Below are 71,190 nucleotides of genomic sequence, written 5' to 3'. Positions count from 1 at the left end.
GTAGCCAAGCATATGCATGCTCATATGCTTTTCTGTTTATGAGAGTCAGTCTGAATGATTCTGTGAATTGTCAGGCAGAGATCGAGACTCATGCACAACCAGGGATTTTGTCTCTATATGTTCATTATGGACAAAGTAGACCAAAGGATGCAAGAACTCTAGCTCAGAGTGATGTTGTAATTACAACATATGGAGTGTTAGCCTCAGAGTTCTCGGCAGAGGTAATTTAAACACTCTTGTTACGTATCAAAAAATTTAAACACTCGTTCTTTATCATGGAAAAGAGTATAATTTCTGCCTTTCTTTGGATGAGATCAACTAATGCATTTTTCTTGTTGTATCTGTTATCTATGTAGAATGCTGAAGACAATGGTGGACTTTACTCAGTTAGATGGTTTAGAGTGATTCTTGATGAGGCACATACCATAAAATCCTCTAAAAGCCAAATTTCTATGGCTGCTGCAGCTCTAGTTGCTGATTGTCGCTGGTGTCTTACTGGCACCCCCATCCAGGTCAAGTCTTTATGGAACTTGTTGTAAACTGGTCAAGTTTCTATGGAAATTATTGTAAACCAAAAAGGGTTCTTGTGAATGAATGTTACTACGTGTTGGGTGTCCTGTTTCTCTCTCTCTGGTACTTCTGTACAATCTTTTTCGCAACCAAATGAACAACTTTACTAAATCTGAAGAAAAAAGGTTCCTTCGAACTCGTCCACTGTTTCTTCTAGATGTCTTCTTTAGTAAGTATTTGCTCCTCCCTCAAGCCTATTTCATAGCCGAGCTCCCGTCCAACCCCTATTGTTAAGCTTCCAACAGGATGGTTGACTTGACAGTTTACATCTAGTAGATCTTTTTCCATAATGGGAAGGTACTTGGGACCTTTAGGCCAAAACTTCCTTTTAATACTTATATAATATCCATGTTTTAAATGATATTGGATCTTTAAGGTCTATTGCATATAATGTGCTTTGCAAATTTTGCACATCTGATGTCATGCTTGAAGCATGAAGTTATCTTCATGTGGTACCTTTTGACTTTTCTCTTGCAAGCACCATTCAATTAATCTGCTGAAATAAGGATGCCATGGACATATATTAACTTGATTAAGCTCTGCAAGAACCAAGTAAAACTTTTCTCTAATATATGTAATACAAAATCTAAAGGCAGATAAATGTTGATATCAGAAGCTGGATACGAGAACTTCAGCTTCTGATATACCTGTGCATATGCTGTTAAGCTTAAGCACTGCAACAACTTTATGTGGTTTTATGTACTATTTTGCAGTGTTGCATCTGCACATGCGCTTGTTTTGAATTTAGGCTTGCTTATGTGACATGGTTAGTTTCTCTAAGATATAGAGCTTGTTGTTGAGTCCGCTGTTTGTTTTGGTAGGACATCAAGTCCCATGTCTATGAAGCTGTATTGTGCTGGCCAGATGCTTACCTTGCAGATAGTGACTTTTGTTACTTCTGTGGTGTTGTTGTTTTACTTTGTTGTTATGCTTCCTGACATTTAATTTTTCCATCACAGAACAACCTAGAGGACATTTACAGTCTTCTTAGATTTTTGAAGGTGGAACCATGGGGAACTTGGGCATGGTATGTTTTGCCTCCATTTTTAATGTAGAATAAACATATTATGTTATTTGGAGTTCCTACAATTGGTTATGGCTATTTTTAATTTTTTATAATTTCTGTTGTTGTTTTTGTTCTCTGTTCCAACTTCCAAACCTGCAGGTGGATGAATTTTTTGTTTCAAACATTTAGGTACTAGAGTGCTGAGGTTTCTTATATCTAGGATTTTTTCTCAATTTTTGTTTAAAAATTATTGTGCATGTGAAGGTAATATTTTTCTTTGCTCAGCTATTATCAGTTTTTGTACAAGTATCAAATGTATTGAAAAGCCTTCTAGAATTGATAGAAGATGCTTTTTTGTAGTTTGCGAAATAAAGGATGCTTTTTAAAATTAAAAAAATTTAATTATTACTGGAGATGCATAAGAAACTAATCTTTCTGATGAGAAATTTGGCAATACTTTAAACCGGGCCTCTTTTGAGTTTTGTTTAATGGTTGCACCTTTGCCAGTATTAGAATCCATTTGTTTTGATGTAAAATATTTTCCATTTTCAGTCAAAAATATTTTCAAGGAAAATTGCTTATTTTCAGCAATATGTTTGCAACCCAGAAAAGCACCCCAAAATCCATTTTTAGGACATTGGCCTGATGAAAAATTATAGTTAATGTGTGAATTTAGTCATATAGAGCACTATGTCCCTGAGTCTCACATGACAGCTTCAGTGAAGTGATAAGGTAGGGAACCTCTGCAGTGGATGCCATTCATTCCTGGCATTCTTGTGTGTGTATGTGGGTTGGTTTGGGTGTCATATATGTTTAAGTAAACACTCTTTCTAATTTCCTATTATTTCCTTGAAGTTGATGTAGATGTCCCTTGTTTGATTGGTCTATCTTATATATTCTAGGTGGAACAAACTTGTTCAAAAACCATTTGAGGAGGGTGATGAGAGAGGGTTAAAGTTGGTTCAGTCCATTCTAAAGCCAATCATGTTAAGGAGAACAAAATCTAGCACTGATCGAGAAGGAAGGTGAGTAATGTCATCTTATCTCCACTTTTTTTTTAAAATAATTTTTATATGTTTTTCTCTAAAAATTATTGTTTGTTGCAGGCCAATTATTGTTCTTCCACCAGCTGATATTCAGGTTATCTATTGTGAACTCACGGAAGCTGAAAAAGACTTTTATGACGCCCTGTTTAGAAGATCTAAGGTTCTTGTTTCCGTCATTGCTTTATATACTGTGTTATTGTTTTAAGATTATCTTCTATGGTACATTTTGAACAATATGTCAATGACCTAGGGAGGGGGGATAAAACTAAGATTAATATGTTGATATGAAATCCCTTCAGGTGAAGTTCGATCAATTTGTTGAGCAAGGACGGGTTCTTCATAACTATGCTTCCATATTGGAGTTACTTTTACGTCTTCGCCAATGTTGTGATCATCCATTTCTTGTGATGAGGTATGCATACCTTCAGTCCCCACCCCCCCCCCCCCCCACCAGCTTTATTGTTATTATATTCATGCCTTGCTACTATGGAGGTCTGGTAAGGTATAGAGGCGTTCTTTAGGCCAATCATCAATGCACTTTATTTTGAATGATTGCTAGTCAGCAAGGAGTTTTTATCCCCGAATGTCTAGTTGCATGAAGAGATTGACCATAATAACTGTTCATATGATAGTTAAATGTTACTGTTGATTATAACTGTACAAATGTCCTTATATCTTGTATAAAGAAAAAATCCTACAATTATGATTGCTTAAGGGTGGCTTTGATTTGGACAGTCGAGGAGATACACAAGAATTTTCTGATCTGAATAAGCTAGCTAAACGCTTCCTTAAAGGCAGCCACAATGCCCAGGAAGGGGAAGCTAAAGATGTGCCTTCACGAGCTTATGTTCAAGAGGTTGTGGAAGAGCTGCGTAAAGGGGAGAAAGGAGAGTGTCCGATATGTCTTGAAGCATTCGAAGATGCAGTATTGACACCTTGTGCTCACCGCTTATGTCGGGAATGTCTATTGGCAAGTTGGCGAAATCCAACTTCTGGTTTATGTCCTGTTTGTAGGTATCTTCAAGTTGTCAGTTGTCATAATGTTTTAAATATGGATTTTATTTTTGCATGTTCTTTTACAGGATTTGTATATTCTTTTTATTTAAGTCATTTTGATGTGAATTTTCCAATTATGCAATTTCTGAATATTATTTCCTTCTACAGGAAGATCATTAGTAAGCAAGATCTTATAACAGCCCCAACTGAGAGTCGCTTCCAGATCGATATTGAGAAAAATTGGGTGGAGTCATCCAAAGTTGTTGCTCTATTGCATGAACTTGAAAATCTTTGCTTTTCAGGCTCTAAGAGCATTGTCTTCAGCCAGTGGACTGCCTTTCTTGACCTCCTGCAGATTCCTCTGTCTCGGTAAAAATTCATACCTCCTTAGAAAAGATGAAGGAACTCATTTGGTCATGTGATAGAAACTGGGCACCATGTATGTTCTCCTCTTAGTATATCTTTTATAGAAGAGCTGAATGAGTATACACTCTTCGGAATAGCAGAAGATTCCTCTTGGTAAAAATTCATAGCTGCTTAGAGAAGGTGAACTCATTTGGTTGTGATAGCTTAGAGCACCATGCCGTTCTTTCAGTATATCTTTTATAGGGGATCTGAGTGAGTCTACACTCTTCACATTAGCAGACTAACATGGATTACTTGCAGGCTTTGCAGAGATTGGTTTTGAAACTAAAGAAGTTATCTAGCTATCCCCTTTTAAAACTTAGAAAGTTAGATATAATAAATTGTCATATGTGTGTGTTTTATTTGCAGTAAATCAGTATATATCCATGCAAGCTGATGTCAGGATGGTTTTTTGTGCTATAATCTTACTATTGTTTTTTTCCCCTTTCTTTTGATCTAAAATAACTTTGTATCTGTTTCTTGGTGCTTTGTTCTATTTTGTCCTGATTGAGTGTCTTGGCATTGTTATTTTTTTTTTCCCTTGGGTATTCTTTCTCATGATTTCATATGCCTCAATTCATATAAGCATTTTACTTTTTCATCAGATTCAGTTCTTTGTATTTTGTCACATCAATCAGTATTTCAGTAGTTTCCTTTTTGTCCAGGAATAACATTTCCTTTGTTCGTCTGGATGGGACTCTAAATCTGCAGCAGCGGGAAAAAGTGTTAAAGCAGTTTTCAGAAGATAGCAACATTCTGGTATTAGACTAATTTATGCAGTAATTTACTAATTTTCCTTCTTTTTTACTGTGGGTAAAGAAAAGTAGTCTAACAAATGGTTTGGGTTTAATAATTGGAGCTTGGTTATTGCATTAGGTATTGCTGATGTCACTGAAGGCTGGTGGAGTTGGAATAAATCTAACAGCAGCTTCCAATGCCTTTGTCTTGGTATGCAACGGAGATTGAACTTTCCACTTTTCATTGTGATATGCTGTCTTCCTTGTATGAAATAGCACAAGTAATTGGCATTGGTATATCTCATTCTATGAGCACTAACTTGTAGTTTTTGGTTGTCAGCAAGTTACTGGGGTTTTTGCACCTTCATAATGTCTGACTTAGGTGGCAATTTAGCCGGATCATTATTATTTAGGAGGATTAGCTTTTTTATGCTGCAAATTTGGTGGTGCTTGTGAAATTGTGCAATTATGCATCTGCTTTGTTCTTTTTTTTTTTTTTTTAAATTACTAGACGAGATAGATAATGCCTTTACAAATAACTTGCATATATGTTTTAAATAAGCTATTCTGCAGTAATGTTTTCTTCCCGCTTTTGTTCTTCAGTTTCCATGTCCAATACTCTTTTGGGCAAGTGATTTTAGCTTTGGTGAATTTGGTATTTATAATCTGATCGACATTTTTGTAGGATCCATGGTGGAATCCAGCGGTAGAGGAGCAAGCTGTCATGCGCATTCATCGGATTGGACAAACTAAGAGTGTGATGATCAAACGGTTTATTGTGAAGGTTCTCTCTTCTCTTGAACCCTTAGCCCATGTGGCCAGAAATTCTAATTTTATTCTTTCAGTTTTATAGTGACACTGGCAGTACAGAGTTGAACTTAGTAACTGCGCTGACTCAACATTTCTTCAGTGGTAATATAAATAGGATTTAGAATTTTCCAACGGAATTGTAACTTGTCCCTTTTCCCATGATTTTAACATGTTCATAACTAAAGGCAAGGCTTTCTACCAAAAGAAAACAATAATAATAATCAACGCGAGGCTCGGAGGACCTTTTGCTTTACATGGGTAAAGCTAGGAGATATGTTGCAAGCATTTTGTCTTGGACTCTGCAATAAGCACTATTACCATTTATGTCATATCTCTCTGGTGCAACTTCATACACTCATTTAAATGCTTTGGATGGCAGGGAACTGTAGAGGAAAGAATGGAAGCAGTGCAAGCACGTAAGCAGCGGATGATTTCTGGAGCTTTGACTGATCAAGAAGTCCGAACTGCACGAATTGAGGAATTGAAAATGCTCTTTACTTAGATCACTACTGAAATATAATAGTTGTTCCTTCACATGATGCCCTTCAAAGAGAATGCACTGCGTGAATTGAGGAATTGAAAATGCTCTTTACTTAGACCACTACAGAAATATAATAATTGTTCCTTCATATGATGTCCTTCGATGAGAATGCTCTTTTGCTCCAAGAGCGCATGAGATCAAGATGTTTATGACCTGGTAAAATGAGTGGCTTCTGACGTGGCACTTGAGCTTGAAGGAAGTTGACTCGGGGTTATTTAGTTAAGCCAACATGCTATACTTCTTGCGGAGGCAGATCGGGGGCGGCAAGAGTCTTTTGCTATGCAATTTTCTTGCATGCTCATGTATTTCCACCATGGGTTTTAAAGTGGTGGTTAATTTTTGTAATTTGATGGATACAGAATGAATTCAATTTGATTTGATTTACTAGACGTACATTTTAAGTTAGGTCAGGTCTTCAAAGGCAACGAATTGAAATGAGAAATGTTATGTCTACAATACTTTTACAATAAATTTTAGGTAATAGGTTGTTACTATTATTGGTGGGTAAAAAAATAATCAGTGGCGGCTTCAAATTAAAATTAACAACAATTTTTCACTTAGGATTTGTTGTGAAAATTTTATGGACATAGCACTTCTCAATTAAAATTGTATAGCAGCATGACCTAATGTATATCATAAGGGAGTATTTTAATGTGTTAAGATGTAGATAGTCTCATCAAGCTTACCTTATTGTAGTTAATCGTAATGACAATTGTGTTTGTGAATGGTCAAAGTAGGGTTTTGTGTCCAATTTCATCTTAAACTTTTAGGGGCCAAGTATCTTTAGTAGCATCCTTTACATGATTTGGAGTGGACTCAACCTTCTTTGTCATTCGGTAATATTTCTAGTTATCAATGAATTCCTATAATTTTAGGTGGGATGGGGATTGTAATTTTTTATACTTATCGGGGTATAATGACAAACCGAGAGGTCCGACTAAAAGGAATTGGGGGAGAAATATTTTAATTGGCAACAGGAAGAACACTACTCTCCCTTAGAACTCAATACCCCCTAAGGAGAGTAAGGATCCGAAAGAGTACTACAGGCTTTGCGTTCATTTACTGGAAAAAGGGGAAATATAAGAGAAACAAGGCTTAGTGCTGGTGGTGAGTTGTAAAATGATTTTGGTCGAGCCTTGCAGTAGATTGTTCAAACTTTGTTCATCAACGTCAATCAACGTGATGGACAATTATAAATTATCTTCTGAGCCAATTCATTTACTTTAGCTTAATTTATTTAAAGCTCAGTTTAAATGAATAATTCTTAAGTACTCCTGGAGTACGGAATAATGCTTTCTACTCTCACATTCATGGTGGGCTCCACCATGAATGTAAAATGAGGGAATACTATTTCTCCGTACTCCGAGAGTACCAAAGAAGTTTCCAGTTTAAATTATGCCTTAAGCTCGGCAGTGTGTTGTATATTTGAACACTCCTTCTTGAGTGAGGAGTTATTATTAAGTGGTTTGGGAACACAATAAATGTGTACTCATTCCTTTCACATAATAGTGACTCTCCTACCATAATAGTGAGCACAATAAAAGTTATTTTTGTTTTGAAAAGGGATCACTAGCCACAAATATGAACTAGGTGTCGACTTTAACTCTTGGATTTTTGGGAGATTGGTTTTCAATTCAAAGCGCTATATATATATATATATTAGCATATCTTAACTAAAAAATGTCATATTTCATAAATCATAAATCATAGATCATGATTCTTGCTTGATTCTTGAAGGTATTCGAGGATTAGAAACTTTAATAAACTTCTAATTTTAAAGTAATTGAAGGGAGAATAGAAGAAAACCATGCTAGTCATGAAGGATGTCTTGCCTTGTGGCTTAAAGGGAGATATGTATGTATGTATGTATGTTTTGGGGGTTGGTGTAGTGCCTAATACTCCAAAAAATACCCTTGAACTTATGATCACCCATAGGATTGGATGATTACTATTAATTTTGAAAAGTGGTTTTAGGGTTTTTAGGTGTTAAGTGTGTATGTGTGCACTAACTAAGTGTATGCATCTCATGGTTCTTGCGAAACCTTCTGTTCTTCCTAGTCATTCAAGGACTCATTGCTTGGGGCATTGTGGTTATGTTGTCATCTTGAAATAATTATTGCTTCGCCATTAAGGTTAAGGTCCTAAGTTTTTGGGCAGTACAAATTAAGATGTCTACATGTGGTCGTAGTTGCTTATTAATAGTAATCACTTTGGATTTCCAAGATCTTTTGACAAGTGTGAGATTTAAGCACAATTTGGTAGTTTTTAGGATTAGCTCATTATTAGAAACATTGGCTAATCAAGTGTTTTGGATTGTGAGTTTTAGGTTATGGGTGTAGTGACTGACAAGTAGATGGGAATTGTGTTACCAAACAAAAATTTAAGTTTTGTTCTCAAACACACTTGGTTTAGTTGGCACATTTTGACATCCCTACTAAATTTACCCTTTGGACTATACCCTTGATAGGCCCAACGAACCTCCTTGCCTAGATGAACCCATTAAGCACTTTCGTCCACCCCTTCACCTCGTAGACGAAGGAAGGCAAGCCATTAATAGATGATTTAATACCTCGGACAGTTACAAACTAGCTGTTAGACTGTTGGAAGTTCATCAAAACCCACATCAATGAGCTCAGAGGCGTTACAAAAGAAGTACTAAAGCCACAATAAAGGTCATAACGGCTAGAAGCAATGGAGTCATATATAAACACCTCTCAGAACCAGACAAGGTACATTCTTAGATACACATACGTCGTAGCTCTGATATTCTAAGCTCTCATATACTTTATTAAAGCTTCTGTACGTTGACTTTATCATCGGAGACTTTGTGCAGGCACCATATTAGTGACCACCTAAGGAGGGTTTTTCACAACAATTGCAGGCACAGGGACGAGGTTGCTGACTCATCTGGACAAACCTACTCGACCAACAATTTCCACATCATCAGTTTGGCGCCGTTTGCGGGAATGCCATTTTCGTACTTAGGTTCGAGAGTGTAGTTCCATTCAACTCACAAGTCCAAATGGAGTCCAACGCTCCCCAAGATTCTGCAACACTAGCTTTGCAAATCCAGACACTCACAGCCAGTGTGGAGGAACTTACCAGACAGAACCAAGAGATGAGGTTGCGATTGCAGCAAGAGGAGCACTGGTCTGGGACCAACCGGGATGACGATGAAGATAGCCAAAGAAGGAATGACCGCCGAAGACCAGCCACTCCAAAAGGATCAAGCTCAAACCTTTTTAGGGAAATGAGAAAGGAGATGGACGAGCTGAGGAGCGCAATTAAGGAAAAAATAAACCGAAGCCTGGATAGGATGGTTAGGAGGACGGATTCACCCTTCATGATGGCAGTCTTAGAATGCCCAATGCCGTCAAATTTTCTTCTACCTCAGCTCAAGCCATTCGACAGGCTGAAGACCCTCTAGATCACCTCAACACTTTCAAGACAACTCTAGGTCTTCAACAACCCCCTGAAGAAATACTGTGTCGTTCTTTTCCCACCACCCTCAAAGGAGCTACGAGGGAGTGGTTCACGAAGTTACTAATGTCGTCCATCAACAACTTCGAGCAGTTGGGCAATTCCTTTTTACGCCACTTCATCGGGGGACAACACCCAAGAAGGCTAGTAGACCACCTGCTTACCATTAGACAAGGAGAAAAGGAAACCCTGAGGTCATACGTGAAGCGTTTCACTCGAGAAACTTTAAAGGTGGATGAAGCGGATGACAAAGTACAGCTAACAACCTTTAAGGCTAGTTTAAAGTCTAGGGAGTTTGTGGTCTCACTCGCGAAGAGTTCCCTTAAAAAGATGGCAAAGATGCCCTAGTATTTGCGCAGAAGTACATGAACGCCGAAGATGCCCTAGTAGCAATAGAAGATGTAGAGAAGTCCAATGGGAGGAAAAGAAAGGAAGACGACTGAAGAGGACGAAAAAGGGAGCAGACAGATTGTCAGAATACTGACGGGAACAAACAGAAAGATGATAAAACCCCTCGGAAGGTAAAATTCACTCTTTTAGCTATGCCTGTTGATAAAATTTCAACGCATATTAAAGATGAACATTACCTTAAATGGCCATGGCCATTGCACTCGTCACCCAATGTGCATGACAAGAAGAAATATTGTCGTTTCCACAAGCATCACGGCCACTACCAAAAGATTGCAGAGATCTGAAAGAGTAGATAGAGGAACTCATTCAAAAAAAGAAGTTGCAAAAATATGTCAAGAAAGGAGACTCGGGTAGATCTAGAGATAATAACAAGGACAAGCACGAAGCATCTTCGAGGGATAAGGACCACACGTCCCATCATCCATAGCGTGCGATCGAAAAGATAAAGACGATCATAGGAGGATTGTTCAGATCCCTCAAGAAATCACAATAGAGGTAGGTCAACAGCATCCACAGGATACCACCCCTGAAGCAAAGACAGACAGACAAGGACATCATTGGAAGAAGACGTCAGAGGAGTGAAGCAGCCGCATGATGACCCCCTAGTTATAATGCTTATAATAGAAGGGTTCAACACCAGGAGAATCCTTGTGGACAACAGTAGCTCCGCAGACATCATCTAGCTCTCTGCTTTTCAACAATTAAAGTTGGATCCAGGAAGACTGCTTCCCTTCGAGTCCCCTCTCATCAACTTCAGTGGGGATAGAGTGTATCCCAAAGGCATAGTGACACTGACGGTCACAGTGGGGTCTTACTCACAACAACTGAATCGTCAGCAAGACTTCCTAGTGGTAGACTGTCCTTCTTCATACAACTTGATCATTGGGAGGCCTACACTTATTCGTTGGAAGGCAGCCACATCCACGTATTGCCTGAAGGTAAAGTTCTTAACAGAAAATGGTGTAGGCGAGGTAAAATGAGATCAGGTGCTAGCTAGGGAATGCTACCAAGTTGTGTTAGCTGCAAAGGAAAACCATACGTGGATGATCGAGGAGAAAGAGGAAGAGAAGGTGGAAGCCCTTGAAGCTATTGAGCTGGTAGACAGAGAGCCAACGAAGACTACAAGGGTAGGGACGACCCTGAGTACAGAGATGAGGAAGAAACTAGTCCAATTCCTCAAGGAGAACCTCGAAGTCTTCGCATGGACCCACAAGGATATGCCAGGCATATCCACAGAGATCATCCAACATAAGCTAAATGTAGATCCCGATAGAAAGCCTGTCCAGCAGAGACATCGAGTCTTTGCTCAGAATGAAACCAGACAATCATGGACGAGGTCAACAAACTGATAGCAACGGAGTTCATCCGCGAGGTCTATTACTCAGACTGGCTAGCCAATATCGTCCTGGTAAAGAATGCAAATGGAAAATAGAGGATGTGCGTAGACTTCACGGACCTAAATAAGGTTTGCCTAAAGGACAGCTTTCCCTTGCCAAGGATAGATTAGCTGGTGGATTCCACAGTAGGACATAAACTCCTAACATCCATGGACGCATTCTCGGGGTACAACCATATAAAACTAGTAGAAGAAGACCAGGAGAAAACTGCCTTTATCACTAGCCAAGGGCTTTACTGCTACAAGGTAATGCCCTTCAGACTAAAAAATGCAGAAGCAACCTATCAAAGGTTAGTAAACAAAATGTTCAGCAAACAGATCGAGAGGAACATGGAAGTGTATATGGATGACATGCTCGTCAAGAGCAAGAAAGAGTCTGCTCACCTGGACGACCTCTAAGAGACGTTCACTACTCTCAGACAGTATCAAATGAAGTTAAACCCCAGCAATTGTGCCTTTGGGGTAGCGTCAGGGAAGTTCTTAGGGTTCATGGTGTCCCAAAGAGGGATAGAAGCAAACCCAGAGAAGGTGTGAGCCATACTAGAGATGACGTCACCCAAGATTGTGAAGGAAGTTCTCCAGGTCCACGTTAGCAGGATGCTTGATGAGATATCACTACAAGAGCTCGAAGCCCTTGTAGTACCAGCTGAAGAGCACAGTATTGTACTCGTTAGTTTGTTGGAAGGCCTCGACGGACTTAAAAACAATAGTCTTCACCCATTCCCTTGCAGCTTGGAGTTACTCGTCCTTCTTTAGGGTTAGTTGCTTCTCCACCCTCAGGTCATCAGACAGGACCTTCGCCTTTTCCTTGGTAGTATTGGCCTCGTCCATGGCCAAGATAAGGTCTTTCTTCAGCTTCGAGAGCTCCTCCTCCATACCCTTCAGCTTGGACTTCGCAGATGAAGCCTTAGCCTCCTGGCTTAAGTGCTCTGAGGTTATGTGAATGGTTTCCCGTAAAACCTAAAAGGAATTTCTGACTTTCAGAACCATATAAAAAGAGAGAAAGTGAAAAGCAAATTGCACAAGTGTATTACCTGGACGAGCTTATGGACGTGACGACCTACTAACTCGTTGGAGGGCACTCTAGAGAGGGTCTTGAGCTCGTCATCCGTGAAGGCATCTTGCGCCTTCGATAGAGCAAGGCTAGCATCATCCCAAATGTTGGACAACCGCGAGGAAGCCTTCTCCTTCCCCTTATCCGCCACGTGTGGCTTCTTCGTCTGAAGGGTAATTTCCTCCACTGACGTAGTAGGAGAAGCTGTCCTCGTCGCCTCAGGGACGGAGGAAGCAGGGTCAGTAGGAGTCCCCTTCTCCACAACTCGCACCACCTTCTTCTAGAGGCTAGAAAGAGGCTCGTTTTTCTTAGCCCTCATCTGGGCATACATCAAATGATTGAATTTCGTCGTCATCTCTGCAAAAAAGAATCCCTTGTAAAAAATAATAATAATAGAAGAGAGAGAACCCAAGGCAGTAACTAGCCAAAACGAACACTCACTCTTCTTCTCCTCAATCTCTATCGCACGCAGAATGTAGGCAGAAGGCTCTGGACCAAGGTAGTGACGAGCTAAGATTCGCGGGTCAACCAAGTCATCAAAATCGTAAATTGTCTTTATGTACTCTACAGCTGCCTCGACGCGATGCCTATACCTGCTCTTGAGCTTTGGATGCTTCTTAACTACACAGAAACAACAGACAGGAAAGTTATCGACGATAATATATATATAAAGGAAAAGAACAAAGAATGAAAGAGGATTTGCAGAAAGACGACACACCTAGACTCGGGGCTCTCCAATGACGGAGCAACCTAGGGATGTCACCCTAAATTTCACCAGAAGGAGTCTCTCAATCATCTCTAGAAACAAAGAAGAACTAGGATTTCCAATATCTGAAGGACGAAGGCAGGCCAGTGACGATCCTAGCCTTCTTGACCCAGGGCACTAGCTCATAGTACCCATACTCTTTGGACTTCTTTAAACGATATAGGTAAGTGAACTCGTCCACCCTGATCATGTCTTCTTCGGTGGCAGCTAGCCATATCTTCATACAGCTAATCACTATCCTCCATGAGTTTGGCATAAGTTGCCCATGAGCAATGTTGAAATGACCCAAAAGCTCCATAATGAATGGGTGGACGGGAAACCTAAGCCTGCACTGGAAAGCAACTTCGTAGAAGCACACCTTCTTAGGTGAAAAGTGGCGGGCTCGTTCTTCTTTACGAGGACAATGAATCCTAACCCTCTCTAGAAACTGAAACCTATCCCTAACCTTAGAGAGGGTCTCAGTGTCCAGGCCACACTCCTCCTCGAGGGCAGAAAAATCCCTGACCTCTCTTGGGCCAGAAGCCATAGTGTCTTCCTCCACCTCAAGAGGGCCATCGCTAGACGACAACCCTATCTCAAGCTCATTGGATCTCACCTCCAACATCGCTCTCCGCTCACCCACTAATTCCTCAAACCAATCAACAGATTGACGGAGCAAGGGGAACAAATCAGCCAACACTACACTCAAGCTACTACTCCTAAAAAAAAACCTTCAATTAAAGGGCAAAAGGTGCCAGAAACTCCTAGAGAAGACCCCAAACGCGCAAAGAGAAATGAGACAAAGGGGCAAAGTATCCTAACTTCAGAGCTTCCAACCATGGAGCCCATGAAATGAAAAAAGAAAGGCAAAGTCCTAAAAACCCAAAAAAAAAAACAAAAAAAAAAAATTCAGAAACCCTTACAAATTACCTATGCTACAAAGAGTAAAAAATGTGAGGAGAAGCTGTACCTTAAGAAAAAACAACCCTAGAAACGAAAAACGCAAAAGGAATAGCTCGGAGATGAAGAAGCACAGAGCAGCAACGGCGAAGAAAAGAGAAAGTAAAGAAGAAAGAAAAAAGAAAGAAGGTTTAAAAAACTAGGCACAAAAACCGAAAATCAGCGAGAAACCCAAGAGACACATGAGTGGGATATTAACTCCACCAATTAGAACGTGCCACGTGGCCACGACTTGCACGACGACGCCACTACCTGTTGAATGTGGAACGGAACCCCAAGAGTTATGTCTAGACAAGAAACCTTTCATCTTCTAGTGGTTGTCATGACGCGTAAGGACAATCACAGAACCTAGGGGGGCAACTGATAGGCCCAACGAACCTCCTTGCCCAGACGAACCCATTAAGCACCTTTGCCCACCCCTCCACCTCATGGATGAAGGAAGACAAGCCATTAATAGAGAATTCAATACCTCAGACAGTTATAAACTAGCTGTCAAACCGTTAGAAGCTCATCAAAACCTACATCAATGAGCCTAGAGGTGTTACAAAAGAAGCACTAAAGCCACAATAAAGGCCAAAACGACTAGAAGCAATGGAGTCATATATAAACACCCCTCGGAACCAGACAAGGTACATTCTCAAATACACATACGCTGTAGCTCTGATATTCTAAGCTCTCATACACTTTTTTAAAGCTTCTATACGATGACTTTATCATTGGAGACTTTGTGGTAGGCACCATACCAGTGACCACCTAAGGAAGGCTTTTCATGACAATTGTAGGCACAGGGACGAGGTTGCCGACTCATCTGGACGAACCTACTCAACTGAGGATTTCCACATCATCACCCCTAACTTTAGGTAACCCAAAAAACAAAAAGGGTTTACTCCTTTTCAAACAATGTTCTGTTTTGTTTTGTTTTTTTTTCCTTTGTATATCAATAAAAAGAAAATTATTCTTACCATTAAAAACGTGATGGCTAGCATTTTGAGAATGATTTCAGTTATAATTTTGAAATTGTGTTTTGAAAACATGATTTCATAATTTAATTGAAATCATGTTTTGAACATACGATTTCAACTGATGTGGCACACACACTCTATAGACATTATGTGTAATAATCAACGCTTTAATTTTAAAAACAATAAGTGTAAGAAGTGGTGTTATATACGAATAATATTGAAAATAATGTTACTCTAATTACAACATGTTAGGTCAACAATCGTGGAAATAATAGTTTACAGCCTTCCTCTTTTAAGAAACTATCTCATACCTTCAAAACCCATGAAAATTTGGATTGCAAATTTAGGATTCAATAATGAAATAGATGATAACTTTTGCTCAAATGATTTATCGTATCATATCATATAATTTTTTTTAAAGAAATATATCATATAATATATAGGGTCCAAATTGTGCAACTATCAACTCTTGTTCACAATTTTACAACGACTAGTCCTAACAAAAATTAACCGTTGGACTAGGACAGTGACCGTTACACAAATTACATCTACAATGGAGACAATATTTTTTGAACTTGGAAAAAAATTGGGCGGGAAATTCCATTAAATAGGACATAGTTCCCGCCATTTTGATCTAATTTGTCCCTTCATTGCTTTAAGCAAATGCAAACTATTCGTGGTGAGACTCGCACCCAACTTTTAAAGTCCTTAACTATTTGGCATTTTTAAAAAAAAAAATTCATGGGATCGGGTTAAATTCTGAGTCGACTCGCTTTTGTCAGAGTCAACCATACCAGCGGGTTTTATAAAATTTATTTATTTCCCACTTTTTCATATTATTATTGATTGTATTGTATTTTTCATGTTTGAGGCGGTGGGCTTAGGGAAGCAAAATCCCGTGGAAATAGTATTGCATTTGTTTATTGCAACTGGTTTGACTTTCGATATTTCAAAAGTTATGGACCCCATCATAAGGTTTTAGTTAACTTGAAACGTACCATGCGGTTTTGTACCCTTAGCTTCATAGTACAAATACCATATGCACGAAAATCATAATAAATTCATAAATTATCTTCCTTTTTTTTAATAATTTTTTTAAAATTTAAGTGTTTATAGATCTTAAGCACCTAATTATTAACCAAATGTGTGTATTTCCTAATATTACACACACTAAACAATTATAAGGGAAAATTATTTTGGGGTGACTCTAACATGTCTATTAAAACTTTTGAACATAAGAGATCATGGATTTTATTTTAAGAATCATTAGAAAAATCATTTGGAGTTATAAATCCAAACATTATCAAGTGCAAAAAAAGATACATCAAATTTTTTTCAAATTGTTAAGCATTTTTCTTACGTACATGATGTAAATATATCTCAGACTCAGTGGACTCTTTCATTAAACCATTTAATTAACGATTTAAGGTCATTCAAGTGGAAAACAACCTCAATTAGTAGTTATAAATGAAAATATTGGACTATGCAATATTTATGCCTCTTAATGTGTAATAGTTTTAATTAAGTCCCAAATATTAGCCAAAAGATGAAAATAACTATATGAAAAAATAGATCTCTCATCATAGGCTATGCTTTTTTTTTTTGGCTATATTTTTTTAATACATTTAATTTCAAATGGGACAAGGTGTTCTAGAATTTAAAGGATTTTGATTAAGTAGGAATAAAAAAGAGTGTATAACTTCATTAGTCAATAGATATTAAAGAACATGAGTTTTTTTTTAATATATATCTTTGATCAATAACTTTTAAAAATTGAGAGATTAAAAATTATGTAAATCATAATGATAATATAAAAGTAACCTGGATGAAGGAGAGAAGTCCAACAATAATAAAAAAAAATTGTAAAATTTATTGTTATCAAATAGTTCAAAAATAAATTTAGGGACATTTTTTTTCCCAAAAAAAAAAAAAAAAGTGGACCACATATAATAATAACCATACATTCGGGGGGAGGACTCGCAGTAGTGACATGAGGACGCCCTCATCGGATACTTGTTATTTATTAATTTTAAATAGCACAAAAATATCTCAAAATAATAAATAACCAAAACCCGTGACTCAGATGCTAACTCGGAGTGGGCAAGCGAGTTCTGAGTCAAGGAATAAGCACACCACGCGAGCCGCTATAATAAAACTTGGTAGAAGAGTGTGGAGAGAGGCCGTTGTTGTTGTTGTTGTTTCTCTCCTATTAGGGCTTTACTTCTCTCCCTCTCTATCTCTCAAAAGCCGCTTCCACTTCGTCAATGGTGATTATCAATCAGGTAATTTTTCGCTTCACTTTTCATCGAAACGTTTCAAATTCCCAATCTATATATATCATTCCGAAACTTTTTTTTTTGGTTTGCAAAAAGTATAATTATACTATAAAATTGCGTTCTGATCGATTTGGTTTTTGCTCTGTTTTCGTAGGATCTACATAAACCCTAAATTCAAACCAGTATTTTTCATATGAGGAATTTTTTTATTTCTATTGTTTTTGGTTGATTAGAGCGAGGTGGAGGTTACTTGAAACCCTAGAAATCCCTTTCGATTGGATTCGGAATTCGGATTTTAGGGTCCGATCCGATTCTTGCACTCTAGATCGGTAAAATGGAGCCTCCGGTGGCCAGATCGAGGGGTCGGCCGAGGAAAAGGAGGCGAAAAGATGGTGAGAACACTCCGGGACCGGATGCAAAGAAGCAGCCGTTGGAGACGAGATCTTTGGCTTTGGTTGGGCGGTATGTGCTGAAGGAATTCGATGGCAGTGGAGTTTTTCTCGGGAAAGTTGTACATTATGAGGAGGGATTGTATAGGGTCAATTATGAGGATGGTGATAGTGAGGACTTGGAGAGTGGCGAGCTTCGCATGCTTATTTTGAGGGATAATGATTTCGACGAAGATTTGGATAGAAGGAAGATAAAATTAGATGAATTGGTATTGAAGATTAGTGAAAAGAGAAGGATTGAATTGGAGAAGAAAGCACGTGCCTTGACAAATGAAGGGGATAAGGTTGAAGTGTCTACTTTGAGTGAGGTGAGTGGTGGATTGACAATTGAAAAGGATGGGGAAGAGGTTGAAGGCGATGCTGATGCTGATGCTGATTCATCGAGTGATTCGTGTGAGTATGCGATGGATAGGGATTTGGGGTTCGATACAGAGACCCCACCTATCCCGCTACTTGAGTTGCCGCCTTCTTCAGGAACCATAGGTGTGCCGGAGCAGTGTGTTTCACATCTTTTATCCGTTTATGGCTTCTTGCGGTCGTTTAGTATCCGCTTGTTTTTGAGCCCATTTACTTTGGATGATTTCGTGGGGTCGCTTAATTGTTGTGTTGCAAACACCTTGTTGGATGCTATTCATGTTGCATTGATGCGTGCATTGAGGCGTCATCTTGAAATGCTCTCATCAGATGGCTTGGAGCTTGCTTCAAAATGCTTGAGGTACTTTTTTTTTTTTTTTCATCTCTTTATGTCTTTGGTTGATAAAACCCAACATCCTGAAATATAAACTTAATTACTGTCAAGTTGTTGTATAAGCATTGTGGGAATGATATTTTGATGGAATTAACTAGTCACTAGTTTTTCTTGGGTAGTAGATGTTGGAGGTATTTTTTTTTATGCTGTTATGTTTGGTTGCAAACTGCAGAAAGAAAGGTGGAAATGGGCTACGTTTTTCAACATATTATTATGTACTTCACTGTTCATGATACATCTGACTAATTCATTTAAGTGAGTTGTTTATATTTTTCTTTTAAAGCTAGAAGTACTAATCTTATAAGATAATAATGCATTATCACATTCTTTTCCGTTGGCTATCAATTGAGCAACAACAACAGCAACAATGAAGCCTTAGATGGATTTTATTGATCTTTTGTTAAAATAGATGTTGGAATGGTGATTTTGATTCCCCATATATCTGAAGTGATTGTATAAGATGTCCTTTATTTCTCTGCTAACCTCTCCCTCTGATATTATAAGATAAGTGATATATTTCTTCATGCCATTATGCATATCTATTTTTTTTTTTTTTTATGATAAATTACAATTGAAACATGATTCTATTTCCAGTTTACCTTGTTAAAAAGTTGATTCTATTTCCTTCTAATTTTTTTTTTTGTTTCCTGTCAGGTGCATTGATTGGAGCCTCCTTGATTCATTGACGTGGCCTGTTTACTTGGTCAACTATTTAACAGTTATGGGATATGCAAAGGGACCTGAGTGGAGAGAATTTTATGATGTGGTTTTGGATAGAGAGTATTATTCCTTACCTGCAGTTAGGAAGTTAATGGTTTTGCAAATCCTGTGTGATGATGTCTTAGAGTCTGCTGAGTTAAGATCTGAGATTGACATGCGTGAAGAATCAGAAGTTGGATTAGATTATGGTACAGAAGCATCCAATCCTTCTGAAAACGGGCCTAGAAGGGTCCACCCCAGATATTCTAAAACTTCTGCTTGCAAGGACAGAGAAGCTATGGAGATTATTGCAGAAACACATGAGATGAAGGCATCAGGAAACATAAATTCTTCAGGTTATAAAGGTACCAAACAGGATATGGATGCTGCTGATGTTGATGTTGATAGCAATGGTGATGAATGCCGGCTTTGTGGCATGGATGGGACCTTGCTTTGCTGTGATGGGTGCCCATCAGCATACCATTCAAGGTGTATAGGTGTGATGAAAATGTTTATACCTGATGGGCCATGGTACTGTCCAGAGTGCACTATTGATAAGATTGGGCCTGCCATTACGAAGGGAACATCACTTAAAGGAGCAGAAATATTCGGCATTGATTTGTATGGACGGATTTTCTTGGGTTCTTGCGACCACTTACTAGTGTATGTTTTCAACCCTTTTGTTTCATCTCCCTTATTGTTCATTAATAATTACATTATACTGAATGTTCGATGAACCTATTTGTTTGTACTGGAATAATTTTTGTTGTCTAGCTTTGTGAAACACATGGTTCCTGAACTTTAGTCTTTGATCCCTCACCTTATCTCAGACTTGTTCTTCAATTCTGTGTGTGCTGCTTTAATTTTCTTCAACCCATTGATAATATTATGATATTCATGATTGTAGGCTTAAGGCTTTTGTAGATTCAGAACCATGTTTCAGATATTTCAATCGGAATGACATCCCTAAAGTGCTGCAAGTTCTTTGTTCATCTGTGCAACATACGGCTTTATACTTGGGGCTGTGCAAGGCAATTTTACAATATTGGTCTATTCCAGAAAGTGTCTTCTCTCTTCCGGTACATATGAATTTAGCAAACATAAAGGATTATGGAACCCTTTCAATGTCATTCCCTTCTGGCAAGGAAGACCAGAAAGTTCTATATATGCCTGAGGCTGAGAACTATGTGAATAATGAAAGCAAAGACTCCTTGGGCACAACTATTCACACTGACCATTGCAGTCTTCATAGCAATGGTGGTACAAGACATCAGGATTGTCAACATATGGATATAAAACTAACTGAGGGGATAAAAATGGACTGTGCCATTTCTGGTGACTCAGTTAGTCAGCAAGCTGATCAATCTGACTTGACACACCAAAGTTTTGTTGGCCGATCAAGTGCAATAGAGCTTACTATGTGCACCTCCAGAAACAACAATGGGAGCTATGCTGGGCATGGCAGTGGTATGTGTTTTCCTGTGATTTTTCCCTCTCAAAGCAAAGAAGGTAATAGATCAGTGTATGGAAAGGGTGACAGCAATTCAGTTGATGATTTTTTGTACTTGGGGTCATCCCTTAAACCTCAGGCCTACATAAATAACTATATGCATGGAGATTTTGCTGCATCTGCTGCTGCTAGACTGGCTGTTCTTTCATCAGAGGAAGCTCGGGTTTCAGAGGCTCATGCTTCAGATCCAAGGAAAGTTGCATCTTCCAACAATTTTTTGCAAGCAAAAGCATTCTCACTAACAGCCTCTCGTTTCTTCTGGCCAAGTTCTGAAAAGAAGCTTGTGGAGGTCCCAAGAGAGAGGTGTGGTTGGTGTCTGTCTTGTAAGGCTCCTGTTTCAAGCAAGAGAGGATGCATGTTAAACCATGCTTGCTTGTGTGCCACAAAAGTTGCCACGAAGATCCTTGCCAACCTTCGTCTCAAAAAGAGTGGAGAAGGGAGTCTTGCGAGCATTGCAACATACATTTTGTATTTGGAGGAGAGTTTATGTGGTCTGATAGTTGGCCCCTTTTTGAATGCTATTTACAGAAAGCAATGGCGTAAGCGAGTAGAACAGGCTTCAACTTGCAGTACAATAAAGGCTCTATTGCTTGAAGTAAGTTCTTTTGTTACCTGGTTTATTTGGTTATTTGGTGTATACAGTAATCGGCCTATGTATTAATGTTAGGTATTGTTTGGCCTAGTAATGCATTAGTTTTCTCTGTTTAATTAGATGTTTAATGTTATACTGACAGTTAAATGCTCCGCCTTTATTATTTTTTTAAAAAAACTTTTTATTGCTGGTTTTGTAATGGAAAACGTTTCTTGAGTTTGATCTCAAGTGACACCCCAAATGTTTCTATACGAATTGACATTGAATTGGGGCTCAGAAAGCTCCAATAATATGTTTGAGATAAATATGTGTATGTGTGTGTTTATTTGTTTTGAACTTCTTAAAGCTTCTGATGTTTGTAGCCAAATTCGAAAGCTGTAGTTTTTTGTTAATAACAATTGCATGAACACTATTGTGCAGATTGTTGTTCCTTTGAACTTGTAATGTGTAGTTTATAATGTGCTATATGTGAAAAGCATTTTGGAAAAAAATGACTTTGTTGTCTGCTTTAGTAGGTACCTATTATGATTGATTGTGAAATAGATCATAAATGCTTTAGTAGGTACCTATTATGATTGATTGTGAAATAGATCATAAAAAAAAGGTCCGTTGAATGGTCTTGTGACAAATTTCTTTTGGAGCTAATGAAGGAAATGTGTCAGAAGTTCTAATTTCCCTTTTTAGATTCATAGTGCATCCTAATTGTCAAATAAGTGTGGATCTGGTTTAGATGGTCAGAAGCTCTTTTCATATCATTTTTAAAAAATAAAATAAATAAGTAATAGTAGTTTGTTAAAGATGAAAAAAATACTCTGTTCAAGGAAAGACAAAATATGCAAACAAAATTTTCATATCAAATTTGTAATTTCCAGACCTTGGTTGCCAATTTTGAGTTTTACATCTAATGGATGAAAGTTTTTATCCATTGGCTTATGCCTTTTAATCAACAAAATGCAAATGCAATATTTTCATAAGATTATCTTCTTGTATAATTTGGATTTACAAACTTTTTTTATGACAAATGTTTGAATGAATGAGTGGCACTAAAAATTACTTGGCCACTTTCAGCAGCAATCAGCGGGGCTTTGAGTATTCAAATTTTCTAATATTGACTTGGTGTCACATGTTTATATATGTTTAATTTATATATTTCTTTCTTATAGGCAAACATAACTCACAAAAACGTGCAAAACTCAACCCATGACTTAACCATCCTCCCCTTGTTTATGGGGAGAAAATAAATTCTATTTAGTGCAATTTTTTATGTAGGCATTTTTGTGCGCATGCCATCTATATTTTGGTTTATTAGCTCAGTTTTGATTTGCAGCTTGAGGAACACATCCGCATCATTGCTCTTTCTGTGGACTGGGTTAAGCTGGTTGATGGTATGTTAGATGAATCTCTTATGATTCAAAGTTCTACATGCACCATTGGAACAACACAGAAACGTGGACTTAGTGGAAGGCGAAACAGGAAACAGTCTGCTGTGTCTGAGGTGACAGCCGATGGTTGCCGTGACCAGAGTTTTGAGTGGTGGCGAGGTGGGAAGCTGTCAAAAATTATATTCCAGAGAGCAATTTTGCCTCGCTCATTAGTTAGAAAAGCAGCTCGCCAAGGTAAATATGATGCCCTAGCCTTTCATTTTCTGAAAAATAATCTTACAACTTCTCCCCTTATTGTAAGCATCCTTCCCCCACCCCCTCCTCCCCCAATCAGTTTTTAACGTCAAATGGTAAACATTCCATCGTTATTGTAAGCATCTTTAGTCTTTAGATTAAAGGTAGTTGCATTACTGAAAATAAGGGGAAAATGTACTAATAGTATTCTGGCTCGTCAGGTGGTCGGAGGCGGATTTCTGGTATTGATTATTCTTCTGATATTCCTAAAAGAAGCCGACAGTCAGTATGGAGAACTGCAGTCGAAATGAGTAGGAATGCATCTCATCTTGCGCTTCAGGTTCGTTCTCATTTTTATTATAATTTTGTTGCTCTCTCTCTCTCTCAGCAAATTCTATAGGTCTTACAGCAAATTGAACTATCTTTTGAAGATTGTAGTTGTATGACTTTTTAAATATGCAATTGGAATTTGCATCAGGTCAGATACTTAGACTTTCATTTGAGATGGAGTGATCTTCTTCGTCCTGAGCAGAACCTCCAGGATGGAAAAGGTCCAGAGACAGAAGCTTCTGCCTTCAGAAATGCTGTCATTTGTGATAAAAAAATTGTGGAAAAAAGGATTAGATATGCAGTTGCTTTTGGGAACCAAAAGCATCTTCCTTCGCGCGTTATGAAGAATATCATTGAAATAGAGCAAAGTCAAGATGGAAAAGACAAGTATTGGTTTTCTGAATCTCGCATTCCTTTATATTTGATCAAAGAGTACGAAGAAAGTGTTAATAAAGTACTCTTGCAATCTATTGAGGAGCCCTTGAATGTAACCTTAAAGTCTCAAAGGCGGTTGAAAGCTTCCCGTAGAGATATTTTTTTCTATCTTACATGCAAGAGAGATAAATTGGATGTGTGCTCTTGTTCCTCATGTCAGCTGGATGTTTCTCTTGGGTAATTATTTTATAATATTGTGTTTTTTCCCCAATTGTTCAATAATATTGTATGTTTCTTATATATATTGTATTCGTTTTTTCTTTTTAATTAGTTCTTTACATTCTACAACTTGGTCCAAGTTCATTAATATTCTCTGTTGTGATTCTCAGAAAGGCAGTCAAGTGCAGTGCATGCCAAGGTATATAAACTGAGCCATCATGCCTATATCAAGTAACACACACACACACACACACACAAAGAGATACATATTTATGTATTTATTTATTACATGAAATTTCTGAACCATTGTATTATTTGCCATAATGTGGGCAGGTTATTGTCATGAAGCATGTGCCAGAAGTTCAACAATTTCCATGAATGATGAAATTGAGTTCTTGATTACTTGCAAACAGTGTTACCATGCAAAGGCTCTTGTGCAAAACAAAAGCTGTAATGAATCTCCAACCAGTCCCTTGCCATTGCAAAGGCAAGAACATCCTAACTTAATGACAGTCAATAAGGGTGGAAGGCCTAAAGCTAATAATCAACCATTAGCATCTGTGAGAACTCGAGATACTCGTTCTGAGCTGAAACAAACTACTCGAGATATTCGTTCTGAGCTGAAACAAGCTACTTCTGAATCTAGCTTGGCAAATAAAAGCCGTCGCAAGCTGTGTTCTTGGGGTATTATATGGAAGAAGAAGAACAGTGAAGACACAGGCATTGATTTCAGGCTTAAAAACATTCTTTTGAAGGGCAGTTTGGATGTACGTCACTTGGAACCTGTTTGTCACTTGTGCCAGAAGCCCTATAGATCTGATCTTATGTACATTTGCTGCGAGACATGCAATAGTAAGTTTGCTCTAGATATAGATGCCACATGTTTTTGACTAAAGATGCCTACTCTGTCTCTCTCTCTCTCTCTGTTTTTTTATTACTATTATTTTTTGATTCCTTGTGTTTGTGATAATTGGCAGAATGGTTCCATGCTGAAGCTGTAGAACTTGAGGAGTCTAGAATTTTTGACGTGGCAGGCTACAAGTGTTGCAGATGTCGTAGGATAAGGTCACCTGTGTGTCCTTACTCAGACCGTAAAGACAAGCTGCCTGAGGTCATCAAGACACGCACAAGGGATACAAAACAAGGAAATGTAAGAGCGGACTCTGATTCTGGAATAATTTCTGAATCTAGAGAATGTGAACCTGCTACTCCTGTGTATCGAATGGCAGAAGTTCCAAAACAAGAATATATAGACTGTGAACCAGCTACTCCAGTATGGAATATGGATGAAGGTTTGGACCAAGAATTTAAAGAGTTTAAACCTGTTACTCCAGCGTTTCCCATGGCAGAAGTGTCAAAACAAGAACATGATCCTCTTTTACCTCTTTCCAAAGTTGAGCTAATCACAGAGCATAATTCAGAACTGGATATTGAATGGAGTACTACTTTTGTGCCAGGGCCGCAGAAACTTCCAGTCAGAAGGCAAGTGAAGCGTGAAGAGGATGTAGATGGTTTATTTGGGAGTAATCTTTCTCATGCTGAATTATCGACACACCCTGAAACAGACACGGTCTTGAATCATGAGGAAAAAGCATTATCTCCTATGGTGGAATGGGATGTTCAGAGCGAGATGATGTTAGAATATAATGGTTTTAATTGTGAAGATATGGAATTTGAACCCCAGACCTACTTCTCTGTTACAGAGTTGCTGGCATCTGATGATGGGGCCCCGTATAATGGAGTTGATACATCTGGGGATTGGTCGGGGTACATGGGAAATGCTTCTTGTACAATTTCACAAGATGAGTTCCCTGAACAGTATGGAATGGTGGGCAATTATACTGATCAGGAAGAACCTGCAAATTCTGTAGAGCCTACTGTTAACATCATTCACTGTGGGAGGTGTTCACATGCAGAGCCAGTTCCTGATCTTTTTTGCCAGAATTGTGGGTTGCAAATACATAGTCACTGCTCACCCTGGGTTGAAACATCATTTGAGGAAGGCAATTGGAGGTGTGGTAATTGCCGTGAGTGGCGATAGCTAATCTAGTTGTCCCCTTTTGAGGCTTTGGGTTTTGTCTACAATTGAAAATTATTTTGATCTGAATGGATCAGAATGGGAAAGTTCATTCTCCAATGCTGTTGGATCTGCGGAGAAAATTTTGTAAATGCTTTGGTTGATGTTTAACAGGCCAAGCAGTGTCAACAGCTGCTGATTTTGAGGGAGATAGTTGCAGCTTCCTGACAAGTGGCTCCCATTCTGATGGATTCAGTTTCTCATTGGGAAGTTTGGAAAGATTGGCTTTACTATTTGTAGGGTTGATGGATTTAATTGATGATGCTAGGAGGTTGCAAATATTATATAAAAATGGAAAATTTATTTCTTTATCAGTTATATAGGTAAGGCCATCATTTTTCAAGCTACAGACTTTCTATGATCTTGGAAGATAAGCAGGTTTTTTGTGCTTATCTCTTTGAATTTCTTGTATTTAAAAAAAGAAAAAAAAAAGGATGAAGAAAAAGAACTACCACAAATTTTTTGCAATCAGATGGGATTTTATGACTTGAATGCTGTTATGGAAGTTGTCTCTGTTCGCATGCTTATTGCTGGAGAGTTTCTGTTGCTATCAATGCACTTATGTTGCCCAATGGCTTTTAGTAGTATGAGGTTTTCTCTCCCCTGTGCGTTAGAAGGCTTTATTTTTGTATTTCATCGTTTTACGACATAACTAGGAAACAGTTGTGCACAATCATCCAATAATTACTCTTATTGAAAATATTACTATGGATTAACAAACAGAAACAAATGATGCAAACTGTTACAACTGGTTCTACTTCGTGCAGTATATCTTACATGCGGTCAAATATCCATGGTACAGAAGCCAATCCAGTGAACTGGGAAGGGGAAAAAAATGAATAACAATGAAAAACCCTCACCCCAAAAGAGAAAAAAAATCTCACCAAGGCACATTACTTTGTGCATAAAGAATCTCAATATCGCGACCAACCCCCCTTCAGAAATCCCCACTCATAACACTAAGCCGACTACTAAATTAGCTCACCCCTTAATGCCGCCAGCCCTTGCATCTTGATTTTCTTTATCCACATCTTTAACTTGAGGGACATGGGTGGCCCCGCTGTATAAATCAGGTTTACATGTGTATAATGAACAAATCTTCAAAATTCCACTTTGTCAAAGTAAGCCAGCCAGCAAAGCCCCAGGATCATCTGTTAATGCTGCTGCTGGTGGACTGGTTGGTTGAGGTGCTGGTGGCGCTGGAGCTGGAGCAGGAGCACGGGAGGCTGTAGGAATACTAACTAATTGCTCCTTGATGAACTCCTTCAACCTGTACATCAACAGTCAGAAAAATCTGCCGGAAGGTATTAAACTTAGGTTAGCAGTATGCGACGAGAAAATTTAAAAAACGTACTCAAATGTCAATGTGGGGTCCCCTGAAGCAACTGTCAAACGCAATTGGGTTCGGTCTGCTGGATCTGTTTCAATTCTAGCCTGGAGTATCATAAAAGAAAACAGTCAAAACAGCAACCTCGTACAAATGCTAATACATCATTAATCTTATATTCTAAAAATCACAATAAGAAAGCATTATCTACACCGAGGAAAGTTTTCAATTTACATCTTTTGCCAATTATATTCCCAAAAGGTCCTCCAGCATTGTCCAAAAAATAAATAAAAATAATAAAATGATAAAATTGTAATCAGCAGTGCTACTATTCCCAACTGACTCTCTCCTCCCAATTGCCCACCTCCCATTTTTTCTCCCTTATTTTTTTTAAAGAAAGCCTTCTCTAATATCTTTTTTTGATTGGCAAGTCACACATGCACCTGTGATCATTTGCTTAAATGTGGAATCATTTACCCAAATGTAGACCAAAAGTTTTAAAATTCAGTAATGTAAAACTTTTAAGTCTTACATACTAGGTCAACACATCAAATCATAGAAGTTATGTGCTGAAAATGGATGCACATCACTTACCAAACAGAGCATGGCCCTTGTACTTTCTGAATAGAATGTTGTACTTGCTACAAGATTGTTTGGATTTGGGTCCTATACAAGAGAATTAAAAAATGATCACCTTCATACAACTAATAGGAGTCCAAGGAAAATTCAACATTTTTTAAAATTTCTTTTGAGAATACTTACAAGCCCTGGACTAACCATCAACCGTAAACTGTTGAATAAATTTGCCATGTCCAGAAGAGGCATTGGTTTTACGCCTCTAACCTGTTCACAGGAAAACACGAGCATATTACCAAATAGCAGATTTTCAATGGGGGAGAAAATTTACTCTGATGCTATAGAGAAGGTAAAAGGTATACCACTTCTTGAAGCTTCAAAGGCGGTCCTGAAAGTGATCTCCATTGAGGGAAAAACTCTTCAGCAGACACTGGTATAGGCTGAAGAAATTTACTCAATACAGCAGGAAGACGGAGCTTGCAGTTAACCTATGATAGGGACAAGTAAGATAGATGAAGCCATGGATATTACCTAGCTTTGTGTTGATTGCCAGCAAAAAAACACATAAGTTACAGATATAAGTACCATATCGTTACCAAACTTGTAGGAGAAATCAAGAACTGCTACATCCCTACTAGGGCGGAGATTAACAATTTCAAGTGGGCATTGCACCTAAACAACCAAAGACAAAAGATGAGTGGCTACTAGATACACCAACAATCAGTGATCTACTATGCTAATAGCAAATAGTCTTCACCTGTGCCCTCGGAGGAATAGTTTCTGGGACTAATGAGAGCTCCAACTTCAAATGGGATGGAGGCAATATTATAGCCTGAACTGAAAGTAGTGGATTAGTATTCTTGTTTCCCAAGAAAAGTACAAGACGCCCCTGATGTGCTCGCCATTCTGCTTTAATGCCAATCTGGGGTAACAAACAACAAAATTACCACAACGCCAAGTTGAAGCATTAACTTTTTAAACAATTAAAGGCCAACAGGAAATACTACAAAGGGAGGTTATCCTATAATAAACTGCATACAGTTAAGTACAAATAGGTCGCAGATGATGAAAGAACTTTTGCAGAAAGAGAAAAAAGAAAAGAAAAACACCTGGATATAAGGATCCTCGTATAGAACACCACTATCCTTCACGCACAGTGCTTGAAACCTTTCAGCAACACTTCCTATTGGCTGCAAAGATGAACAATGGGATTAGCAAGTTAAAAGTTAAATTAATCACAACCAAACCCAGTCACTATCTTAAAGCACATAGCAGTTGAGACTTGGACCGTGTTTTTCTGCTGTTGATAGAACCAGATGTGAAACCCAATAAATAAGGATATGCTGCAAAGTCTGTTGCAGAACCTCTCCATCTTGCAAGGATTAAAGTTTTTTGGGGAAGGATTGGAAAAAATGTAAAAAAATTTATTGGGACCACAGATTAATAGGGAAGCAAAATGAGCTGAGCTGCTTGAGCTTAGCTCATGATTGACACAATCGGGTCCTAATCAAGAAGCCTCTAGCTTTCATAATGCAAATGAGCCAATTTTGAGCAACCTTGTATTTAAGCTTGACTTCATTTTTGTCTCCTAAAAGTTCAAGCTACCCCCGCTCAACTGAGATTTGCTTATTAAAGGCTTGCTCAAGAATCGAGATCACTCAAGAACGAGTCGAGCATGAGCAATGTAATACTCACCTTGTTTACAATCAAACCAGATTGTTTTTATTAAGTTAAAATTTTTATTATAAAAATAAATAAATAAATAAATAACCCAGTTTGAGTGTAAACAAGGTGGGTATTCCTAATTACGCCACAGAGTTCACTGCATAACATCTTTTCATTTTGCCCACCTCTTCAAACAAGCAATACAATGAATCATGAAAAAATTCAATAGTACCTGAACAGAATTTGTCTGCTCTCCAACAGGTACTATGGCTGTGGCTTCCACTGCATTTGGAACACCTTCCACTCCAGAGACTATATTTTGTTGAGGCTGGACATCAGCACTAGGAGGGCCTTCAATAGCCAGTGGACCCAAGAGATCAACAAGGAGATCGGCTGATGGAGGTTGGGGATCTACTGTAGTCAAGGTCCCATTCTCCTGGGACAATCCTTGATCTGCTACATGATGATCCTGTCAAGATTATCAAGCGTACATCAATTTCCAACTAACACCATAAACAAACAAACTATTCGACCTAAGATTTCAAAATTAATGAGGGAAATTACACCAACAATGGTAGGTTCAGGGGCAAAAAAAAAAAACACAAAAAAGAATTTCTTAAAAAAAGAAAGAAAGAAAAATAAAAATCAACCACTAACCACATTACTGCTCGTGCTGGGCACCATTACCCGACCAAGCACAGGAGGTGTCCCATTCGCAGGCCGCTGGTCAGTTACAACCAGAGCATTTGATGTTTGCTGCAGTGCCCGCAACTTAATAGCACTTTGTTCCGCAGTATCAACTTCAATATCTTCAGCCTTCTTGATCAATGAGGACTAAATGATAAAGAGATACTAAAGTCAGCGCCAGAAACCTTCAGTTTCACTCCAAATAAAACCATCTATTAAGTATTAAGTGACTCATCCTACAAAACGAGAAAGTAAATTTCCACTGAAAAACTGCACTACAATGCACCTGCCGCTCAGGGAATTTGGGCATTTCAGCCAATATATCCATTAGAGCTGCACCTTTCCTACTCAAGGCAAAATATTCTACAGCTCGTTGTTGTATCTCAGCATCAATGCAACTCTCGTATCTACATGAATTAAAAAAATGTGTTATAGAAACCTACTTCAATTTGTGACAAACTAAATCAATATACAGGGTGCAGAGGTAAAAATCTCACTTGTTAAATATTGCCCAAACCAGATTCTGTAGTTCTGGTTCTGGGGGTTGAGTGTGCATTAAAAGTTTAGCATATGTTGAAAGAAGAATCGGAATGGTAGAAGACCTGTAAATAAAAAAGGACTCTAAGATATATATATACTAAAAGGAATGAAAGCCAGATATTAGTAAAACAAGGGTTAAGAGCCCTTACGATACGGTAGGAAGCTTCTCATGTATGATGCTGAATAATTCCTTCGGACTACACCCAGGTCGTCTGGCCAAAAGGTGTCCAAATTCTCCAATGAGATATGCACTGACCTGTTGCATTTATGCCAATTCACAAATAAACTTAAGACATTTGACCGAATTAAATGCTTGTTTGATGTATTATTATACGTTTGATTCAGCTCCAAATCGCTGATCTGGATTAACCAATATTTGGTTAAGCTTGGCACATGAACATAAACAAAGATAGCGTACAACTATGATGAGTATTTTGGTAAAGCTCTGCAAATCCCCATTAAGCCTATAGACTCATGCTCAAAAGGAGTTTTTTTTTTTTGAAACCAAAATTTTGCATTTCTAATCTAGAAATGGCAATAACCTCTTATGCAAATCCTTATAAAGCATCATTCCGCAACAGTACACTGGCAACGAGCCATGCAATATAGAGTGAAAGACAAAACAAAGCAAAACCAAAATATATCTCTAGTTCTTCTCAAATATATATAATTATATATATAGTTTAAAATTATTATCATGAAACCAAAACAAAGGAGACAGTATACAATATACAAACCTTCACCATAGTCTCATGTATAGCAGGCTTGTCAAGATACTCTCTGGCTTTTGCTGCTGCATAAGGCTGATCAAATGCACAAACTCTCAGTTAAATAATATAAATATAAACATTTGCCTTAGAAACAGGTAATTCATCCACATCCAAAAAAAAAAAAAACGAAAAAAACGAAATGAAGAAAAGATAAAGGAAGCACAAAGTATATGTTACAACATTTTTATTACCTGTAGGTCTTCATTGTTTGTAACAAACTGCACAACACGAAACCATATGTCATCGCTAACAAAATCCCCAGCCTTGTCAATCAATTGAAGAATCACATCCACATACCTGTGCCATATCAAAACAGAATGATCTCATTTGCACAACATTCAGAATGCATGTGCTGACACATTAACAGCTAACATTTACTCAAAAAATTCAAATTGAAGGCCTAAGATATAACAGAACAAAATTCCCAGAAACTTAAAAAAAAAAAGATAAAGGCTCATAAAATAAAGCCTCTTTTTTTAAAAATTAAAAATTTAACCGCGGGGCGGGGGGTGGGGGGGGAACCCTAAAGAATTACCATTGTAAATCCAAATGGTCCATGAATTACAAGATAAGTGCCCCCCCCCCCCCCCCCCTTCCAATATATATAGTGCATTGTTCAGATAAAAATCACACCAAAAAAAAAGACTTAATCTCAACAATAGATCTCTCCATGCCTTAAAACGTTCAATTATTTCAATCTCCAATTGTCCAAAAATGTGGAGTCACATTCCAAATGATACAATCTCTTCTAGCAAGAGTACACAGCTATTACCTTCCTTGGCATCACCCAATGAACCCCAAAAGCCAAAAACACAAAAGACCACCAATCATGAGCAAATGAACCATCTACATTAGCCCACAACAATTACATCTATTAATCTTCTCACATCCTCCAAAAAATATGCTCAAGTCTTTAACAAACAATTAATTTTATCATCATAACAGTGTTATCTGGATGGCTGTCCCTCATTGTTTGATGTGGTCCATTTGGCGGGAGAGAAACAACCGATGTTTTGAAGATTCTGAAAAGACTATAGCCGACTTAAAACTTTTCTTTTTAAAAACTCTATCAGATTGGATGTCTATCATAGGAAGTCATTCTATTTTTTCTGTCTATGATTTGACGGATGCTTGTAATTCATGTATTTGATTGTTTTGGTCCCTTGCTGTATACTTCTTGTATACTTGGGTGACTTTTTTTTTATGACTTTGAATAAAATTTTCTTTACTTATCAAATAATAATAATTCTATGTATAACATCAATTGGCATATCATTTGAGTTACTTGCATAACATTGAATGCTGAAAAATGCATCAAAGTGAAATATTGTAATCAATTTTGGCATCCACTCCCACAGAGATAATTTCGTGAGTGAAGCTAAATGTGTGTAGTTTTAACATCATCTATTATTGGTCATATTTAGTTAAATTGATGCAATCATGGTGGCATAATGAAAATAGAACACGAGCCCTTGTTAATTTCCTTCTAACTTATTTGTGAATAATCTGGATGTCATGCTTTCAATAGAGTTTTGTCTGATCCTAAGAAGTTGCACACAAGTGCCATGCTTACCATGATAGATCAGGGGCAAACTTCTCCGCAAGAATAGCAGCTTTAAGTGACAATTCCTCACGCATTGCGAATTCTGCTGTACTGAGATACTGAAAAGAACAGAAAATGGCTTAGTGTTTGTTTGGATTTGGCGTCTGCGTTTCTAAGTCTGCGTTTTTGGCTTCTTTTTTTTTTTTTTCAAGTCCAGCGCCTGTTGCACTGTTCATGTCCAATGAACAGTGCAATCAGGAGTATGAACAGTAACCAAAGCTCAAACAGTAACTTTTTAATTATTTTTTTTTTTATTGTTTTCAGCAAAATAAGCAGTATCCAAACGCACACTTACTCATTTTGTGATTGAAATGGAAACTATCTCAGCAAGCTAATATTAGAAAAATATATATATAATTCAAATAAGACTGCCTACACAAAATAAATAGTCCACAACCAGATTGGCATACCTGCAGTATTTCTTCAACTATGTCCTTTGCATTTGTAACATCACACATACCATAAAGCAAATCAAGAGCACGCCTACGAATACTGAGCACACAAAATGATTTCATTAAGCAGAAGAAATTATAAGCACGCCTGCGCAGACACACATACATGGAAGCTAGGATCCTCCACAGTAGAACATAATATTTATCTTTTAATTAAGATGATCAATTAAATAATAAATAATTTTCAGTGCTAGAACATGTGCCGCACAAAAAAGAAAGCTATTGCAAATGAATTAGTGGCAGTATCAAGAGTTCTAACATTTTCAGAATGTAACGAAAACACTGCTTGATAGCAAACTTAACCTGATGTCGGGATCCTTCAATGAGGTTATGATCTGAGCCTGATGTCTTTTGATGATATCTTGCACATCTGTTACCAATAACATCCGACTCATATTCTCCTGCACCAGAGAAATGTAACATCAAATCATGCAGTCACAATGTAGCAATTAAATTTACCCTTCCAGATTTTGACATAGTAAGTCTCAACATGCTATCAATCATAGAGACAGATAAACTGTAGCATTTCTAAAACTTACCAAGCCAAGATACCGAATATTTGGTTCACGCACAGCAATAAATTTTCCAAGAAGGGCAACGCACTGAGACATCATCTCTTTTTCAGCATCAAGATGCATGACCTAAGAAAGGGCCAATTAGAACATGAGTATGTTGCAAGGAATGTAAGTGTCAAGAAACAATACTTAATCCTTCAATGCATATAGTAATTTGTTCCCACAGTATCCAGTTGAAAATACTAGAGTTCCAAAAGCTTTCATCCTTTGGTTAGTTTTAGCAAGTTCACATCAAAATAACATTGTCTACACAAACATATGCATTTGTGCATGTGTACATAAATACATCATTTTATGTATGCACGATCTATGAATGTGCACAAGAGCTGTTAACAGTAAAAAACTATTAAACCACTGAACAATCATAAGCCATTTTGAATAACAAATACCATATGCTAAAAAGATTTTTTGAGCCACAAACTTACTAGAGCAAGGGCTTCAAAGAGAACAGCATGTGATGCATTGTTCTTATTTACATTTTTCACAACATCAGTCCCCATTAATATCCGTTGTAAGACCTGAAATTCCAAAATCAAATTTTAATATAATCAAAGAAATATGACCAAAAAAAAAAGTCTTTTAACAAAAGCAGAACCTCAAACAATGATCTTCTGGTATTTGGATCTTCAATAGTTGGAAAATACTGAAGAGCCCTCATTGTCTTAACCTGCATTAACCAAGTGCTAACAAGCATTAATATGAACCTGTTAATACATTGACCTATTACAAACCCTCAACAATCAATCACCCACAAAGGGTTATTTCTTAAGAATGGAAATTGACTGAAACTAATTACAGGTAGCATAATTCTGTATCATACATCTAAAATATCAACAAATAAAAGAATTCCCATTCTAGGCTAACAATAAATAAGATTTCAGGGATTTCTAGCCATACAAAAGAAAAGATGTTTTAGAGTAAACCACAGCGAACTGTACATATTATGGCAAAAAGTATTAGGAAGCAGTCTCTTTAATAAAAGCTGTCAATTCCTACTTATAGTTAATATATCTCCAACTAAAATTTAGATCATATCCATTACTAAAACATTCAAGGACACTTAGATGTTACATAAAATGAATGAATCCAGTTTTATGGATTGACCATCAAGAATGAGCCACCAGAAAAGTGAGATGGATCGTCATAACTTAAGCACAGAATACATTTATTCTTTAATGGCCTCTTTGACAGTGGATTTCCAGAATATACACACATATTTTAAGGTAAATTATACACTTAGTCCTCAAAATTTTCATTCTCTCTCTCCTCTTATTTTCCCTCTTTTACTTTCTCCAGTTTCCAGCCAGTATGTGAGCCCGCTCCACCATTTCTCATCACAACTGCCTTAGAATGCCTCCAAAGTCCAAACTAAAACACCATCCCACACCCCATACCAGCGGCAACCAAGACCCAGCCCTCATGGACCTACCCATAGTGAAAGACTCCAGCAACACACCCACAAGCTAGGAGCCTAAACCCAAAAAAACCAAAGTGCCTGATACATAAAAATAACAGGCAATCTAATACCCACATTATTTTTCCAGCTCCAATTTCAACTTTCCCACTCATAGATTGAGAACCCAGTAAGATATCAAGTACATCCAACAAACCAACAGCCTTGAAAATAAGAATACAAATCCTTTGAACCACATTTTGTGTTCCACTTTAAGTTCCACCAATCACAACTTATCATGTGTTAATTTTTTTCCATTTTAAACTTTGGTTATTTTATAAGGAAAGTTAAACAAATACATGGCAAGTTTTGATTGGTGGAACATAAAGTGGAACACAAAAAATGGTACAAAGGATTTGTATTATGAAAATGGTGGTTTTCATTCTCGGAAGCTTATAGAGATCCAATGTCATGTTCGGTTGCTTGAATGGAGTCACATGGACCACTGTCGATTAGTCAGAAGATCAAAGTCCAACCTGGAGTACCAAAGCACCGACTCCATCCATGTCTCTTCTCTCTCCGCTCCCCAATAAAAACCAATTTCAATTCTTTTGTGCTTCAGATTTTTTCACGGCACGGGATATCTAAGTGGGAGTTGTTATTTTGGGTTTGGTTGCAAGGGTATTTGGTCCAGGGTGAAGGGGCCATGGGGGGAAGAGAACAAAAGCATGTGAATGGGCTGAGGTGTCCTAAAAACAAATCATTTTAGTTTGCTTAATGTACCGCCATGTATGCAAAAAGTGAATGGAAAATAAAACGGAAGGACTAAATTATTAAAATTTGAATATTTAAAGGACCAACTTTTTTAATTTGAGGGACTAAAATCGAAATTATAATTTACCCTATATTTTATGAATATGAACGTGTATGCATAACATTAACAAGGAAATTCAAATTCTTCCAGATAAACAAGGATGTGCTGATTATTATATAAAAATTTCTGTCTATCAGTCAGTCTACAAGGGACCACCAATCTGATTGCATCACAAGAATTGCAGGATTCCAAAGTTTTATGAGTTTTCCATTTATCTCATCTAGCACGGAAGTACATTCTTGGCAACAACGATCAGAAATGCTGGCTAAATTGGGCATCAATTTGGCATCCATTCCATACAAAGCAGAAGGAAAAAAGAACACAAACCTGAAGCCAGGGAGATGGGATACCATAGTAAGTGTATTCTTGTGGAACATCCTGGTTCCTGGCAAGCCGCTCTAATGTTTTAACACACTTTGGAAGACAACTCCAATATGCTTCATGGTTGTTTGATACTAAGGCAACAAGAAGGCTCATCGAAGATGTCAAAACACCAAGATCTCGTTCATCTAATAACTGTGCCATCCGATCCGCCCTAAGACATATGGCAAAAAGGACTAACAAAATAAGCACAAGAAAATCTATTTCAGGAAAACCACCTTTTGTCAAAAAAGGAACATTCAAACATACCAGCCATCTACATTGACAACATCAGGATTTTTCCTATACAAGCGCAGCAAACACAATGCAGCTTTCTTTCTCACAAGTGGTCTGGCGCTGCTAGAGATCTAAATCAAAAGACTTGGTTAAACCAATAATTAAAATTGAAAAAATTTGTGGTCTCCAAAAAATAAAAATTTGTTGTCTCTTACAAGTAACTTCTGGACATCAGGTGCTAACGACTCAGCAAAGTCTCTCCCGCCAATGTTGCCAACCTACATAAATGAAGACAAACAATGGAGGGGCTCATGAGGTCATGACAGAGGTACAATTTTGAATATGTAGTATAGTACAAGAAATGATATGCAAGAGGAACAATAAGGAAGACATTGCGTCAGTGACAAGTTGATAAATCAATAATCTAAAAGACTAACCTTCAGAAGAATGAAAACAAATAGTTATCGCAATACTATAGTTAAACAATGGAATGTCTTAAAACAAAATTCGACATACAAGTTTTTTTTTTTTTTGAGAAGAAAATTTCACATACAAGTGATTGCACATTGCATGTGCTGTTACATGTAACATTGAAAAATGTAAAACTTGCTAAGTCTTTTCAATTAGTGAAAATACCAGATTGTGCTAAAAGGGTGATTAAATAATTACAGATATATCAGGAAAAAAAAATCTAAAGATACAGAAATGCCTTAAAACAAAATTCCACATACAAGTGATTGCACAAGTTGTTCACTTCATACACCAAAAAAAAAAAAAAACCATAAAACATTCATATTGTCCATCTAGAGTTAAATCATCTTTCAGAAAAATGGAATCAGTGTACCATCATAGAAAGTATGTGAGAATCTAGGTACAGACTAAAGTCACCAAATATTATGAAAGAGAAAAGAAAGGGTGTATAATGAAGGGAAGGATCCACTGTTACAGCTTTAGACTTTCTTACAGGCAGTCATAAACCAGGAGAAAGGATGCTTGTTTTAATGATAGCGAGAGGAAAACGGTTGACCAAACCTTTTATGAATTAAGTTAAAAAAAAAAAGGATCCATGAACCAAGTCATTCTTGATGTTATGCTCAGGAATGAATAAGACCCTACTTAAAAGAGAATGGGGAAACTTATATTAGAAAATATGACCAAATTGTAAAGTAAAAAATGTGTGATGGGGAACATAAGTGGCAGCCCACTTTGAAGACCTATAAGAGGCGAAAAGCTGGTTCTAATGCTCTAGCCTTAATTTGGGATGTTTCGGATCATGGGACACTCTCATGGGACCTTGCTTAGTCTTATTTTATTGTTTAGTTGCTGCTGGATCAGTTTTAATTAAGTTCAATTAAAATAAGGGCAATTTGGTAATTTCTAGAAATCTGGAATGGGCTGCCCTTGGCCGTACCAAAGGCCTATGAGTCTTATTTTATGTTTATGTAAAGTCTTTTATTTAATTTTTATTAGTATTCCTATTCATTCTAGGAATAGGTTGTTTAGAGTCCAAGTCCTACTAGGAAAAGGATAACTATAGCCTCTATATAAAGGCTATTTTGTAGTCATGTTATTTCAGAATATTTTTTATTAATAAAATTCAGCAGCTTATTTTAAGCTTTGTTTGTGTGATGCAAACTTCTCCGAGGTGTGATGTCAAGGAACCCTAGGTGTGATGCTTAGGAAGACCTAGGTGTGATTGCCTAGTGTTTTATTTATGTTATTTTCTGTTTATCCCTGTTTCAGCCCCCAAACAGCCATCAACATTCATACTTTTTCTAACATAAACTCTTAAACAATAATCCTTACTCAAGAATTCATCAAGAAACCTAGTATTGTGCTGAACTTCTTACATCAATGTGGTTTTGTTGAGTAGGAAAAAATTGGGCACTTGCATGAGAAATTATTTAGTCTTTTCCTTGTAAAGGATTCTTCCAACATCAAAATTCCACAAGCTGCCAGGATTTAGTCTCCCTTGACTACTGAAGTGGAAAATGTAGAATATGAAAATAAAAGGGTAAAACCATGACTACTGAAGTGGAAAATGTAGAATATGAAAATAAAAGGGTAAAACCATGACTACTGAAGTGGAAAATGTAGAATATTAGAATAAAAGGGTAAAATACCACCTTCCCTTGAGGTTTATTGCAATGACACCCCCCCCCCCCAAGTTTGTATAAATGACACTCCCTAGGTCCATGCCCTCTGAAGCTGTGATATAAAGAAATATTTAATTTTATAAAAAGACTCTTACCCAAACTATGGATAAAATGACACTCTCATTCCTTGAGGTTTGTCGACGAATGATACTCCCCCCTTGAGGTATGTATGGTTAATAGGAAATTAAAAAAAAAAGAAAAAAAAAAAAGAATATTCTGCAAGTCTTAAGAAGGGAGTATCATTTTATAAAATGTTTGGGGTATTGTCATTTTAGCAAAACCTCAAAAGAGGTTGATGTAATTTACTCTTAAAGAAAACCATGTAGGAGATCAAAGCATGATCTAACTGTTTCGTTGTGATAAATAATTAAAAATTCTAACACACTTTTATATCTGCTTGATTTAGCTTAATGTGCCAGTTTATTTTCACCACAATCTTATGTATAGATTTGTAAAGCCTCAGATTTTTTCTAGGTATAGCTGTACTTTTACATGACTTATTTTTTAAACAAAATAAGGATCTATTTATTTTATATAATATCAACCTATTTTCACCACTAGCTTATGTATAACTTTTTAAAACCTCACATTTTCTAAGTATAGTTGCACGTTTACAAAAAAAAATTAAACAAAATAAACAAGTAAAAAGAAGCTCATCCAAACGCACCCTAAGCCAATGAAAATATGCTCATCCAAATACACAGTCTCTGATATTTAAATACACAGAATCATGCTCATTTTTTAATAATCAGTCTAGAGTCAATCTTATCCAAATGAGCATATACTACATGTCACAATGCCATCATTCAAGATGGAGTTTGATTCCAACAAAGAAGCTCCCTAGCATTTGAAACAAATTAACTAAAACACTTCTTAACTGTAACGTCTTGCCATTATTCATAACATAATTATTACAGAACATCCTTCAACATAACTGCTTCCAACATTTTTTTTTTTTTTTTGATAAGTAAGCATAACTGCTTCCAACATAAAACATTGTATATCTGAAATTGTACACCATATATCTTGGAATAAGGTAAGAGAAAGCAAAAAAACTACACAAAAGGAAAAACAGTAGCATTGCTTGTAAAGCATCACCATTTAACAGCCCTTCAAATACAGAGAGTACAGGTCATATTTGCGATCATGACAAATGAAGGATCAAAATATGAATTACAGTGCAGGCCAAATATTCCAGAAGCACTTGGTAAAGTCAAACAGGAAGTACAATTTTGGCAGATTAAAAGAAAAGGTAGATTTATTTAATCACAGGTAATTTATACAAACAGATAAATAGTAAGCTCCTAAAATGTTAACAGCAATCGTATTGTCATACCATAGTCAATGCCAAACACTGGAAAGTCTCGTTGCGACCAATGATATCATTGCGCACAGTATTTATCGCCAGTCTCAAAAAATCATGGTTCTCATTTAGCAAACATGCAGTCACAATGTAACCAACCTGCACCCATTTTTAGGACAATAAAAATCAATCTGACAGTTGAGAGTGAAAGTATTTCTGACATAGAGGACGAGCCAATATATGACTAGCTTTGAGCATTAAAACAAATATGAGACGAGAAACATGTCTTCTGAGGACCCCAAGTTTGATAATAACAAAGCCATGAAGCCATAGTAAAAAAATTTCCTGGTCTTTAGCAGTTAAGGATGAACTTTGGATTTTGCCAAGTTCTTCTAATAATAAATTCAGATCTATAATTATCTCAAAGAATTGGGGTACATAACATAGACGCTAAGCTTAATTTAAGTTATTCAGGATATACTGCAAAATACAACACAACCCATGTTGTTAAATCATTAATATTATTTTATTGATATGCTACCTAAATGCCCAATGCGTTTTTGAACCCTCAATCCATACTTTTAGGAAGAGGAAGTCTTGAGCCAGAGCTCGTTTGCTCAAATTGACACGCAAAGATGATACTTACCTGCTTTTCTGGATACTTTGGCGCAGATATTAGAGAAACAGCTTCCATGTGACCAAAATCCACATCATAACCCAGCATATAAATGTAGAGCATTTTCCAAACATATTTCTTCTTCTCATACGGGGATAAACCCTATTAAAAGAACAAAAAATTTCAATAATCAATAGCTCACTTGTCTAGATTAGATATTGCCAATGTTCTGTATAATAGGCAATGGTTGTTGCCAACAAGGGAAATATAAAAACAGCTAAAATAATACAGGAAACTATAATTAAAAATAGAAAATAAATAACAACTAAACAAACAAAACATGTATGACACAGTAATTCATGGGAGCCCAATCTAAAGCAGTTGCGCAAAAGGATTTTTTTTTTTTTCTTTGATAATTCAATAGTACAATGGGGAGGAGGGATTTGAACCCTAGATGTCTCCATTGGAAACACCGGAGGTGCCAGTTGAGCTACAAGGCTCTTGGAAGAATCTTTCATTGTAGGTAAATACAACTCACACACCCAACAGGATAGAAGTAGAACACTGAATTAGAGGCAAAATAATAGTCTAACAGCCCAAGCTGACATTCACGCATGTTTTTTGACCAAGGATTAATTCCTGAGCATCACTTGAAGTGGCCAGGAAAATTTGCAATTCAACCAAGCAATAGTTATAGATGGACATTTTTCTTTGTGACGAAATTCCTTAAAAATTGATATAACGACACTGATTTGAACCGCAGGTTCAATCACCAGGCCAGTGACCTAACACACAAACACAAACATAAATCGCAAAATAGAGACTTAAGAAGTTCTCAATGTGTCTCTATAAATTTTTTCAGCGAAAAGGACTTTCTGCACAAAAATTCTAAAATTAAGGGTGAGATAACAATCAGTCTCACTAGCTGGTCTGGACATGGACAAGTCACCTTCACCAAGGATGTTGAGAATATCCAGTGTCTTACAGTGCCTTATTTCATCCAAACTTATATCATTGTCCAGAATTTATTGAAGTCAACAAAAAATCACAACAACAAGAACAGCAAATACAGAATGACCAGAGTAAGTGTTATTTTCGTTCGCCACCCTACCAACTATATACTGACTAAAACAGTACGTCTCACTTTTGTTAGCTGCCCCTACAAGATGTCTAAACTATAAACTAGTATTGTGAAATTCAATCTCAATGGTTTCTGCTAATATAATTTTACACTCCCTTCATAAAAATCCACAGGGAAAAAATTAGCTTCTTATAATTTAAATTCTAAATTAAATTTGACATAATGCCAGGTAAGCCGCTAAGTAGAGACCAACACTTCAAAATAAAATAAAAAACAAGAAACCAAGGACAAATATCAGGGGATTAACAGCAGAGAGTCTAGGTACTTCACAATCTCTATTAAACACAAAAGAAATTGACCCTTAAGTAGTATCTATAAAAGTCCTAAATTTATTGGCTTACCCATTGAATATGACCACTTGAACTTTAACCAAAACAGATGATCAGTTCTAAATTACATCTTCAAACTTTTCAGTATAATGATTAATGAAACAAAATCTTTGGCCTCTTTTTAGCAATATTCCAGCAAAAGTTCTGATTAACCCTAATTTTTGTCTATGACATGTATCTATGGTTTTAAAAAAATCCCTAGCCTTTTTACTGAACCTTTTGGTGGAGAAAGAACCCATCTCCTATAAATTTTTCTAGTAGCCATATAAAATCTCCACCTTTCCAACATCCTTTAAAGCAAAGCCAAGGGCTTGGGTGCAATTCTTACCCCATATGTGATCCAAAACTAGTTCCCGTCTTATTTGATTTCATTAACATACCAGATCTAATCCTACAAGAGCTGTGGAAAAAAATAAACAAGCAAAGTAAATCTGAAGTTCACTTTTGCAGATTGAGCCATATTCACTTTTGCAGAATCATGCTTATCTTCCGAAATTATAGCTCTGAACAATTCAAGGAATAAAAACTAGTTATTATAACCAGAATCCTGGGATAGAAAATTAATTGGTCACAGTTAACAAGTCCCATTGAGCTATTAATACTAAATCTTATGACATATAATTTCCTCCATTCAGTACTAAGTTCCTAATGCCTTGCAAGCTATTCCAAAGATAGTTTAAAACAAGCTTGAAAAACCAAAGGCCTCTCTCATGCCAATGCCAACATATCCAACTTGAAGAATGAATCATAGAAGGCACCATCAATCTAGTCTCTATGTTCAGTAGCTCACTAAACTAAAGCAAAGATATAATTCAAATTCAGACCTAGAATTTTACATGTTCAATTCAACTATGCCTTGTAGTATGACTGAATATTCAAAATTCCTTCCGTTTCTGACATTTTCAGCTACAAAACACACAATTTGCTTCGAATCCTAATCTAATCGATCGAAATGATGACCAAGTAAACGAAGCTGAATTAAAATTCAAGCAAAATTATAAAATGCATGTGCCAATGCCAGCATATACAACTAGAAGAATGAATCATAGAAGTCACCATCAATCAAATCTCTACGTTCAGTAGCTCACTAAACTAAAGCAAAAAATTCAAATTCAAACCTAGAATTTCACGTGCTCAATTCAACTATGCCTAGTAGTACGTCCAATAATTCAAAATCCCTTCCGTTTACGTCATTTTCAGCTAACGAAACACACAAATTGCTTCGAATCCTAATCCAATCAATCGAAATGCCAACAAAGTAAACAAAGCCGAATCAAAATTCAAGCAAAATTAATCAAATGCATATGTACGATAAGGATGGAAATGAAAAATGGAAACCCTAACCTTCTCGTTCTTGAAGCGTGTACGGACATTTCCGAGCTCCTTATCGACGCGGAGGCGCTCTTGCTCTTTGTTCGGGCAATTGCGTATGTCGCTGATGAACACCGAGAGGCCTCGCATCCCTGACAACGCCATCGCCGCTCAGATCCACACTTTCACACGCAGAGAGAGAGAGAGAGAGAGAGAGAGAGAGAGCGTAACCGAAATCGTTTCTCTCTGAGCTCGCGAATTTCAGATCGTCTCAGCGTTTTGGATCTAGAAGGCTATATATAGCAATCTTGTAGAAGATCAGCTCCCAAAAAAATAATTTCAAAAAAGCAAAAATGCGTGGAGAGAGGGAGAGAAGGGGATTTGATAATTTTGATCTAAAAGATTGTAGAGAAAGAGAAAACAAATGTTATTGTTTCTAGAGAGAGAGAGAGAGAGAGAGAAGGTAGACTGTGGAAAATTGGTGAAGCCGTCGCGGAGTAAAGGGAGGGAGACGACTTTTATTTACCATGCCCCAATTGTATCATTTCCTTTCATTTTCCACCTAATACTTTTTGTTTTTCTCTCTGACCCATCATTCATCTCTCTTTTTAGTCCTTTTTTTTTTTTTTTCCTTTTATTATTGCATTTATTACTTTCCTCTACTCCCTCTATCCGTTTCTGGTTTAGCTTTAATCCAAGGGTGTGGCTTGTGAAATTAGACCCTGCAATTATAACATGGGTCTGAAAATAGATGTGTCATAATCATAGCCTGTTCAGTATACTGAAAGCACTCGACATAAGTTTTAATATATTGCTAAAGTTTTTTTTTGTTTTTTTATAAGTAAAAGGTGTTGTAATTTTTTTTTTTTAATGAATTTAGTGTTTTAATCTAGTGTTATTTATATAATAAGTCACTTGGAAATTTTATGAATGAAACTTGGGAGCAAGTCCTTCAAATCCAATATTCTGATTACCTTCTTAATCTTTTTTCCTATTTTTTTGGTTTGTAACTTTACATTTCATTTTAAGGGATCAAAAAAATGTGTTATGCTATTTGTGTCCTTTAAAATCCTGTTTACACGTGAAGTGAAGGTTTCCAAATGGTAAAAAATATTAAGACATAGTTAAAAAATAAATAAATTTACTCCTACAAATATATATATATATATATAGCCATTTATTTTTCCTTGTACTGCTGAAGAAATTAATTGGATTTTTTATTTTCAAATTTCATTAATGAGATTGGATTAATTGATAAATACTTAACTTTTTTTTCGTAAAGATGAATAATACTAACTTCACAATTGAAAAAAAAAAAAAAAAAAAGGGACAAAGGTGGCAAATTTTGGAGAAAATAGTAAAATAGGCATAATTTTCTAACTATATAGTTAGTTGTTACGGTTTGCAAACAATATCTTTTACTAGCATCTCGAGTCTTAGAGGCTCGATTTTGGGTCAAAAATCGAGTTTTTGAAAGTCGATTTTTAATGTCTGATGTGGTATTTTTTTCCACGTGGAACCACTTGAAAATCAAGTTTCTATGACTCGATTTACAAACCCAAAATAAAAAAAATCTAAGTCTTTTGCCATTTGAAATCTACAGCCATCAAAATCCAAAAACCCATCAAAATTCATTCACCACCATGTGAAGATCAAGACTGAACAGAACCCAGCACGCACAAAAAAAAAAAAAAAAACCATTGCCCCAGATCCACGGCTGCCTGGGTCTCGCCGGCCGGGGTCGCTCGACCTGGGCGCGCCGGCCTGGGTCGCGCGACCTGAGGCGCGCCGGCCTGGGTCTGTGTGGGTCGGCGGCGGCTGGGCGTGCAGAGGAGGAGGAAGAAAGAAGCAGTGGTCGGCAACGGCTGGGCGTGCAGAGGAGGAGGAAGAAAGAAGCAGTGAGAAGAAAGAAGCAGAAAATGGAAGAAAGACCGGAGTGAAACGCAGATGGAAAAAATAAGAAGGAAAGAGGGATAGATATAGGACATAAATCGAGTTTCTAATTCTCGATTTCTAACTAGACGCCACGTGAAAAATACGCCACATCAGACAGAATTAGACCATAAAAATCGACCCTTAAAAACTCGATTTTTAGGCCCAAAATCGAGCCTCTTAGACTCGAGATGCTAGTAAAATATATAGTTTGCAAACCGTAACAACTAACTATATAGTTAGAAAGTTATGCCTATTTTACTATTTTCCCCGCAAATTTTTATTAACTTGGTCAATAAGATTGATTATAAATTAGGTTATTAATTCTACTCGTGAAATTAAAGGGACAGCTGGTTTTGAATTTTTTTTTTTCTTTCGTTTTAAAGCATAAAGGAAATTGCAATATTAGGATATCTATATCAAGTGCCCGCCCAACCTCTGCCAGCATTGAAATTTAAGATTACCCCTTTCAGTTTATTTTTGTCTACATTTCATGCATTCTTATCATTTGAAAAGACATTCTAATATAAGACGAACAAAACCCAGATGATTTCTAGGTTCCACGATGAATTTTTATTGGTTTTGAATCATCAAAGCTCATATTTTTACTTTCCTCTACGTGGTCCCTTCGGCAACATCGGATAAAATTGAAACGATACTTTTTGTATGTGTCTTACAAAATCATGGAAAAATTTAAGCTCAGGTTAGTTCTTCTTTCTTGATTTGTGTAAACCTCACCTTTTTTTGTTCATCGATTACAAGAACAAACATTTTTTAGTTTTATTTATTAATTCTCAAAGAACAAACTGTTTCTATCTTATTAATGATTTAGAAACTCCCAAAGTTCTTGCAGAATATAATGAACCAAGGACTAGAAAAAAAAATTATGAGTTTTTTTATTTATTTTTATAAATAGATACACTAGATTCATAGTGATTGTTTTTATTTCCAAATTAAGACAATAATTGATTTTTTAAGTATAAGCCTGGATAGGTTTTGAATTTCAAATTTCTTATTTGACAACGAGTAATTTTATTTTGTTTTTTGAGATGATTTCACTAGATATACCTCATGATTTGATTACGGAAGAAATGCTGGCTGTAATGGGAAAGGGTTGGGTCATGGGATATGGTATTGGTAGGCCTATCATACACTTTTTGTCGGTTTTAGAAATATCATGCAGGTTGTAGAGAATCTGGGGATGTCCATGGTATTGTCCATTGGATTTGGCAACAAGAAAATGGTCTTAATGGAGCTTGCTTTTCCGGTTGAGAGTGAAAATGTTAGTGGTGGTTCTGTTGGTAATGGAGGTGATGGTAACAAACATGACATTTGTGTTTGTTTGATGAAGGTCTATAGTTGAGTGGTGGGAAATAGCAAACGCTGTTGGCGTCGTGTAGGGCATGATGGTTGCAGCCAATGCTGGTATTATGGTCACGGTGTGTGTCCTGCCATTCTTGTTTTTTATACACTGATAATGGACAAGATTTAAATAGTAGATATCTCGTGACGTATTTCGGAAATTGTTACTTGTTTACAACAATTAAGGGGAACTTCAATTTTCCTCCAAAAAAAAAAAAAGATGAGAAATTCCAATGTAAAGTTTTTTTTTATGAGAGAGACTGAACAGTTGCAACCCACAAGTCCTTCAAAGTGAAATTGCTAATCACTATGATGTTACCCCACGTTTTTAATTGCAGAAAAACATACTTTTTAAAGTAATGAATCATGATTAAATGGACCCTAAAAAGGGTACATGATCCCCCTTTATATTCTTTTTGTTTTTTTGTTTTTTTTTATTTATTTTATTATTTAAGGTTTCCATGCTTTCAAAAACGAGTTGCACCATGACAACACAACGTGATGCTAGCAACTTTTATCCCTTCGAGAGGCTGACGGATTTGAAAATTGAATTGCACATGGTAGTCAAACTTTTTATTAGTCTACACTACCAAATAAGCTTTTATTGGATTGATAGTTCAAAACATCACCGTTGAATTATATATTCTATTTCACCTTTATGTGGTTCAAAAATACCCTTAAATCTTAGATTTAACAGAAAAAAAAAACTTGAAGACAACTTGGTAAGAATATATCTCCAACTCCACTTAAAATGCCTACAAAATAGGACATTCTCTTATTAATCCAAGTCTTCAAAACAAACTTATAAAAAAAATTAAGGAAAATTATGAGATTAGATATAGAAAAAAAAAGCCTTTTCTTATAACACATATTAAATTTTGTGTTAATCGAATATTATTTTCTATACTTGCAATAAATTAATTAAAATTTTAAATTTAAATATTTTATAAATAAGATAATTATTGATCTTGAAATTTTATAAATATGTATGGTATAAAAAGAAAACATAATTTAATAGTCGATTTGTCAAAACACATATAGCTTAAACATTACATAAATTTATATCATATATAATTTGAATCCAATTTATATATACCTATCAGTTTCATGAAAAACTTGTATATATTTATTACATGGAATTAAAAAAAACCTTATTTATATTATATTTGATGTTCTTTTAAAACAAAAAATATATATATATAATTTAATTACGGTGCATCTTTTGTATATATACACTAGCATTGTGCCCCATGCAATGCACGGCTTAATCAAAATTCATATGTAAATAATTATTTTTATTAATTTACTTAATATAAATAATAAAAATAAATGAATATTTTACTTTTAAGTTACATAATGAATGCATGTTGTGTGAAATTAAGGTATCTTAAAATGCATGTATATATAATTGAATGGAAGATGGTAGAGGTACCTAAAATATATATACATATAATTGTAGTGATGATAGGCCCAGTAGTGTGTGCTAGGCCATGGGCCTTGTCCAAGAACGCCTAATAGTCAAAAAATGGATAAATGTCATCACAAAAGTCCACATTAGTGTATAAAGAAAGGGGTTTGGTCACGAGAGTTCAAGAAGGAAGTCTAAGGAGAAACAACACCTCTGCTAATCAAAGTAGAGGTCAGAAAGTGTGGTCGACTATGAAGAGCAACACTCTGGAAGCTTCTATTGATAAGGATAAATATCAGGAAAGCATAGGACAAAGGAGAGCTAAGAAATATCTCGAAGAAAGCTGCTACCGTCGCATTGAATGCTCTACAGCTAATTCTCTAGCTACATTAATGTGGAGGTGATACATGAACAGTAATATTCAGTCTTACAACCACTCCCAAAGACTTTAATAAAGTGCTGATAGGACAACGATCAAGACCAACCACTTGACCTACACGTGGAAGGCAGAGATGGAGAAAAATGAAGGGAATATAAGGAAGAAAAACACCATTGTGGAAGGGCATTTGAAAATGGAAAGAAAAACACTGTAGCATTAAGAACTGGACTTGTAACCAAATTCAAAAAATATATATATATAAGAACTAGTTTCCTCGAATGGTGCCGATAACGATTTTCTTTGAACAAAACTAGTTTATTCTTATTTTATTGTTATCTGGACCCATTATAATTGTTATCTAACTCATTAAGGCCTAATTTTTTAGCACACTCTCTACAAATTCATTGTATTGGGCTCTTTGGGTTTAGATCCTTTTACCTTTTGAATTTAGGAATCAAATTGCGTCCTTACAATAATGATTTTCAATAATACATTGAACTTTAAAGCTCAATTCATCACATATATTTAAATGGAAAACCCTTAAATTTAATAGTTAAAAACTATCCAAAACAATAATTGAAATCATGTTTAAGTATAAACCTCAATTCAATAATTAAGAACAATCAAAATTATTAATCATTTAAAAATTGGTGAAAAACACATTTTAGTCTCTACATTTTCACGCGATTCTCACTTTGGTTCCTATCTTTTACTTTCACTACTTTTAGTCTTTGTTTTGAAAAATGTGTTCTGTTTTAGTCCTTACTGTTACTCATTTAACAGAAGTATCTTACGTGGCAAACGGTCTAACAATAAATGCTCACGTGTCTATTAAAATAATATTAAAAAAATTATTTACATTTTTAAAAATGCCACGTCAACAATTTAATTTTTAAAAAGCCACATGAGATAAAAATAATATAAAAATTTCTAATCTAGTTGGTTAAACTAACTGAAACCTACATTTTTTGTTTATGTTAATAATCAGTCAATAACATTTCACTTTTTATGTTTTTTTTTTTTTTCAATTTAAATTTTGAACCGAACAAAATGAGTGCATACTCTTTTTTTGCCCCCCCCTAAATAAATGGGGGCATCTTCTATATTATATATATTTGGTAAAAATACTATTTCATCCCTAAATATTAAAACATTCATTTTTGTTTTTAGAATATTAAAAAATTCATCTTTCGTCCTTAAACTATTGAATATGTTTTTGTCATTAAATTTTTTTTTAAAAAAATCATCTCTATTTTTGTTTTTAAAATCTTTATTAATAAAAAAAACTATTATGAAGTTTAAGAATGAAAAAAAAAATTTGTAAGTTTAAAGATAAAAAACAAACTTGTAGTAACATACACAAATAGTATTTTATCCTATATAGTTCATCTTGTATATTATTATTAACTATAATTGTGTAAACTTTTGTGGCCCCGTAATCGTCGTCATTTATGTCACATGAGCTTATGTATTAAGTCTAGATACACAGCAGATAAGTTTATAATTGTTTATTGGATTTATCTAAACCTATTACCGAAATCACTTTACATTTACATTAAACCCTTGTCACATCGAAAATATTTTAAAAAAATTATTGTAATTCTTGTTAGTACTGGCCCCTGCAGTAAAGCATGGCAGACTTAAGTACCAACATCTGTTTATTATAATTCACACTAATTTCTTGCGTTGGTGAGCCAATTCACAAAGTTTTAGCTAAGATTTATTGGATACAATTATATTGATAGGTCAGAGTAAAACAGAAAGAGGTGAAAAATACTTATAACAAAGTTTTAATAAACCAAAAAGATGGCCAAAAAAAGAAGCTTGATTTTGATTTATTGCTTGATGATATAAGCACAATCTCGCATCCCTGTAAGTTGTAATGTAGGAAGCCAAACTAAATGAGGAGGCTTCTAGCCAGATGTAACGCCAAAACTTGAAGAACCTATCCTTCTAAGTTGAGAGTTGAAAAGCAGCTTCTATAATAGAGATGAGTTTATATTGCTATTGTACCCCACTCAACTTAGCCCAGTCTACAAACTGCATACCACCATAAATATTGTTAGCAAATCGCACGCCGACTGTGAAAGCCATTGCAACAGGTGGTAACCGCTTTGCCAATGGAGATGCTTCAACCAGTTGCTCCAGGCCATTTATGATTTGGTATCTGGTATTGGAGGACACAGCAAGAAAAACACCTGAAAAAGAAAGCAAAAGATAAGTAATTCCAGCACCAGCAGAAGGAAGAAACTTACCTTCGGTTTACATAGGAATTTAGGACAGGAAATGTTAATTCTTGATAATTCGTAAAATTTTAGTTGTTCGTTTGACAAGTTCTTAAACATCTCAATTCCCATGAAACTCAAGAATTCTACATTCCACCTTTTCAGGTAAGAAATATCAATTCACATGCATCTTGTATTTGTGAGAAATACTAAATTTATACTTCAATCTGACTTTTCACTTCTTTCTTAAAACTAACCAAATAAAGTTCCTTTTAGAACAAAACTATTTAAATTTTCATCCAAGTAAGATTTTTATTAATATCAAAGTGTATTTTTATCATTTAAAACTATTATCCAAAATGGACAATTATTAATTCTTTAGTTACTAAAATAATATGTATGACTAGTTTAAACAATTAAAATTTATATTATTAAATATACTATTTTTATAACATGATATAAATTCAAATTCTAAGTATATCCGAACAAATAAATGTCAACTTTTAGTAATTTTAATTTGCGAGTTTAAACTCCAAAGAATTTATAATTTTCGAGATTCGAAATTCTTCTCCTCAACGGAATAGGCCCTAAAGGAAATGAAAAAAAAAGAAGAGAGAAATACTTTAATCTCTCACAAATAATAAAGCTTTTATACCCAGACTAGAATGGGTTCACACTTAAAAAGCGTATATTATACAACACATCACATCTCATTTTTATAAGTTGCAGAGGTCAGAATCAGAGGCATGCTCATTTCCATGTTACATAAGAAAGGAAAAATATCCCTAGAATGAACATTCTAAACATACCAAACCTAAATGCCAGAACTGCAGATATCAAGATTGGAAATAATGTATTTAAAAAATTAAAGCAATATGAATAACTCTAATGGTCACCTTAGCTAGCTATAACAAAAAACCAAGGTTGTCCACATGCATCATTTTCTTTTAGTACTGACAACTATAGGCTATAGCAACATGTACAGTTTGTCCAAATCAAAACAGAACTTAATTAAAATTGCTAAATAGTTTATTCTTTTCTTTTTCTTTTCTTTTTATTTTCCTTTAAAAAAAATTATAGGAGGGGCCATGGGAGAAAAGATATGGCAAGACATCTTTTAAAAGAAAAACAAAACAAAAAAACCAGAACAAGCAGCCCCCAACCTAGGAAATCAGGAAAAAGCTAAAAATTCATATATTTCCAAGAAAGAGCTTCCTTAGTTCATCACCATTCTAACAAACCGCTGTCCACGTTGCTCAATCCAAAACATGTTACACCATTTAAATAAACTAATTTCAGTGATACGTAGAGTCCCCTCTATTTATCCATCTTATCAGTCCCTTCTTCAAAGGCAATATAGGCCAAACTACAATTTTGGTCCCCTATGCATTTGTAGCAGTTTCAATTTCATCCCCTGTACATTTAATTGTTTCAATTTCGTTATTCAACTTTCAATATCAAGGCCTCTCAACTATTATTTGTATCAATTTCATCCCTCAACTTTCAGAATCTAGTCACCTTTTAAGTTTGACTTAATTTTGACAGTTGAGTGATGAAATTGACACAAATAATAGTTCAGGTACAAAATTGACAACAGTAAATGTATAGATCTCAAATTGAAACTGCCCACAATCTTGGAGGACCAAAAGTGTAGTTTGGCTAGTAACATATGGTTTTTAAGTAACATGAAGTTTTGCGGGAAGTAGCTATAATTATGAATATTTTCACTTAAACCAACCTTATCAAATGCTACTAAGTTCTAAGGAAAAAAACTATATAAAAAATTTATATATCCACGGAGTCAGGTAAGTCTTCTACCATGTTTTGGTTCAGTTATGTGTATTACAATGATTCATGTAGTGGTAATTTATTACTAGCCAAAAATGTTCAAAGTAAATTCAAATTAATTAAATTTGCAAAGCAACAGATGTAAGCCGACAAAGATTAATTGACAAGCAAATGCACGTAAGTCCAAATGGCCAGTGTTAATTCAAATTTATCCACTTTTATTCTAAATTTTTTATTTTTTTTATAAGTGATGATGATTCAATTGAAATTGTAAATACAATTAGAAGTTGAAGCATTTTAAATATGAATAGCATCTCAAAATTTAATAATTTTCTTTGCACTTTGAAACCTTGTATCTTGCATACATTAGGAAGATCATAGCTAAAAAAGAAAAGAGAACTTCTTTTTCGACATAAAAAGCTAGTATATATGAAAAAGGCTAAAGCCAAAAAAAGAGAACCTTCTTACAGTGAACACCTTAGCACTGTGATTTAATACTCAGAAGCAACTAAAACAAAAAGCCGTTCAGAAAAGTACAGAGACTATTGAAAGTAGTTGTAAGGGACTTGTTCATGCTAATACAAAAATATGTAAAAAAATTATTATGCTGGTACCCTGTAATTTTGAACTCAGGAGCAACTAAAACAGAAAGCCATTCAGAAGAGCACAGACTATTGAAAATAGTTGTAAAGGGCTTGGTCATGCTAGTACAAAACTATATAAGTCAAAATATTGGAATATGAATAACAGGGTAATACTTACCCCAAAGAGCAGCACTTTTTACAAGAGGTGGCACAGGTATGTCCTCGTCCGATTTGTTTAAACTCCTGATCATACATTAAATTACAGGTGGTATGTTAGCGTTTCCTTCAAAAGATGGGGGCAAAAGAAGGCAATGGCAACAACAATCTACACATGAATATCATTTCCCTAACTGGTGTCTATATGTATGTATTCTTTCTTTAGTATAACACTTACAACTAATAAATACAGGGGGAAAAATGGATGGTATATATTTGAAATTAACATTTTTTAATCTTTTATCTTTTATCATTTATTGTTTTTGCTTACAAAAATGTGGGAAATGAGGGAGTTAGACCCAGGTTCTCCCCCATCCAGGCAGTACCATTAAGCCACAAGGCTGTTGGCTTATGTTTGTTGGTCAATGTAAAATATTATCATAGTTTTTATATTAATGGAATTAAAGGTCAATGCCCTCTAGCCAAATCAATTTGTCTATTATTCATCAGTATTTCAGTAATTCAATCCTGAAAACACTTAGCACAAAGTAGACTTTTTCTTGTCACATTTTTATTGATAAATTTATTCATAGAATCCAATTGACATATTTACATAAAGTACAAACCAAGCAACAAAGGAATGGCAAAGAAACAAAGAAAATTCAAGGGGAAGCACAATTGGCTAGGGACCATGCCTCATGAAGCATAGGTCACTAATTTGAGTCCCCTATTCATCCTCCCCTTGTGACCAAAACTTACTTATCAAAAAAAAAAAAAGAAACAGAAACATTGTAGGATAATTTTTTATTTATTTATAAATATGTAGGATAATTATCCTGATAGAAGCATACCGTTTGGCATTCATGATCATATTTGCAATGCCTTGGCCAATTAGACCGCATCCAAAGCCAACTGATCCATATAAGACACCCTGGATCCAGAATATATCAACCAAGTGAATTAAACATACGAGATAATTATATACTAACACTTGAACCCATCTTTGGGCATATAGAGAAGTCAGGATTGAGCAAGAAATTGGTATTAAAATCCTGTTTTGAAGGGAACATTAAACAAGATATCACAATGAAAACCAAGGATGGAGCCAAGAATTCCATCCCACCCTTCCTATTGCAGGAGCATTATCCACAAGATTCATTTTCCAGAAGGCAAGCAAACAGTTATGGTTACTTATAAAGTTCAATTACATATTGTACCTTATAGAAGTATGTGGCAATCCGCTGCTTTGCTGAGAAACTACATCCTGGCCTTTCCGCTTCAAAAACACTGCATTAGAGAAATATTTTTCTATGAATGAAGCACTCCCCAATCATCTAAAGTTTTGTGCAAAAAGGATGTGAAGTCCTTAAAAAGTTTACGAAAAGAGACATTGAGGAGGATATTTATGAGGCCCCTGCAAGGTATCTATGGTTCACAGTTAGTCAACAAGATTCTATCTCCCTTCAATATTGCTAGTTTCTAAGGATTTTAATCAATACTATTAACATTTTCTGAACCATTTTGGTTATGATCATGATCCAAGACCCTAGGACAGTACTGTTTTACTAGCAGGCCCAGTTCACTAGTTTAATGCACAAGACACTACTCCAGGCCTAACACTACCAATATGTTAGACTATATTGTAGCACTTATGCTTACATTCTTCCTAAATCCATTAATCATTCTTCCATAAACTCTATACAGTAACTTCTAAATAGCCAGATTTCTTTTTCAGCACCATTACCACCATTCTTTTCTGTAAATAAATCATCCACCTATTTACCAAAAAAATAAACTGTCCACCTGTCAACCAGATTCTAATCTGTCTCTCCAGGCCTTTCATTTGAAATCCAAACTAAAGCAAACTAAAACACTTTAAATCTAAACAGTCACTGATCTAATATAAAATACATATCCAGCAATAAGCAGCAAGGTGCATACAGCATAGGGAAAAAAAACACTGACTACACAATTATAGTTTTAGATGGATCCTATAAATTTAAATTAAAAAAAAAACCATAGTGTCAGTTTGCAACAAACCTGCTAGGAAGAGCTGCACAAGCCCGGTTAAAGCTTCCAAATAAACCTCTTGACATGGATGGCTGACCAAATCGAGCATAAGGTGCTAGTAAACCAACCAAAGCAAAGTCTACCACTATACCAACTAAAAGATCAGCAGCATACAACTCAAACTCAGCCCAAAAATTCTTGCCTCTTTTCTGAACTTCAGCAAATGTTGCACAACAAGAATCTATGACTATCTACATAACACCAAATCAAAAGCAAGAATTTCATTATTACATTAACATTAGATGCATGGCACCAGCTCTGAGAAATCTGTAATATGGACTCATTCAATCTGAACTACACACTTAATAACCAAAAGCTGTTTACTTATCAAAAAAAAAAAAACCAAAAGCTGCAATGATTATATAGAGTTAGGATCAAGTTACACCACGCCTAACTTTTTCTTAATTTTACACCACCTAAAAAATTTTTATGGAATTACTATTTTGAAAATCCCAACATTGGATTACACATGCGCCAAATTTTGTATCAGTTAGATGTTATTTACTATTCGATACATAAACTCATTTTTATTAGTAAATTTAAAGTACAAATAACTTGAAATTTTAAAATTATACAGATGAGATAGCGATTGATCTCTAATTGTATCAAAATTTGCAAACATGAAGGGTATGACAAGAACAACAATGACTTTATCAAAATACACATCCATTAGACAATATTTTTTCACATCATAATTTGGCTTTTAGAGTTACAAATAGTCCTCAATTATTTTTGTTTAAACTAATTAGAACTCATCATCTTCTTAGATAGAACAACCCTCGCAACACTAAACAAATTAAAATTAAAATCATGTTTGATCTTCTCTAACCAAATTCTAATAAATTAGGTAAGTTTTTTTCTCTACAAATTCTCTAATTTGACACTTTTTTATTAATTAAATACTAATAATTAAACATGCAAACATAAATTGTTTTTTGTTAAAAAAAAACACTGAAAACAAACCTCGGTTCCAACTTTAAAGAGAAATGAAGGATCAGCCAGCATTCTATTTCGAAGCATGGAACAGTACTTCATCAAAAATCCTAGTAGCCAACCTGAGCCCTGCAATCAAATATCAACTTTTCTATTCAGCTCTTAAAAAAAAAAAAAAAAAACCATATGGAAAGCTCAGTTGGATCTATTAACATGCAAAGCACATTACCTGCAATTCCAAATAGCGCTCAAGAAACACTTGGCGAATCCCTCTGATCTTAGCAGCCTCCAACATATCTTTAGGAAGCTCAACACCGCGATCCTTCGTTTTCCTCATGACTTCCTCCAGCTTCAATATAGGCCCGAACTCCTTTTCCTCACCATTCTCTTCTCCGTCTCTACCGTCGCCGCCGCCGCCACTACCACTACCATTACCACTACGATCATCGTCATCTCCTCCGTTGCCGCCAAACTCTGGTTTTTGCTCATGATTTCCCTCCAAAACCCTAACTTCATCTTCCGGCACCGTGATCGCGTTGGCCTCCGACGACGACGAAGACGACTCGATGGCACAGTTGAGTTTGAAGGAGTGGTGGTGGCGGTGGCTGTTGAGAGGCGAGTAGTGGCGTTGTGGTGAATGAGAAGAAGAAGAAGCTATCAACTTCGGTGGAGAGTACTTGGCGGTGGTGGTGGTGTCATCGAATCGTGAAAGCCTGAAATGGACGGTGAAATTGTGTTTGTGAGTACATTGCTGATGGTGCGGCGTCGGATTGGTGGTGTCGTTGAAGGGGTTGTGTAAATGAGAGAGCTGGAAGCTCGGGGAACAGAACGACATGTCGTTTAAAGGAATTGCGAAAATTGAAAACGGTGGCGGCGGAAAACGTTGAAAAGAGCTCGGGGGTGACAGTTACAATATGAGCAATCGAATAGTTCAATACAAAAAACAAAAGGGGAAGACTGTAGAGAGGGGTTTTTATTAAGGTTTTGTGCAGTGAAGGAGAGAGAGAGAGTAGAGAGAGACAAAATGGGTGGGGATTAGAATGTGGTCAGGTCCAGGGAGCTGAACCGAATTATCCAATGAAATTTTGGCAAAAGAAAATTTGAAATTTTGGATAAAACAAAAATTTAATACGTCGCCTGAGAGATTCGAACTCTCGCGGGGAAACCCCATGTACTTAGCAGGCACACGCCTTAACCACTCGGCCAAAGCGACGCTTGATGTCAGTTGTAGATATCTTTTCATACACATATCTATACTACTATTTAAGGGACTTCCCCACTTAGATTCCTATTTTTTTAGTTCAAAAATGCCCCTGCAGTCCTATATTTAAATAGAGACAAAACTAAAGGATAATCTGGTAAAAACTCATTTTTTTAGTTCAAAGATGCCCTTACAGTCTTATGTTTAAATAGAGACAAAACTAAATGACAATCCGGTAAAAATGTAACTCTAACTCCCACTAAAATATTGCCTAAAAAATAGGACCACTCTCCTATTAATTTTTAAATTGATTTATTCACTTATAAATTAGATTTTTAAAATAAAAATCATATATATATAAAAATAATTAAATACAGTTTTTTTCTACAAAATAAGACCACTAAAAAAAAAAAGTCTCATAGCAAGCGCGAAGCGCGTGTGATGAAACTAGTAATATATAATTGAAACATAATCAAACATTATAACTACCCAATTGTCGTGATAATTCATAAGGTTGCAATCACTGAAAATATAACATTATAAATTGATTTACATCACATAAGTTGTAACTATTCAAAAAAAATTAAAAAAACCAAAATACCCCTTACTTTGTTATTGATAATCTAGTGTTCCTTTACAAATCTTGCCCATTAATCCTTTTATTATTATTATTATTATTATAAATACAATGGAGAGAACGGGTTTTAAACTCTGTAATTGAATCTCTCTGTTAGAAACAACAAAGGTGCTAACAAATTAAGTTAAAAACTGGAATTTTAACTGGCTCAAATGTTGTCTCTTATGGTCGAACAAAAGGCCTAAGGTTCAATTCTCATAAAAACCAAAAACTAATTGGTATCTTGTTCTTATTATAAAGAGTAATTATTAAAAGCATACATTATAGGTTCAAATTCTATAAAATAATAAATAAATTACAATGCTCTTAACAAACCATCGTTAATCCTTTTATATTACTAAAATCGTGACAAATATAATATCCTTCAAAATATTTTCCTTTAATTTTATAAATACGAGGAGTACTATGTCCACAGTATTTTCACAACAAATTATAGATAATATTTTTTTAAGAGAATTTCAACTTATGGCGTCCGCTCTTGATGATAGCTCTTTATCATCAGACCAAGAAACCAATTGATTTTTGGTGTAAGCACGGATTGAACCTCAAATATCTTATTCAACTATCAAAGACTTTATTAGTTGAGCTAACTAAAACCCACCAAATCATAGGTGGTAAGTTGTTGTTGGTTTTAATTTGAGTCTACAACTTAAATTACTTTTTTGCCCACTCATAACAACCAGTAACATCTTACCACTTAGAATTTGTTATGAAAATGTTGTGAACATCGCATTTCTTTTAAAATAATTAATCTAATATATATATATATATTAATAGGTAAAATTCAGAAAAATTTCAATTATAATTTGAAATTAGAATCCAAATTTGAGTCATGTATCTAAATTTATTTGGGAACCACACTATAATTATCTACTTAAGTTTGTACCATGTGTCCACTTAAGTTTTTTAATTTTTGTGCCAAGTGAGTTAATGAGTGCAGAATACTAAGAATTTAATATTAATGAACTATAAAATATAAAATAAAATATAAAACCAATCACATATGCTCAATAAAAATTATCACATAATAAAGATCACCACACATTTTATTTTCTTAAAAATTAGAAAAATCATAAGTAATATTAAATTTAGGTAAGAATTTTAATATGTTACTAATTACGTTTACTTTAAAAAAAATAATTTGACAATTATTTAAATATTTATGATAAAAATTGTATTTAATTTTAAATGTATCCATATGTATGCATGTGTTACATGTTCACTGGCGGAGCCATAGGGGGCGAGGGGGGCACCTGCCCCCCTGACTCATAAATTTTTTTTTGTTGTATTAGTAGTTACATGGAGGAAAAAAAAAAAAAAAGAACTTCTACTTGTTGAAAGTGATCAAATCATTGCTTTTGTCTTGTCCTACGTGCAACTTGCTCCTATTTCACTATTTTTTTTATATCATTATTTATACCATTTTTACTATTTATGATACTTTTCATAGCATTTTATATTTGAATGATGCTAGAGATATTACAAATTTTACTACTTATGTCTTACAAATTGACATGTCACCAATCACAAAAAATAATTTCAAACATTTATTCATTATATTTTTTAAGTAACACTAATCATTTTTTTACTCCATCAATTTGTAAATTTTTTAGTAGCTATAAATTGGTTGTTTTTGTTTATTTATTTTAATAATATGAAATATATTCATATTTGCTTACAATTGTTTATTTATTTTGTTATTATTATTGATTAATGTTTTTTAGATAAATTTCACTTTTAATATCGTCTTTTAATTTTGCCCCCTCTAGACTAAAATCCTAGCTCCGCCACTATACATGTTATTTGTTTTTTTTTAATAATTTGACTAATTATTTATATTTTTATAATAAAAATTATGTTTAATTTTAAATACATCCATGTATTTGCATGGATTACATGCTAGTTATACACACACATCGGATATTACTGTGCGCTTAATATTTCTTAAATGATAGGATTATAATTTATTAAACCCTTTAAACTAAATTTGTTATATATATATATATATATATATATATATATATATATATATATATATATATTTAAAGAAGGTGGCGTACAACTCAAGGGCCAGGCTTAAATTTGACGATGATTGAATTATTAAAGTAGGATACCATATAAGCAAATCGCATGATACAAAAGAGAAAAATGAAAGAAAAAAATGTAATGAATGATGTCACTTAAGGAACTTAAGTACTTAACTTACAATGTCAAAATGTTCTCATGGACTAAATCGACATAGAAACATAATATTCAAGGAAGAAATCAATTTTTTTGGCTGAACAAGGAAGAAATCAATTTTTCAATCGAAACAATTGACAATGCATGTGGAAAGTGGAAACTCCAAGCAAACCCATCCTTGTTCTAACCATGACTGCAGCCAAGATTATTGACAAAAAGCCTGAGACAAACTCATTCCTCGGCAGGAAAACTCTTACAACCTCACAATCCTTTCCTCTGACACTGTATCTGACACATCTACTTTCTTTCTTTCTTTCTTTTTTTTCCTTTTTTTTTTTTAGCTTTTATAAGTTCTTAAATTTTTTTTTTTTTTTTTCGTATTTGCAATGTAAACTTATACTGTACACACACAAAATATGTAAACTGTTATACAAATTTTGTGCGATGATAATATAAGTTTACAATGTAAGTTGTAAACTAAGATTTTTTTTTTTTTGAATTGTTTTAATTTCTAAAGCTTAACAATGCTATGTGCTTATTGTTTTTAAAACTACGCTTTACAGTTTACATCACCAACGTTAAACACAGTAACACACTCTTTGCTTGGCCGGTTTGGCGTCGCGATATATGCAATTCTTTCTTTTGGCACGAGCAAATCATGAACCTAATTAATTGCAGATGCTTTGTTTAAATCAGTACTTCTTAGCTATTACGTACCACATATATAATCATATATTTCAGTCAAAAGCAATGTCATTCATATTGATTTAAACGGTATAAAAATTTGGAAGTTGTATGTGAAATTATCACGAGTCACAACAATTACTTAGCTATACCATTTTTTTGATAAACACTTAGCATACTATACCATTGTGAATAAATGAATAGTAATACTAGTTTTGTGGATAGCATTAGAAAAGGAACCTTGATTTCATGATTGGGGATCAAAGCATAAACTGAAATTTTTTTGCCATTTAAGAGTAAAAAATATATTAAGATTACAAATTAACTAAATAAATACGTAAGTAATAAGTGTGACATCTATAGTATTAACAAAATAAAAGACAAAAGAATATTTCTCAAGTATTTAAACTTAATCATCTCAAAATAGAACTTGACATTCTTTTACATCATGAAATTCATTATCTCACAATCTGTACAATATCATTCCAACTAAAGCACTAATTAGATTTCCGAAGTAATTATTTTTTTAAAGCACACAAACAAATCCTTTAGATGGAACAATACTACATGAGATTGGCAAGAAGCAAAACCCAAATAACCTAGTCCCAAATTTCTAACTTTGGAATTTTTATTTTGTATCACATCCACCCTTTTGTGAGTGGGGTGTTATACATCCCCGTGATACAAAATAACACCTCCTAACTTTGGGTCTCATATAACAAATCGCGCCAAAGCATATTGGCAAACATATAAATCATTTGCATAAACACAAAAAGAAAAACAAAATCACACACACTTAGCTGCAATGTGCAGACAACAGAGTTGAGGTGTTCTTTGTAACTTAAAATATTCTCCACATATATTGAATCGTGAAAAATGCAGATGCTGTCTAAATTCATGAGTAGGTTACAAGAACAAGAGCTGCAATCTTCTTTTGAAATTTGAAGTATCCTAGATGAAGGCTATGGATCAGAAGCAAAAAGCTTACAAAATCGTGCCTTTAAACAAGACCATCATTCCCATTTCAGCATTTTCCTAAGAAAAGCCTTCACATTATCCCAATATTCATTTCATCTTTGTGCACTTCAAACCTTAATATGGAGATTCACCAAAGGCTAAACAAAATAACCAGACCTCAGTTCATTTGGAAGTTCAGACATGGGAAACATAAACCTTTTCTCATCTTTCCAATGTTTGACAAACTTATAACTTGATTCACTGTACTGTACATGTATAAGCACCAAAGAAGAAATAACTACAGAAATGAAAAGTATTAACAATATATAACTGTAACTTGATGTATTCACTTGTATAGACTCCACCACAGATATTGTGGAAAACAAAGCTGTGAGTCCAAATTTCAGATGGGATCAATGCTCCATCTTCAATGACAAATCATTACTTTCTGATTTTCTGGTTAATTCTTTGATGCCTACCAACCCCTACCCTACAAGCCCCAAAGAAAAACGAATAGGCTGCTATTCTCCTTCCAGACACTCCAAAAACAATTCTGAGGAGCAAAACTATGGCTCTTTTTCGACTGCCTTCTGATAATGCCAGATTCAAACAAAGGAAAGAAGAGGAAAATGCTCGATTGTTGAAAAAAAAAAAGCCAAAAATAGGAAGCAAATTGTAACATTTTCCTTTCCTTTCCTTCGCACATTCTGAAACAAAGAGTTTATGTTTGAAAATGCCATCCTCAGTTTTCTTGTACTAACCCTCAAAACAAAGAGAAACTTTTCCTGTGTCTGGAATGACGGGGAGGACATGCCTGCTCAACTGATGCTCTTGGAGTTGGTCCAGTGCTTTCACCAGTTTCTGGTTGAGCATCTGAGGACCGTGGAATAAGCTTGCATCCAAGTTTCTTCGCAACCAAACGAGGAGAACTAAGGGTACTATGTGATTTCGTCACCTTTTTCATTTCTTGCTTTATTTTACTAAATTCTTCCTCAAGTTCCCCAACTCTAGACCTCATCCTTTCCATATCCACCTTTAGAACCTGGTTTTCACGTACTACTGTCACCCACCCATCCCTCTGTACAATCTGACCTGCCATGTCACCTGGGACAGTCAAAGGACCTGCAGGGGCACTTTCGGCATCCAATACATGGAGACAGCCAGCTAGTGCTGTCCTTAACTGCATCTGCTCGAAGAACAGAACTTGGAGCACAACTCTAAGTGGCAACCTATCATTTTGGGATGCATGAGCACATGCATCAATTGATAGCTTCTGGAAGTCAATGACGTTGCAGAGTTCTTCCTTATCCTTCTCTGAAAGCCAAGGGTGTGCCTGCAAAATGCCATTTTTTCCCCTGTAAGTACAATGCTATTATCAATTAAAAAACCAAAAGATGCTTTCACTTTTATAGTAGGTTAAGCAAACTCAGACCTTGAAATATATATCCACTGCTCTGTATAGCCCATCATGCAAAGGTCTTGAAGATTCTGGGAGGGCCACTGCAAGCGTGCGAATCTTCCCTGGTTTCAAATTCACATCAGAAGCTACCTCTGCAATATAGCCATCTATCAACTTTGCAACTTTTCTTAATGGTTCAGATGATGGCGATGTTTCCAGGTCAAATGATGATGGAGAAAATGATGTTATCCCCGACTCTGAAGACATAAAATGATGAATGATCCTTTCAACACAGTCAGTATTATATAATGTATCAGAATCTGAATAAGTAGGAATCAAAAGACCATCTAGGGTTGCCAGTTCTAGTTGCATTCCTATCCTCCTCTCCAAAGAGTCCTTGCACGCATGAGAGACGCCCAATATCAATGCAACACGAAGAAGTCCCAGTAAGAAACGGCAAAAGGATTTCCCCTTTTTTTCTGGCAGGAGCTTTGCAATGCTTTCCAATAGAACTCTTTGATCCACAGTAGCAGGTGTCAAGCTAAAACTTGCAACTGTTCTGGTTTTGCCACTTTGTCCACCCTGCCATCGGCCTAGACCTGGTAGGTACTTTCTGGCATAGTACATTGTTGCCCCAGCTAGGTTTTCAGGTCTTATACCTTTTGCTTCCATTGTCTTCATGAGTTTCTCAAACAAACTCACACTAAGATATGAGATGTCTTCAAACCACCAATCAGATTCGGAGCTTCGAATTCTGGCCCCTGTGTTAATTCCGTTCCATAAGATGCTTCCACCAGGGCTCTGTAAACTGCCATACATCATCATGGGCCAACCAAACAAACTAGGATCTGTACAAACCATCATAGATAGAGCATTAAAACATTTGCTCAATATCTGGAGCTTTTCGGCCCTTGACATGACAGGCTCAGAACTTTGAAGAGCCAAAATACAATCTTTCCAGTTGCGAAGTATATTCTTATGGAAGAAACTCTCTGACTTAGAGATTAAATTTCCTTCTCCATACTCATCTGTCATTTCAAGGTAGTCTGCCACACAGTACACCACTACTATGTTTCTTGGTGTCAGTTCGACCCGGACACCATAGCAGAATTTTACTGCAATCAAGAAAGTGTCAGGGCCACCGGGGAACTCTTCCAGCACTGCAGTGAAAATCTTCTCATGATTACTTTGGGATTCTTCATATACTCTTGCTATCTTCCCACATTTTGATATGAGAGGAAACTGGAGAGTCATCCATTGTAATAAATTATAATCTTATTTAATATTAATGCAGTACAATACATAAAGAATAAAACTTACAGCTCCAACTGCAGCAGTTTTCTATGAATTATGACATTCAATTGTTTTTCAAATACAATAACATATGAAGACCAAACTAACTGCAAACAATATGCCTAAGAAGTATAACATGCTTTTTTTTGATAAGTGAGTTTTTGCCACAAGGGGAAGGGACCTAAGAAATATAACTTGCTAATCAATGAAAGTTATCGGCAAGATGCAGATTTCAAAGCATCAACAGTGCATGGTAATAAGGGGAACACATCTAAAAATGGCTACTTGGTTTTCATTAAACAAATGCCCTACACAGTTTTTTATGCTAAATCTATTGGAAATTTTGATAGCGATGGACATAATATGGCAGACCAGTTATATATAAAACATGTGGAGAACAAGCAAAATCGCCACTCATTCAGGTACACCAAGATGCTCCCTTTATGTAAAAATTTTCAATGATTTTAAACATATTCATGAAGTTTGTCCTCATGATCAACCATATGAAATTAACTTGTGGACTAGCTCTCCCTCTGCCTCCCCATTCCCCTCTCTTACTCTTGGTTTGGGACTACTGTTGGTGCCAACTCAAAAACTTGGAATAACAACTTGGGATTTTGGTATTTATGTAAGCAGTGTGAGATCCTTGATGGGCTGAATCTAATTGTAAAAGCTTGGCTTGGCAACGACATTGATAGAGGCAGTGTGAGCATTCAATGGATGGTAGAACTGGATTTCTAGCAGTCCCTTAATTCTTTGGGTCATGATGTTTCAAATTTATGTGATTTAGCAGAAGCAATGTGCAATGAAAAAGAGAGAGAAGGAGAAGAAGAGGGGCTTTGTGGAGAGTGCGGTTGGTGTCATTTTTCTGGTGTGTTTGGCTGTTAAGAAAATCAAGGAAGAGAATATAGCCTTTGGGGTTTTGTCATTGTTGTTTGATAATTTTAATTTTTTTTCACTTTTGTAATCTTTATTAGAGAATAAATTCTCCATAAAATAGGATTATGGATAAAACCTCAACTTGAACATCTAATTCTCTCCATTTTTAACTCCCCCAAAACCTATGGGTCTAAAGACAAGTGTCTTTTAACATGTCATCAACATGTCTATTAAGTTAATCATAGACTAAAACTTTAGCAGATAATACAAAACAAATCAAAGAATTGAGAAACCATTGAATAGATATGTACACACAAAAGAGAAAAGAAGCTAAATCAAGTTCTTAGGAAGAATACCCACAACAGAAAATGGGTAGAAATACCTTGTGAAGATGGAAGTTAACGCCATCCACCACAACAGTAATATCACTTGGCAATCCAGCATTGCAGAACCTGTCAAACCCATAAAATCCACCAAAAGTATTAACATAAAAGATAAGCACCTTTTCTTCTAAGGACCTTGTAATAACTACCGCCAACAGAATTTTAAAGCTATAATTAATTTCCATTGTAATAAGCCTTAGGCCTTTGACCTTTTAAAGGCCTATTTATTCTAGGACCCAATAAATAATAAAGGAAGATAAACAAGAATCAGAGCTAAACAAGCTCAATTAGTAAAAGGAGCCTGAGTTCAAATTTCAGCTAAACCAGTCTTGGCTTGATAATAAAGTGCGATCAGTGGACGCCAAAGATTCAAATTCTATAGCACTATTTATTTTTTTTATAAATGAACTAAATAGAAAAATTTAAACAAAATATTATGAAACCAAAGCATATGAGAAGTGGGGTTTGTGTGAATGAGTACCAGTCATTGCCTTCTCGACGAAACCCAGAGACCTTCCCAGCTGGAGCCATGGCCAACCGAGAGAAAGGAAAGGCCTTTCTGTCTTTTTCTCCTTCTCTCTTCTACCAAGTCCACTTCTTCATTTTCCGTTGGAGACCCAAATATTAGTTCTCTCTAATAAAAAAGAGAGAGAGAGAAAGAAAACAAAGATACCCAACAAGGAAAACAAACAGAGGTAAGAGCAAGAATCGGAATCCCACTGAGTCAACTGGGGTCGTGTCGGCAACAGTGGACCTTTACAGCTAGGAAATGTCCGTACGTGCGTGCCCACCAAAGATAATAATAAAACCAAACAAAAGCAATCACTTTGGGATTTTGTGAAAAAGAAAATAAGAATTTTATAGATCACGACCAAGCAAAAAGTGTGTTTTACGTTGGTGGTGTTAGTTTTTTTCTACTTTTTAAGCACAGAACAATGAAACTATGAAAGGGTCAAGCATTTTTTTTTATAAAATTTTTAAAAAACAGGAAAGTGGGTGTGAGAGACAAGGTCAGAGGAAAGGTTGTAGGGGTCATAGCCGGCCGAGGGATGATAGGTAATTATATGGAACCGGCCGAGGTTGAATGATGTTTGTCTCTTGCTTTTTGCCGAACATCTTGGCTTCAACAATCAATGCCAATCATGGTTTTTGAAGCGTGCGTTGTTCTTGTTTGGTTGAAGAAGCCCAGCACTGTGTGTGTGTGTGTTATTAGTGTGTATTGGGGGAAAGGAAAGTCTGAAGAGGATTGGGATGTACGCATGCATTTGTAACTGCTCAGACCATTGTTAAGTGGGTTATAAGTTATATTGGTGTTTTACTAATAGTCTAATACAATAGTGAAGATAGAGTCTATGGAGGCAAGTTTAGTGCCAAATTGGTATGGTGGAGAAAAAAATAATAGGATTATATGAATGTATTTGGCTACCCCTCAACTAGTTTATTCAACTTGGGACAAATTTGTAGAAGAATATTATGAACACAATTTATTTTACAACTTACTGTGATGACAATTTATGAGTGGAAGATACTTGCTTTTACATGAGTTCATGTTGCCGATTGTTTATGTCATTTTTATTTTTCACCTTTTACAACCTCTTATTTTAACAAGGCATGAACGACATTGGTTTGTAGGGCAAATTTAGTGCCAAATTCGGCATGGTGGAGAAAAAAAAAAGGTTTATATGAATGTGAATGGCTACCCCTCAACTATTTTATTTAAGTTGTGACAACTTTTGTGGTTGTAGAAGAATATTATTAACCCAATTTGTTTTCTAACTTGTTGTGATGGCAATTTATGAGCGGAGGATACTTGTTTTTAGTACGTGGGTTCATGCTACCTATTATTTATGTCATTTTTATTTTTTACCACTTACAATATGCTATTTTAACAAGGTGTGAACGACATTGATTTGTATGAAAAGTTTAGTGCCAAATTGGGTACGGTGAAGAAAAAAATAATAGGTTTATATGAATGTGATTGGCTACCACTCAACTATTTTATTCAAGTTGTGACAAATGTTGTAATTGTAGAAAAATATTATGAACACAATTCATTTTACAACTTGTTATGACAGTAGTATATGAGTGGAAGATACTCGCTTTTACATGGGTCCATACTGCCTATTGTTTATGCCATTTTTATTTTTCATCACTTACAACCTGCTATTTTAACAAGGCGTGAATAACATTGGTTTGTATGGCAAGTTTAGTGCAAATTGGCCACGGTAGATAAAAAATAGGAGGTTTATATGAATATGATTGTTTACCTCTCAATCACTTTATTCAAATTCTAACGAATGTTGTGGTTGTAAAAGAACGTTATGAACACAATTTATTTTACAACCGGCTATGGTGGCAATTTTTGAGCCATCGAAACTCTCTTTAACATGGGCCCATGCTACCTATTATTTATTCTATTTTTATTTTTCACCACTTACAACTTGCTATTTAAAGGAGACTGAATGACACTAGTTTCAGTAGTTTGTATGGCTAGTACTTATCCTTTCTAGTTGTTATCATCTTAAATATTTGTGTAGAATAATGTTAGGGATGCATATGTTTTTCATAACGGTCTGTTTTGATTGGAAATTTGGAATACAATTACTTATTCCTATGTTGCATGGCCAACCTTCCTTTTTAGCTGTCCTTCTAAATATTTGTTTGGAATAATGTTTTTTTTTTTTTTTTGAGAAACTTGTTTGGAATAATGTTAGGTATACACAATTATTTATAATGGTTATTATAGTCGGTTTTCATTGGTGTAATATTACTTATTCCTATGCGGTATGGCTAGTCCTTATTTCTTTTAGTTGTCCTCTTAAATATTTTTATGGAATAATGTTAGGGATACATTAACTTTCATAATGGTTATTTTTGTTTGTTCTGATTGGAGTAACATTTTTTTGTAGAAGATGATTGGAGTAATATTAGTTTTATGTTTTTCAACACTTTTATCATATGTTTTTTTTTTTTTTTTTGATGAACTACACTTTATCATACATGAATCACAACATATATTATTTAGAAAAATTAAAGATAATTTTGTTATACTTCTCACTTTTTTAATAATTATAATTTTCACTTTTAATATAATAGTAAAAGGATATGTTGATTTTTTTTTAAAGTAAGAAATGATCTTCTCCCCCCCCCCCCTCCCCAAAAAAAAGTAAGAAATGATGAAGATGAATGGAAAGTTAAAAGATTGAATCTTATCATAATTCAGTCATAATCACATTTAATCAAATTATAAACAGTACTTTATGTGATGACAATGTAAATAGGTCTTTTTCATGTTTATAGCATGGAGTTGAAGGTCTTTGTCTTTGGCTTAAGCCAATTTTTTATATAAAAAAATCATTAAACCAAAACATATTTAAGAGATGTTTTATTTTTTCCAAAAAAAAAAAATCCTTTTTTTTAATCATTTATAAAATTAGAGCTATGGACATTATGTTTTTTTAATAAAAAAAAAAATAGAAAGGACAAATGTGGATTTTGTAATATCCTTATTGCATTTATCATTTATGAAAAAAAATATATATTTATAGTTTTTTAAAATTATCTTGTATATATATTTATGCATGTGAAGTGTGAACAGACGTGCATTACATAAATTATTTAAAATTGATTAAATTTTTATATGTCTAATAAATTTTAAACTATTAGCATACTATAATTGTGAAACTTCTAAATTTTTTAATTAAAAGTCTTGATATCAAATATTCATTAAAAAAAGTAATTAAAACTATTATGATTTAAAAGGTAGTTCACAATTTACAAACTAACTAGAAAAAAAAAAAACATATTAAGTTATGTAAAGACTAATGTAAATATTTTTGTTATATATAAGAAAATAACAAATTTTAAAATCATATTACATGCATACTTTATGTATGTATGTATGTATATAATAGGTTATTTATTGAATTTAATTTTTTTTCATATATTTAGTACTCCCAAATAATTGTAGTGCTCTGTAACTGGTTGTGGCCCTTGTGGGTTTCTATTGCCATTTTTTTTTTCAAAAGAGGGATATTGACCTTATGATAAAGAGCAATTATCGTGACATTGTAACATTACATGAACTCTTTTATTAGAAAAAAATAAGATAAAATATCTCTCTTTCTCACTTATTGTAATAATCGAGTTATCAAAACATATAAACTAAAGCATTGTCATCATGATTCTCTTCCAGATCTAATTATCATAATTATGTTAAAAATTATATCACATGCTAGTCTTTTCAACCTTTTGGTCTAATCTTTCTCTTCAAAAAAAAAAAAACTTTTGTGTAATGTTTATTTAAAAAAAAAAAAATTGTTTAGAGAAGTTTCTGAACACGGAATAAATCACCAAAAAAATCATGCACCATTTTTTACACGGTGGAGCCCAAGTGAAGGGAGTGGAAAGAAAACATAAAATTTTATGTGTTTTTTTTTTTTTAGATGATTTTTATTCTTGTGATTTTGACAAATGGGGAAGGGTTGAGATTTTTTTAGCATACTTTTAGCAAAATAAATTTCAGTAAAAAGCTAAATAAGTTGTTCCCAAATGAAGACACATGTTCAAATTATCTTAATAGAATTTAGTCATTTAATAATTAAAAAAATTTACTAAAATTTATGGATTCAACTTAGTAAAAACTAAAAAGTCTCACCTCATAGTAGATAAGGAGTAAGCATAATTATTGATTTTTTTTTTTTTGGACATTTGCTAGTTTTCTTGACAAATTTATGTTACCCTAACAATAAGATGCCTAGTTATTCTTGACAAATTGACAAAACCATAGCTCTCAGGCGTTCTCCACCCAAATA

At 35.3% G+C, this 71,190-nt stretch overlaps 5 protein-coding genes and 1 non-coding gene across 8 annotated transcripts in view; 2 read left to right on the top strand and 4 right to left on the bottom strand.

Moving 5' to 3' along the window:
* LOC142608195 (DNA repair protein RAD5A) overlaps positions 1-6,717 on the top strand; it is a 9,198-nt gene extending 2,481 nt beyond the window's left edge. The window contains exons 9-21 of one of the 3 annotated variants that reach the window (XM_075779917.1): positions 75-221; positions 357-512; positions 1,530-1,597; positions 2,479-2,601; positions 2,683-2,782; positions 2,922-3,034; positions 3,358-3,636; positions 3,787-3,987; positions 4,689-4,782; positions 4,900-4,971; positions 5,446-5,544; positions 5,950-6,104; positions 6,200-6,281. In XM_075779917.1, coding sequence (XP_075636032.1) covers positions 75-221; positions 357-512; positions 1,530-1,597; positions 2,479-2,601; positions 2,683-2,782; positions 2,922-3,034; positions 3,358-3,636; positions 3,787-3,987; positions 4,689-4,782; positions 4,900-4,971; positions 5,446-5,544; positions 5,950-6,072 — 1,575 coding nt within the window. In that variant the 3' untranslated portion in view covers positions 6,073-6,104; positions 6,200-6,281. Of the gene's footprint in view, positions 1-74; positions 222-356; positions 513-1,529; positions 1,598-2,478; positions 2,602-2,682; positions 2,783-2,921; positions 3,035-3,357; positions 3,637-3,786; positions 3,988-4,688; positions 4,783-4,899; positions 4,972-5,445; positions 5,545-5,949 lie in introns of all 3 variants that reach the window. The other 2 variants (XR_012839444.1, XM_075779916.1) reach the window with 2 other exon arrangements.
* A 10,541-nt stretch (positions 6,718-17,258) lies between these two features.
* LOC142607641 (DDT domain-containing protein PTM-like) lies at positions 17,259-26,510 on the top strand. Its single transcript, XM_075779208.1, has 10 exons — positions 17,259-17,401; positions 17,550-18,559; positions 19,247-19,954; positions 20,199-21,396; positions 22,721-23,009; positions 23,231-23,349; positions 23,488-23,951; positions 24,104-24,132; positions 24,267-24,785; positions 24,911-26,510. The coding sequence occupies exons 2-10, from the start codon at positions 17,730-17,732 to the stop codon at positions 25,972-25,974; spliced, it is 5,220 nt and encodes a 1,739-aa protein (XP_075635323.1). The 5' UTR covers positions 17,259-17,401; positions 17,550-17,729; the 3' UTR covers positions 25,975-26,510.
* A 163-nt stretch (positions 26,511-26,673) lies between these two features.
* LOC142607642 (AP-2 complex subunit alpha-1-like) lies at positions 26,674-44,459 on the bottom strand. The gene is made up of 27 exons (XM_075779209.1): positions 43,959-44,459; positions 41,175-41,306; positions 40,562-40,687; positions 37,285-37,347; positions 37,103-37,200; positions 36,800-37,007; positions 34,801-34,872; positions 34,631-34,723; positions 34,170-34,271; positions 33,934-34,031; positions 33,589-33,670; positions 33,149-33,237; positions 31,767-31,872; positions 31,543-31,608; positions 30,955-31,061; positions 30,763-30,867; positions 30,552-30,672; positions 30,236-30,412; positions 29,811-30,047; positions 29,023-29,103; positions 28,671-28,835; positions 28,499-28,585; positions 28,276-28,401; positions 28,100-28,180; positions 27,932-28,003; positions 27,365-27,444; positions 26,674-27,280 (listed from the first exon to the last, which is right to left on the bottom strand). The coding sequence occupies exons 1-27, from the start codon at positions 44,088-44,090 to the stop codon at positions 27,127-27,129; spliced, it is 3,060 nt and encodes a 1,019-aa protein (XP_075635324.1). The 5' UTR covers positions 44,091-44,459; the 3' UTR covers positions 26,674-27,126.
* Positions 44,460-50,709: 6,250 nt separating this feature from the next.
* On the bottom strand, positions 50,710-57,720 carry LOC142605720 (protein RETICULATA-RELATED 1, chloroplastic). The gene is made up of 7 exons (XM_075777155.1): positions 56,992-57,720; positions 56,793-56,891; positions 55,800-56,020; positions 54,977-55,046; positions 54,611-54,690; positions 53,782-53,846; positions 50,710-51,204 (listed from the first exon to the last, which is right to left on the bottom strand). The coding sequence occupies exons 1-7, from the start codon at positions 57,595-57,597 to the stop codon at positions 51,011-51,013; spliced, it is 1,335 nt and encodes a 444-aa protein (XP_075633270.1). The 5' UTR covers positions 57,598-57,720; the 3' UTR covers positions 50,710-51,010.
* A 173-nt stretch (positions 57,721-57,893) lies between these two features.
* Positions 57,894-57,975, bottom strand: TRNAS-GCU (transfer RNA serine (anticodon GCU)). Its single transcript has one exon. It is a non-coding gene; the product is annotated as a tRNA-Ser (tRNA).
* A 4,649-nt stretch (positions 57,976-62,624) lies between these two features.
* Positions 62,625-67,267, bottom strand: LOC142608231 (BTB/POZ domain-containing protein At3g44820). Its single transcript, XM_075779962.1, has 4 exons — positions 66,858-67,267; positions 66,376-66,445; positions 63,855-65,063; positions 62,625-63,755 (listed from the first exon to the last, which is right to left on the bottom strand). Exons 1-4 carry the CDS (start codon positions 66,905-66,907, stop codon positions 63,186-63,188), a joined length of 1,899 nt encoding a protein of 632 aa, XP_075636077.1. The 5' UTR covers positions 66,908-67,267; the 3' UTR covers positions 62,625-63,185.
* Between the last annotated feature and the right edge of the window lie 3,923 nt (positions 67,268-71,190).

Source organism: Castanea sativa, chromosome 8 (genome assembly GCF_040712315.1).
Source record: "Castanea sativa cultivar Marrone di Chiusa Pesio chromosome 8, ASM4071231v1".
NCBI lineage: Eukaryota > Viridiplantae > Streptophyta > Magnoliopsida > Fagales > Fagaceae > Castanea > Castanea sativa.
Note: the sequence above shows the minus strand (reverse complement) of the source record. Positions and strands in the feature narration are given on the sequence as shown.

Coding starts and splice junctions, on each gene's coding strand:
- LOC142607641 (XM_075779208.1), top strand. CDS start 17,730: ATGGAGCCTCCGGTGGCCAGATCGAGGGGTCGGCCGAGGAAAAGGAGG. Junction 18,560..19,246: donor CTTGCTTCAAAATGCTTGAG/GTACTTTTTTTT, acceptor GTTTCCTGTCAG/GTGCATTGATTGGAGCCTCC. Junction 21,397..22,720: donor TAAAGGCTCTATTGCTTGAA/GTAAGTTCTTTT, acceptor TTTGATTTGCAG/CTTGAGGAACACATCCGCAT.
- LOC142608231 (XM_075779962.1), bottom strand. CDS start 66,907: ATGGCTCCAGCTGGGAAGGTCTCTGGGTTTCGTCGAGAAGGCAATGAC. Junction 66,446..66,857: donor CGTCGAGAAGGCAATGACTG/GTACTCATTCAC, acceptor TGGGTTTGACAG/GTTCTGCAATGCTGGATTGC. Junction 63,756..63,854: donor CAGTGGATATATATTTCAAG/GTCTGAGTTTGC, acceptor GGCATTTTGCAG/GCACACCCTTGGCTTTCAGA.
- LOC142607642 (XM_075779209.1), bottom strand. CDS start 44,090: ATGGCGTTGTCAGGGATGCGAGGCCTCTCGGTGTTCATCAGCGACATA. Junction 37,008..37,102: donor GTTGTCAATGTAGATGGCTG/GTATGTTTGAAT, acceptor CATATGTCTTAG/GGCGGATCGGATGGCACAGT. Junction 34,272..34,630: donor TCTTTGAAGCCCTTGCTCTA/GTAAGTTTGTGG, acceptor GCCCTTTCTTAG/GTCATGCATCTTGATGCTGA.
- LOC142605720 (XM_075777155.1), bottom strand. CDS start 57,597: ATGTCGTTCTGTTCCCCGAGCTTCCAGCTCTCTCATTTACACAACCCC. Junction 56,892..56,991: donor AGCGCTATTTGGAATTGCAG/GTAATGTGCTTT, acceptor ATTTGATTGCAG/GGCTCAGGTTGGCTACTAGG. Junction 51,205..53,781: donor AAAAAGTGCTGCTCTTTGGG/GTAAGTATTACC, acceptor TTTCTTTTTCAG/GTGTTTTTCTTGCTGTGTCC.